Source organism: Gallinula chloropus (genome assembly GCF_964237585.1).
Source record: "Gallinula chloropus genome assembly, chromosome: 10".
NCBI classification, from domain to species: Eukaryota; Metazoa; Chordata; class Aves; order Gruiformes; family Rallidae; genus Gallinula; species Gallinula chloropus.
This window is the reverse complement of record NC_140095.1, coordinates 19,125,029-19,194,119: the sequence shown is the minus strand read 5'-3', so window position 1 is coordinate 19,194,119 and position 69,091 is coordinate 19,125,029. Positions and strand designations below refer to the sequence as shown.

The 69,091-nt window shown below is 49.8% G+C and overlaps 1 protein-coding gene across 4 annotated transcripts; it reads left to right on the top strand.

The window, feature by feature from the left end:
* Positions 1-12,243: 12,243 nt before the first annotated feature.
* CSNK1A1 (casein kinase 1 alpha 1) lies at positions 12,244-46,052 on the top strand (the record flags this gene model as incomplete). Of its 4 annotated transcripts, none has more annotated exons than XM_084268517.1 (11): positions 12,244-12,790; positions 13,654-13,760; positions 25,777-25,903; positions 27,568-27,666; positions 30,033-30,116; positions 33,383-33,522; positions 36,759-36,837; positions 37,790-37,864; positions 39,075-39,181; positions 40,018-40,130; positions 44,512-46,052. In XM_084268517.1, exons 1-11 carry the CDS (start codon positions 12,668-12,670, stop codon positions 44,517-44,519), a joined length of 1,062 nt encoding a protein of 353 aa, XP_084124643.1. In that variant the 5' UTR covers positions 12,244-12,667. The 4 variants fall into 4 exon arrangements, with proteins under 4 accessions (XP_084124643.1, XP_084124641.1, XP_084124644.1 ...); XM_084268515.1 differs by having other exon boundaries at positions 40,018-40,166; XM_084268518.1 differs by lacking the exon at positions 30,033-30,116 and having other exon boundaries at positions 40,018-40,166.
* Positions 46,053-69,091: the final 23,039 nt, after the last annotated feature.

Below are 69,091 nucleotides of genomic sequence, written 5' to 3'. Positions count from 1 at the left end.
CACCAGCCTACACCCCAGCTGCAGATCTCCTCCCCAGGCCATGATGGGGGAGAGCCACCAGCCTGGACACCTTCCCATTGGAGACCTTTCTGCCGAGCCTTGGGTCCTGCTCTCAGTCCAGGGGTATCACAAGGATGTTCAGCAGGGATGCAGGGAAAGGAACCTGGGTCTGGTGGTCTGCTGGGGTGTCCAGTAAGATGTCCAGCAAGGCCTCCCACCACAGGCCCTTAGGGACACAGTTGTGACACGCAGGAGAAGAAGGGCTGGACCAAAGGGTCTGTTTTCACAGCAGTGGGATGTTACCTCTGCAAAACCACTGAGTGCATCCAGAAGTGATCTGAAAAAGGACAGGGACAGCAAAGTGACTATGTTTGCCACCAGCACTGAGCTCTTTGGAGCACAGCAGATAAGGGCAGGCTGCGAGGAGCTGCCACATCCCTCTCACCAAGCAGGTGGCCAAGGAAACTCCACCCAGACAAAGGCAGAGCAAACAGAAACCAGTAAACCAGTCAATGTTGATAGCCCAGTGGCGCATCTCCTCCCAGGACAGAGATCTTGAGGGTAGTGCTAAATGTCTGGAGGAGAGGGAGCAGAACATTGGAAGTCAGTAGGAGAGAAACAAAGGATGAGAAAGGAAACACTGCTGCTGCCTAAGCCATGATATGCCAGCACTCGGGGGGCTGTGTGTGGGTCTGGCTCTCCCCTTTGCCTCTGTCTCAAGGGGGATTTGGAAGAGGCTCAGAGAAGGGAAGCAAGAATGACCAAAGCTCTGGAATACGAATGTGAAGAATGGCTCCATGGCCAGGAAAAGGGATTGCAGAGGCGTGTGATACAGATCTGCACGGTCTCAGGAGGCACATGAGCTTGTGGAGGGGGTGATTACTCACCATCTCTTCCAGTATACAAGTACAAGCTCCAAATGAAACTACCTGGAGGGAAGTTTAAAGCAAGGGAAAGGAAGTGGTTCTTGGTGCAACATGTAGTTAAACTGTGGTGTTCCTCACCACAGGATGTGACAGATGCAGAAGCATTTAAACAGGAACTGGATGAATTCATGGAAGAGAAATCCTTTGGGTTATTAAATACAAAGAACCACCATCTCTTCCTTAAGGCTGGTGGGAGCTCAGGGAATATTCTCGGGAAGCCATGCTGTGCCCTTACTCTGTGTCTCTGTAAACATCTGCTGTGGGCCACAGCTGGAGCCAGGATCTTGGCCAGATGAGCTGTTATGGCTCTTAGGTTTTGTCATCCTGAGATGAAGCTGTGGACTGGGCACTCCCTGGCACACCACATCCGTGCCCAAGGGGAGCCCGGGATGCTCCAGTCGCAGGTTCTGCAGGGAGGCTGCTCCACATGGGACACTCAACCCGAGCTGTGCAGCATGCCAGGCCAGCCCCGCCACCACAAGATGGTCCCGTTCCCCTTGGGTTTAGGAGAACAGTCGCTAATAATCAAGTGAAGCTCACTACTTTTCTTGAAGCACTTTTTGGAATGCCTCCCCACAGGGATCACCCCCTGCCCGGTCTCCTCTGGATTTTCAGACAGCATACAGCACTAACAGCCATCTGGTGATGTCCTTGAGACAGAGGAGGAGGAAAGACTGGGAGTTCATGGAAACCACAACACATGTTCTGGTCACAAAAAGTCATTTTTAAAAGTTCTTCTGCCAGGGCTGTTGTAGCTTTGTGTGGCTGGGTTCTGGTGGAGGAGGAGGGGTACTGCAGGGGTGGCTTCTGCAAGAAGCTCTCTGCAGACCCCAGAGATTAAACATCAGCCAACTCAAGGCCAGAGTCGTGTCCTACCAAGGCTGAGCCCATCAGCGATGGTCACAGCGCCTCTGGGAATCACACTGAAGAAGAAAATAACCACTGGCAGCTGCTTTTTGCAGGAGATGTTGCAGGAGCTGACTTCTCTTGCTCTTCTCAGGAATGATCTTTTCTGTAGCTTCTGCCCCAATCTACCATGAGAAATGGTCCCAGTAGAGCAGTGCAGAGATGCTGGGGATATCCAGTGCCGTGGCTGGACCCAGCCTGTTTCAACTTAATGTATTGCTGCTGCAGTTCATGCTGCAGCATCCAAGGGATGCTCCAGATGCAGTGCCTACCTTTTGGACAGCGGTGACACAGGACAGGGGGACACTCACCTGATGCACCTCATGGCTGCAGCATGTCTATCTACCCTTGGGTGACATCAAACGCTCATTTCCTGCCCTCTGGCCTCAGAGCTTTCCTTGTCTCCTCTCTGCAGAGGGGAGGTGGGACCCACACATCTGAATTTTCCTGAGAAGCCTCAGAGTGATGTAAATCACCTGTCTCAGGTGGTAGGTTGGGTGTCAATCCTAGGACCCTGGCTCCATCAGCCTGGGTAGCATGGGCTTGCTGTGGGGAACTGCATCTCAGCCACTGCATGCCTTCCCCTCCTCTGAGGACCCCAAGGGACTCAGTGTCCTGCTGAAGGCAGGATCACAAGAAACCTTGGTACAACAGGGAAACCACCTCAGGTAGGAGAGGTGACAAGTCTTGTGCCTGAGCCTCACTGAGATTTCAATCTGCTCCCCATGGGCTTTGGACCAGGCCAGCAGCACCTCTGATCAGGGCAAGTCATCCTTGCTGTGTGACATTCCTGTGCCAGGCATCAGTCACCACTGCATGGATGTGACCCCAGGGACCTAAAGGAGATGGCTGCAGAAGGGAACGTGGGTATGAGAACTCTGCACCCAGATCCTCACGCAGAGATAAATAAAAATGCCCAGTGACAACAAGAGCAGGCACAGAGCAGCGATTAACAGACCTGTGTTCCCACCACGAAGCTGCTCTCCAGCTGGATGATCCCAGGCTGCTGGGGTGCCCTCCTGCTCTGCAGCAGGGACCAGTCCCAGCCAGCAATCCACCTCTTGGTAGAGGAGGATGCAGCAGCAGCTTGTGCTGCTCGTGCCTGAGCTGCAGCCAGTGCAGAGGAGAAGGGAGGCTCACCCCTACCTGGTGCAACCCCCAGATTTGCATCATGGGCATCAGCAAAGTGCTTTGCTCTCTAAGCACCCAACTACTTCCCAGGGCACTGGGGTGATAGCAGGCAGCAACTCAGTGTCCTGCCAGGAAACACAGTGGCCAAAAACTGCTTTGCTGTGCCACAGAGCCTGAGCTAACCTGTCTCCACAGGATCTCGCTGCTGCCCAGCTCTGGGACTGAAGCTGGCATGTCCCTGGCTCATGTGGAATAGGGGCACAGAGAGCTCAGGGCTGCCCACAAGATCCCACAGAGCCATTTCCATGGCTGCCCACGTGTTGGCTGGAGCATCTAACAGACACCTGCTTTTGCAAACCATGGCCCCTGCTGCTCTGAGCTGTGCTGAGCTGCTGTTTGTTGGTGCTAAAATTAGCTGAAGGTCCATCAATAAAGGAGCCCTTGAGAGAGCTCGCTCTCAAGAGCATCAAAGCGGGACAGGCTGCACCCTTTTCATCTGCTCTCTCTGCTCCTCAGATGATGAAGTGGGACTGTGGCTGCTGCTCTGGAGGAGATGTGGAGCAGAGCCTTGTGCATCAAGGGGCTGATTGATTTGTTAGTGGTATTTCCAGTAGTGTGGTGACAATAACATGTGATGAGCCTTTCCCCTTATCTGGCACTTTCCACCCTGTGCTTTTCACAACCGCTAATGAACCAGGGCTTGTGATGATCTTTGGAGGAGGGGAGAGAAAAAATTCAGGCAGAATCAAACAGCATCTCCAGCCCGTGGGGTGGTTTTGTTATTTGGGTTTTTCTTTTTTTCCCCTCAACAAGAATCAGCTTTTGAAAGATGCTCCATGGAGTAGAGAAGATGTTCAGGCCTGGAGGTGACTGTTGGAAGAGAAGAGCCTCAAGTGCATCATACCCCTGGGAGGATGTGCTCACAAAGGAGCTGGAGACTGGATTTCCAGCCACAGTTTGGATCAGGTATTCCAGCCTGAGTCCAAATCCTGGGATGCCTTGCCCAGTAGTCTCCCAGTGCCATGTCCTCCTGCAGGGTGTCTGGGAGATGGTTCAGCACTTAGAGCTAGTCTCCTGTGAATGTCCCCCAGGATTTATAAATCAGGATGATGGCCTAGGAAATATTAATGTGTAGAAATCCAGAGGCATTTACAAACAAGTCCCTGGAGGGATGGGGCTGCTTTCTGCTGTGCCGTGCTCTCAGGCTCTCTGGGGTGCTCTCAAACATCGTTGTTGTTGTTTTTTTCCTAATTGTGGGAGGAAGCAACTTACTTTAAGAAAAACAGAAAGAACTGTAATGCCCTGACTCCACAGAAATAACTCCATGACCCCTCAGGAGGTGCCCGATAAAAGCCGCTGCACCATAAAATCACCAGACTCAGCAGCCCTTGATTGGGTTCCTCATCTGCAATCTGCTCTAGTGTTGATCCTCACCCAGAGGCAGCCACGAAGTCTTTTAAGATTCAGGAGGTGGGAGGCAGCATCCCTGTTGCTGAGGGGCCTGGGAGGACACAGCCTCTGCTCACTGCTCCACATCATTCCTGCTGTGTAAGGAGATCCAGAGCACCCAGAGGAGTGTGATGGGGGCCCACTGGCACGGACTGTTAGGTGGCTCCTGCCACTGGAGAGCAGCAGTATCCACCCAGCATAGCCAAAGCCAGCACTGGGCGGACAGGACAGAGCTGGCCACATCCTGCACTCCAGGCTCTCGCTGTGCTGCAGCAGCAGGAACTCTGCACCACCACATTCCTCTCCTCCCTGGCGTCCTAAACCGCAGCACGTGGCACGTATAAAAGCCACGTTCCCTGAAACAGCTTAAGAAGTAGTTACACTTAGGGGGAAGATTTACTCCCGGGTGTATCAGCTGTCATCTACAAGCGACATTATTTTGCATTACAGGAGACTCACCTCAGTGACTGGAACCTGACTGATGTATGCAGTCTCACAGGAAATGTGCCTTGGCTGCCAAATGCCAGTACTCTGTGCTAGCAGGGTAATTAATTCCAAAGCACCGGAGAAACTGCTGCTGAAGACTTACCTGGAACGCTTGTCAGGCAGTGAATCAGCTCTGCTGCCATTCGCATCGCTTTTGGCCCCATGACTTCTTCCACGTCCCTCGCCTCACCTCCCAGTGCATCCACTGAGGTACCTGAAGCAACATCTGCAGTCTGACATCACTGCAAAGTTTGAACCTCAGCATCAGCCCTGTTCTGCAAATTGTCCCCTGTGGTTGTGCCAAAGGAAAGGAGCTGCACCTCCTCCACCTACCTACAGACTCTTCTGGAGCTGTGCAGCCTCCTGCCACTGGCTTAGGGAAGGAACCTGCTCTTGGAAATCTCCTGGCCTTTCAGAGAGCTAAGGCAAGGGAAAACAAGGTATCCCAAGGCAAACCAGACGTGCTCCATCAAGAAAGTAACTTCTAGGGATCTCGTGTCTCTGAACCTTTTTGCCTGGGTGGATGGTCTGAGCTCCACAGCAGAGCCAGCACGACCCAAGCAGCCTGCAGACGCTGCTGCTGGGCACTGCTGTGTTCACCAGAGGAACTTCCCAGGAAAGAGTTTTCCAGGGATCGAGTTCATTCGTAGAGCTTCAGCTGTGCTCTAACGGCATTTCCTATGAATCATCCAAATGACTTGAAATCCCCTTTTTCCTGCAGAACTCAAAACCCTATCCAGCCAAGAACATCCCCAAGGGCAGCACTCCGCATGTAACTCCCTGCGAGGCTCGGGAACGGCACTGTTAGTTCAGGGACACCTTCTCCTCAGCACCTTGAACTTTGGTTCCATTTTGAAAACTGAACCTGAGAAAATGAGATCTGCCCCACCCACCTCCCCCAGCCCCTCCAGGCTCTGCCCAACAGCCTGAGCTGTGCCCCAGCACCATGGGCCCCTTGTGTCCTTTCCCTGCCGGAGGGGGTGCCATGGCTGCGGGTGGTGGGGTCTGTTTGGAGACACAATGTGGTCAACTGAAGGGTTCTGGAGAAGTGGGGGAAGCTCATCCCAGCCTTGCCTGTCTCTGCTGCTCTTCTCCTGACCCTCCTCTACCAGGCACTCCCAGAGATGAAATCCCAGGATCCAGGGCAGACACAGTGTGACTGCTCATGTCTTTCTGTGCTGGCTGTAGCCCCGGGCTAGGAGGGATGACAACTTTCTGAGGGTTATGTGTGAACACTCAAAGCAGCCACCCCTGCCAAAAATAATGGTGCCTCTTGCCTTGTGCCAGCACTGGCACTGAAGCTTTGTGCACAGAGCCAGCTTGGTGAATGCAGCCGGTGTCAGACTGCTCTGGAAAAACAGAGTTATTTTCAACCTGGGCCAGTTCCCCAGGCTGGCTCCCTGCAGCCCCCTGCCCGGCCAGTGCTGGGGAGCAGTGAGAGGGTAGGGACAAGTGTTCCAGGCAGGAGTGGCCAGCACCACCTCTTTGGTGCCTGTGGATGCCCTTGGTGTGGGTGGGTGCGGGGCAGGCCATTGCCCAAGGAATGTGGAGAGACAGGATGCCTTCCACCCCACTGCAATGCTCTGGTGAGCCCCACACCACCTTGCTCTGCCAGTAGCACCTGTGGGGGAGCAGGGTTTGGCCAGGTGGGTGGCAAAACATGTAGACAGGACCATCCCAAGGTGAGCTACCTCACATGGGGTCCCAGCACAAGCCTGGTTTGGTTCCTACTGGCACAAGCTGCTCCTCTCCAGCTGCTTTCCCAAACACCGTAAGCCCTGCTAAAAATAGCTGGATGGAGAGTCAGCTAAGGTCAGAGCAAAGCCAAAGCCCGGGGGCTCAGGAGGGAGGGCAAACACCCCTGCGTGAAGGGCATGCTGCTGGCGTAATGGCGTGGGCAGGGGGAGCGTGAGGAGTTGCTGGAGCAGAACGTGTGTCCCCTGACAAGCATCACGCTGTGTCTGCAAACCTGCAACCCAGATCTAATTTAAAACATAAATCCCTTAGCTGTGCCAGAAGCTCACTTGCCCCCACTGCCAGAGAGCAAAGAAATACTGAGATGACTTTGGCTGCCCAGGGCGCAGCAAAACCCATTGATGATGTCTCAGTTTGTTCATCTGTACCTGGGCTTTGCCCACTTTCAGGGGGGGAAAGGGACAAAGCTGCCTTAGGTTCTCTGTCTCTCTGAGACAAGACTTCAGAGAACAGACCAGACCTTGGCCTGAAGATAGGGACCTCGCTTTTTCCTGGCTACACAGTGCACACAGGGTGAATGTGCCCCTCTGGAGAGGGACTGATTCTGGGTGGCCAGAGGGATGAGTCAGGAGACAAAAGATACCATTTATTTCTGTAAATTTTGGGCTTCTGTTAATATTCCCCTCCTATTTTTCCTTCGCATCTGCTCCAGCTTTATTGGACCCTGCCATAAACCATCAGAAAACTACTTTAGCAAAACAAGGGAGTGGTCTCCTGCCAGGTTAGGAGGCACCATCAGCTTGGTGAGGGGCCAGAGTGGCTGGCCAGGAGGGAGCAGGACTCTAGGCAGAAGGATGGGATCTGTCAGCTCAGCTGCAGAAGGTAACTTGGCCCTTTGTGGTCCTTATTGCAGAAGCACTCAGGATGTACATCCCTGGTGCCCATGGGTCCTACCTGCAGCAGCAGGAGGAGAGCCCTGGAAGATGGCAGCTCCACTCCAGAGAGGCTCTGGAGCTGTGAGTCGATCTGAACGTGAGCTGCCTGCTCCGGAGCAGAGGCACTGAATGCCCTCTGACTTTTTCAATCATGACTTTGCTTAGCTTGTCATTTCACAGTTCCTCCCTCCCCCAGAGACTTTTGGCAGCAGTGCAGGGTACCTCTGCTGTCCATGAGGATGAGCAGTTCCCTCCTGCTCCAACTTCACAGCAGCACGTATTTGCTGATGCGGTTACAAGCATGAGAAGAGGATGCTGCTCCACCAGCGCTGCATCTAACAGCTGGCTTATTACCCTGAGAACACTCCTCTCCTTTGCTGGGATCAAATTAAGAGGTTTGGGGATGATTAGTTGCAGAGCAGGCACAAAAGAAGGATGAGTAATGCTGGGACCAAGGAGGGCTGGTCACACTGGTCGTGCAGCAGGACTTCTGGCCTATCTTCTGGAAACAGATGACAGGGGATTTATTCCTTTCACTTTATCAAGCAATGCAGCTATAAACATGTTTTCATTGTCTCGGTGTCCCCAAAAGATGTGAAAAATAATAAAAACCAAGAGCTGAAAAATAGCCTGTGGATGCTGCAGCAGCCTGGTTCATCCCATCCTTTTTGTTGGAGCTGCTGAGATTGGTGTTCTCCTTGTTAGCAGCAACTTCAACAATTCTTGTGTTTCCTCCTGGGTGTCTGTGGAGCATCTTTCCAGGCAGTGGGGATGTTTCTTCATTTTTCCCACCATCTCCTCAAGCCTTTCGAGTCCTCAGTCTGGCAGAACATTTGCTCAGAGAAAACACCAAGAGAAACTGTTCAGACAAATTTGTGCAGGCTGAGGGAGCCAAACCGACCTTCAGAGGGGCTGAGGAGCCACCAGAGCTGCTGCTGGAAACAGGGTGAGTAGGAGAGGAGATGGACACAGAAGCGAGACCACCATGTGTGAACAGCAGTAAGCCAGTAGATCAGACCAGCTGCCCTGAAAACCCCAGCCTAAAATTCCCCTTCTGACTTACAGTTGCAGTCGTTTTAATCGATAGAATTTTAAATCCCATCAGTATCTCTGTGACTTTTATGTTTGTGCAGAGCTTGGTACCCTTTGTGTTTATCTTCACCTACTTCTGTGCTTTCCTAAAGACCCAGGACACAAAGCCCAAGGCAGATGCCATGGACAGGACTGCTCACCAGTATCTCACCGCTCAGCACATCTCAAACAACACCCCTTAGGATGCAGTTTTCCGTAAGGACTGGGAGGGGAATGAAGGGTGTGAAGAAGGAACAGATCTGTTGGCCAAAATAAAAAACCATGACAGTTCTTCCATGGGTGGCCTTTGTCCTGACAGAGGAGCAGGCAACTCAACAAGTGAGACCCACCTCCACATCTGACTAACTTCTGGACATCCAGGATCCATCAGGCTGTGAGTCTCCTCCAGCCTCATGCTCTGCACAGTGCTGTTCATTCATGGGCTTAAATTCTGCCTGCCCAGAAACAGACATGCACCTTGCCTCTCCTCTGGAACTAACCCAACCTCCCCGTGTTACTGAGGAGACATTAGCAGCGCTCTGGAGTGGCTGAGGTGGAAATCGAAGTGGCAGGATCCAACACAGTGTCCCCAGCCCACACACATGTGGGCTGCAGCCACAGGAGAGAGGAAATGGGCAACAACTTGAGGTGATCTTGGCGTGGGACACTATGGGACACTGGTCTCTCCAGCTCTTCCTTCACCTGGCTGATAAATATCAGGGTGGCTGGAGCTGCTGGAGCTGGAGATGGGGAGCAGGTTTTTCTCCACGCTCCTGGTCCCAGCGCAGGAGGATGTTCATAGGTGTCCCCAAGCACCTGGCCAGAGGTGACAGGGCTGGTAGGACTTCCTTCTCTTCTGTGTCCTGGTTTTAGCCTGGTTTATGCTGGCTGAGCTCTGCCACATCTCTGCTATCCTCCAGCCCGTGCCGCAGCCCTTCCCACATTGCCTGGACTGATCCTCTCCTGAATTCCCCCGTTCCTATCCCTGCAGGACCCATTACCCAATGCATGTTAAAAATGACCAAGACAAAAAAAAAACCCCAAATGCTGATTGTGGGTCATCCTTTTTATTTGCACAACACCCAAACAGACCGCGGGTGTTTTGGGAAGATGTGTATCTGGGAGCTTTTGCACCAGGCTCAGATGGACCAGTCCCTGTCCTGTGTGATGTCCCCTGGCCCCCGGCACAGGCAGTGTCCCCTGGACACGACGATGTCCCTCGGACACAGAGATGCTCCCGACAGGCAGGAGGTGGCAGCATTGCATAGCCCAAGGAGCTCCTGCTCTCCTGCATACGGTCTCCTGCATTTGTCTCCTTCTCTGGAGACATTCAAACCCGCCTGGATGCGTTCCTGTGGGAAGTAATCTCGGTGATCCTGCTCTGCCAGAGGGGTTGGAGGAGATGATCTTTTGAGGTGCCTTCCAACTCCTGACGTTCTGTGATTCTGCGATACCCATGCACGGTCTAACCACTGGCCTGGAGCTGTAGGCCTGTTTTTCCAGCTCCTCCAAGGATACATCAACTGGAGCCAAACGCCTCCGAACTGCTCAAATCCCATCCTGAGCAACCATTAAAAACAACTAAACCCCAAAGGCCGCTAAGAGCGCATCAGCCCGAAGCTGCCTGCGAATCACCGTTAGCGGCACCGCGGGGGCAACTGAGGACACGGGGCCTCTGCATTTAGAAATGAGTGTGATGTTTAAGGTACCTCATTTGCCCTCAAAGCTCCAGCCCCCTTAACTAGTGTGTGATGTATCCGAGCTCCTCCGCACAAGACTCCCATTCCCTGTGAGTGACAGCAGTGCAGATATTCTTGCTTGTGCCAAGGCTCTTTGACAGAACCGAGGTGGGAATGAGTTGGAGGTTAGCTCGCTCCCCGAGCATCGTTTTCATGCTGGTGCATCTGGCACAGTCTAGGCTGATTCTGAATCCTTTGCATTTTATTTTTATTAAAGATGCAGAGAGACCCGTAGTAAAACCTTGGATCTAAGCTCGGGGAACTTGGAGCTGCTACGTGCAGTTCAGGGGATTGCTGGCTGCCAGTTTTTCCCTCACCATCCCTCCTGGTCTCTCGCTATGGAAGTCATCCTGTGGAAGAAACACAGGCAAATCACAGACTTCCCTCCATGCCTAACAGCCAGATGGACACGAGCCAGGACTGGTTTGCACTTGTGCAGACACAAAGTGTTTGTACCACAGTGCCTTTACCAAGCTAGAAGGCAACATGGCGAGTGCAATAAAAGCCTCTATCACCCTGTGGATGCTGTTCAGTTAAGAGGACCCCTCTACCTTTATATGAACAACTTCCTACCGATATAGCGGTGTCCTCATCACTTAATCTCACTTTTCTCCAAAACAGTAATTCAAAACAATCCTGTACATAAACCAGCCTTGAAATCAGACCTTTTATTGTTGTCTTTAGGTGCACCAGGCAAGCTGGAGAGCAGTATCTTCGAGTGCCCCCCTTAGAAGCAGACACCCCAAAGCAGGCTTTCCTTCTGTGTAGACCCACATCACACACGGCTGTAAGAGCTTGCTTTCTCCCGCAGACTGAATCATTTCCCAACTGTCGATCTGCACAGCAGAAGACGGGGCTCTGACAGGGAGTGACGATGAGTCACCGGGAATTCACAGCTTTGTGTTCCCGCAAAGGAAGAACTCGCACTGCCAGGGGGGGCAACGGAGGAGAGCTGGGTTTGACAGACAGCGGGAAACAGCTCCCGGAGCACCGGCTGCTGAGCCAAAGCCACCTGGGGACGGCGAGGAGCCGTCTGTAACAGCCCCGCCAAGGCAGGGGCCGCGGGGCCAGGCGATGTGCCCGTGACAGGGGTCCCTGGGAGGGGGGCCGCCGCCTCCTCAGGCCCCTAAACCCACCCCTGGCTTGGGAAGCTCTGGGCAGGGACGCGCCGCATTATCCCAGCAGCCCGAGGCCGAAGGTGGAGGCCCCGGTCAGGCGTGGCGGGGCAGGCAGCGAAGGGCAGCGCCGAGCGCGGGGCGGGCTCCGGCGGGGCAGGCGGCGGCCTCACACCGCTGACATGCACACACGCAGGCAGAGCCGGGCGGCGATAAGAGCCCAGGAGCGGCACCAGCGGCCCGGCCGCGGCCCCGCAAGCAGCAGGCGGGCGGCCCGCGTCACGGCGCGGCCTCCGACCCGGCCTTATCTCCCCCTCCCCGGCCGCCACCTCCCCGCCGCCCGGGCGAGGCCCCGGGCAGAGCAGGCAGCCGGGAACATTCAGCTCCGACCGCCCTGCTGCTCCCGGCCGCAACTAGGGCAGCACCCAAAACAAGCCGGTCGGGGCTGGGCGCCTGGCCCTTTAAGAAGCGGGTGAGGGCACGTATGCTTCCCGCCTTCCTCTTCCGCCCGGTCTGGCGGTCGAGTAGTGCGCATGCGCACGTGCACCGCGCTCAGCGGCGCCGAGGCGGGGAGGGCGGGTGGAAAGCGACGCGGGTGATTGGCTTTGAGGGCGGGCGGCGCGCGCGCGTGCGCGCGGAGGGCGGCAAGACCGCCGCCTCTCCGGCCCCTCGGGCCCGCGCGCAGGCGCCTGGAAAGCAGGGGCGGGCTTGTCCGTGGCGCATGCGCGCTGGGCGCCCCGCCTGCTCCCAGCGTGCCCCGCGCGGTGAAGAAGCGGCGGCTGCAGGCTGTGGGCATTTTGTGTCCGCGGTAGCAGCGGCTGCGAGACAAGATGGCGGCGGCGGCGGCCGAGTGAGGGACCGGCGGCGGCCGGCACCCGCCGCGGCCAGCGGGCTTGGCGGTTCCTTTCCCCCCTTTTCCCCAGCCCTCACAGCACTTCGGTGGCCGCCTCTCGCTTCGTCTTGAGGGCGCCGAGAGTCCAGCGCCGCTCGGCTGGGCGAGCGGGACAGAGCCGCGGAGGGGACTGTCCGCCGGAGGGGCCCGGCTGGAGCTGAGCAGAGGGGACCAGCCTGTCTCGTTCTGCTTCCCCCCCCCCCCCTTCCCCTCCCCTCTTCTCCCTCCCCTGCCCCTTCCCCTTTCTCTGGGGCGGCGGTAGAGCCCTATTTCTCCCCCCGAGCCTCTCAGCGCCGGGAGGGCCCCTCAGCCGCCCCTCGCCATGGCGAGTAGCAGCGGCTCCAAGGCCGAGTTCATTGTCGGAGGCAAATACAAGCTGGTGCGGAAGATCGGGTCGGGCTCCTTCGGGGACATCTATTTGGCGATCAACATCACCAACGGGGAGGTAAGGGCGGCTCTCACTCCCTCACCTTCCTGGGCCCGGTGAGGTCCCTTGCGCACCTCGGGGAGAACCAGAGAGCGGAGGTAACCTTCCCGAGGCCAGCTGGAACCCTGGCTTTGCCCCCTCCTTGCTCTCGGTTCAGCCGCCTGCAAGGATCGCGCGGCTCTGTCTCGCCAGGGAGGCTCAGCCGCCCTCCGCGGGGCTGGGGGGTGAAGGTGCGTACTCCGGGGCTGAGGGGCTTCCCCCCCACACCCCGGCGACGACCTTCATCGCCGGTGAGGGTGGCAAAGCCCCTTCGACAGCAGAGCCATGCAGCAGTGATCTCCCCACCCAGCAGTTGTGTAGCTCACTTGTGAGTGATGGGGAGAGGAGACCACCATTGTGGGAGAGCATACTTTGTCTTTTATGAGCGGCCGAAGTCTCCCCTCTCCCACTAGTCTTCTGTTTCCCCTCCTCTTGCTGGGGAGCACTGTGTCTCGTTTTTATCAATAGTTACAGAAACAAAGAAGAACCCTTGTTTCTCCAGCTTCTTTTCTTTTTTCTTCCTCCCCCTCACGGCTCTGAGCTGTAAAGAAGAAACACCCACGTATGTTCTTCCTCGCTTACATGGATCTGAAGACTTTCCATCTCCAGCTCAATTTCACGTCCTGGAATGGATAATTTATGTACAAATCACAATACGGATTTTATTTGAAGATGCAACATAATGCAGGATGTCGGGCACGGAGAGCTTATAAAATTAAACCTGAAAGCATTTGCAGCAGGGATGTGTGGGGGATGTTTAAACATTGTGCCCCTTAAGCCTCTGTGGCACCGCTGAGCTTGGTGGACGATCTGCTCTGACTGCTTGTTCCCTCTTACCGTAGGAAGTTGCTGTAAAGTTGGAGTCTCAGAAGGCTAGACATCCCCAGCTGCTGTATGAAAGCAAACTGTACAAGATTCTGCAGGGAGGAGTTGGCATCCCACATATACGGTAGGAATTGTTAATGTCTACTAGTACAGGGATTCTCCTTTAACGTTAGTGTGAGGCAGAGGTTGCCAACATAGAGATTTATCTGTGAGGGATTGCTTTGTTGGGGTGAAAAATGCTATATTCCAAGCTCTACAACTAGTTGGGTACCCTCCTTACCGACCCACTGTCTCCTCTCACCCGTACATGCAGTGCTTTGATAAAGGAGACCTGGAGCAGCTCCTGAGCTATGAGAAATTCTTGTCTTGCTTGGAATGAAGCGTGTGAGTGTCTGGGTGGGAGCGGGTGTTCTGGGGGAGGCTCAGAGTTTGGAGCTGGGACTGGAAATGGCTGCTTTCTTTTGTTGCCTCTCTCTCTTTCTCTTTTTTTTTTTTTTTTGTTCCAACATGTCTTCCTCCTCCGCTCAGAAAATGGCGGATGGACGTGATTAACCCTCCCCCTTCTCGTGTTGGGACAAGGGACGGGCTCAGGCATGTATCTTTTCCTTTCATAGTTATGTGCTGCAAGGCTTGAGACTGCGGAGAACCTCAACCAGGAATGAAATGGCAGCCCCTTTCTGTTACCCGCAACAGATGCGTCACTAGGATTTCCTACAGTTAAAGTGCCAAGATAATCCCTCCCAGTTGCTCATTATGCAGCTTCCTTGTTTCAGATTTTGCCTGGAACTTTCAATAGTGGTTAATAATTCCCTCATCTGGAAGAAAATCACAGCTGCAGCAGACTCTAGGAGGAGTTCTTTCTCTTGAGATTATGGAGGTGTTATGCTGGGTTAGTTCCCAGCCACTGAATCCTGCATCAGAATAGATTAAACAGAACTTCAGTTTTCTCCAGAAAGACTGTGCAATAAATTGTTCTTATCTTAAAAAGCCAAAACTTTTTATTAATTGTTTTAGAAGTTAATTGCTTCAGAGGTAGTATTTGTTAGGTTTGCACTAGGGCATAAAGGAGTTATGTTCCTTGAGTTACAGAAATTATTTCAGTTTATATACTGGGTCAAACTATGGGTGCAGTTTAATCTGTTAACCCTTCCCGGCTCTGTATGTGCACCTGGATCAGTAGTGGCCTGTAGGGTCTATTGTAAGGTCATAATGCTGACACATTCAGATCATGTATTAATTTTAGCAAAACCTAAGACAAGTCTGCAGTTCTGAGGTTAATAGAACCTTCCCCCTACTGAACACAACTGGCATAGTCTTGAACATAAGCTGGATCTATATACCAGATGAGATGGTGTTGTCCTGGCCATCTGTCCTCATTCACTGCAGCCTTTTGCAGGAGTAGAATAAGCATATCTGAATTAAAGGGAATACTTGCAGCTTATGTGAAAACAGATTTAGTCTTTTTCGGACTGCGGTTTCCTTCTTCAACTGAAGGTATATGAAATGTGGTTTGGAAAGCTGTTGTGGTATAGTTAGGTGCGAAAACAGGGGTAACTGGGGAAACAGCCAAAGCAAGTGCCTATCAGGTGTTTGATTGCAAAACTGGAAAAGCAGCCATTCTGAAACTTTTTAAAAATGTAAATAAAGGTTTGGTGCTATAATGAGGCCTGAATTTTAAATTTGCCAGCTTCTCCATGTAACAGAAGTGAACTGCTCAGGTTTTGGAATTTGGTTAAAATTCCACCTGAGAGCATTTTAATTAAAGCTGAAATGCTGCAGGTAATCTTGGATGTTGAGAAACCTAGTTCCAGCTTCAGTAGAGCAGTCATCTTTAAGTTGTCATTCCTGTTTGATGTTTGTGTGTCTGAGTTTTGGTATAACCCAAAGCTGTGGTTTAGCAGTCTGACCACCACATGGGAACTGCAACCTCCCTTGAACGCACACTTCCTTTCTGGTCTCTCCTCCCCCCAGAATACAAGATCTTAGGAGTGGACAATGGAGGCAATACTCAAAACAACTCAAATTGATTTATAGACTCATTGTGCTAAAGCTCCGTGATTTATTTGATGTCATTGAGTCTTAAAGTTGCTGACTTTCAGGTTCTCAGGGTGTTGATCTTTGTAGTATTTGTGTAGAAGAGTCTTCCAGAAAAGTTTTGGAAGTAGACTTGTTTTTTTGTCTTCAGAAGCAGCATTAATTTAAAATCTATTTGTATGTACCAGATGCTGCTTGACAGGTTCTTTGACTAGGCTTCTGTTACTAGTTGTCATACAACAAGACGACATCTGGTGATGCTTAAAGAAATCCAAAATAGTGTTTTTATGTTCATCCTCTTTAGGAGGAAGCTGAGCAGGGTATCCAGCATGGGCTTTGTGACAAGCATTAGAACGTGATCAGTTCTGTCGAAGCAGAATCCACAGTAATCTGAATCTTAAGGGGGAGGACTTGACCTAATGAGATGTATCGCTGAGATGTTTAGAAAGGATTTAGTTTTTTACAAAGAGTTAAAATTGAGATTACTGTGCATATCGTTTCAGAGGGTTCAGGCTTTTCTGACGTGTCTGTGGCAGCAGCTAAGCTGGGAGAATGTATGACTTTGTCCTTAGGTCACTTGGTGTGTGTAATTGATAATGCACGTCCCGCCGTTGTTTTGTAATGGTATGCTGTCAGGTTGGAATAAGCTGTTCTTGGCTCAGTATATTTAGAAAGATGAATCAAGTTGAATGAAAACCTTTCAAAACATTTGTTAAAATTTCTGTAATGTGACACCTTTAAGCAGCAGCACAAACAGCATTTGATAGAAATTTAAGGAATAATGCAAAGCTTTTCTCGTTCCATAAGCTGGACCCAGCAGCATTTTTATCCCAGTGCTACACATGTGGGAAACAGAGGCACATCATCTTGCATTCCTCATTTAAGAATGAGGGACTTTTTTCTATTTGTCATCTACTGAGGTAAATGCAGCGGCTGAGATCAACTCATTAGCAGTTACATTATGTGGCTTTGCCCTAGTAAAGTGGTCTGCTGTGGTTCTTTGACTCACAACACTGAGATAATAGGTGAGGTATGGATAGTTCATTTGTTTTGGGCATCTGTTCCTTAAACTGAGTTTTGCCCTTAAGATGTGTGATTGCAAACTGCTTATCTGGAATGTTGCTTATGTTACCTAGAACCAAGCAATTTTAACTTTTTTTTTTAATAGCTTTTAAGGCTGATTTGATGGCCTTTCTTGCTGATTGCAAGAAAGCTCATGAGCAAAATCTCAGTTCTAGAGGTTTTTTAAAATCTTGCTTCTGTGGGATTAACTGTGAGCCTTCACTTGTCATGGGAGTTGAACAAGGTGCCTTGGTACTCCGCTGTAACAGAACATCTGTTTTTTTTTCCCTAAAATAGTGAAAATTGAGATTGGAATGTCTTCTCTGAATGTTCCAAACCCATTTTAGACTTGCAAATCTTTGACTTTCCTGCTTATTGTTGCTTTCTGAAGGAGTAGTGCAGTTTCTGAACTTGCCCCCAGGGTTTTCACAAAATACAAATGCAGTTTTCTATTTTTTTAAGCTGTAGTTTGTTCTCGATGTGCAAATTTTGGTTGATTATTACCTTTATTTTTCACAACAGGCTCTTGAACTAAGCTTAACATTCTAACAATCTGATCTGCCTTTCGGACACAATGCAAAGTCTGCAGTATTCTGCTGGGCTTATTGTTCTCAGCCATCAGCTGTTGTGGGGGTTTCTTTCGTTTCCAGTGGCAAAGCATTTTTAGTTGTAATCTTGTTAACTAGGCACTGATCCTGTTAGTTTGGGCTATATACCTTTATTCCCAAATTCTTGGTTCTGGCTTGGAGTAATGCAGCAGAGTATGTTTAGGGATTTTTAAAAATGTTTTATTCATGGTATAACTCTGTTAAAGCACTCCTGACAGACACAATTGTTTGAATTATCTGTGACAGCTGCTCTTGACTTTTGCTATTTATGGTGTTTATCAACTATTGCTGATACCCTTTATGAAGACTACCTTTAGGTACACTTCCAGATATATACTTTTGAAGGAAAAGTAGGCTGCAGATTTTTCTGCTGATGGAAAACAGCAGTGCTGGAACCAGGCATAGCTATGGGTGATGTATGGCACGTGTTGCACTTAAGAGCAGGAACGCAGCACAGTGAATGCAAAACATTCACTATGTATTCTTGTGTGGACAAAGCTGTACAGTGTCTGAGGCTAAGCAAGGTGATGTTGAAATTGAGTTGTTTGTAAGGTTAAAAAACAAATGCAACTTTTTTTGCAACATTCTCTTGCAAACTGAACAAGTGAATCCATTTCTGAACTCTTCAGTACAGTAAGTTCTTGCAAAATATTTTGTTGAGAAATCCAGTGTTGCCATCCCTGTTATCACTGTGCATCTTCAGAGGAGTGAAGCATATTGTAAAGTTTCTTGCAAAAGAACCAATCTATAAAAGCATCCTCAGTTACTGTGCTTCTGGTTGCTTACTGCTGTGTGGTTGGATAATCTATTAGTAACAGACTTTGCCTGTGTTTGTCTTCTAAGTTGTAACGTAATGGAAAAATGGTTGAGTTTGGTAATCTTTGGGTTGTTCTCACAGTGCATTTTTCCTTGAGCACTTTAAATTTTGATCTCTCTTGCAGATTTTTAAGCATTGCTTAAATCCTCTAAATCACCTTCATTTTAAACTGTTGCAAATTTCCTGAAGGATTAAAAAAAAATACCCACCAGACCCCCAAAGAAACACCACCCTCCCCACCCCCCCAAAAAAAATTATAATAAAGAAAAACCCCACAACCCGAAACTGGTAGTCAGTTAGTGTGAAATGTGTTCTGCCTTTCCATTGGTAAGACTGATACTTTCATCTAGGTCTGCAGGTAATGAGGAGGAAGTTACTAGCAACAGAGCCTCCTTTAATTAACCTTCTGTTATTACTTAAGGCTGCATGCTGAAGGGCAGAGCCACTCTAGTAGATAAGAGGAAGCCTCTTGTTCTGGTAGCTCAAAGTAAAATTGAAAGCTAGTCTTTTAAATTAATAGCTAATTTTTTTTCTAATGAGGGAATGAATGTCTTTACCGAAAATATTATTTCATGTTTTATAGCAATCTAAACTTCTGATTTAATTGGTCTTTGTGGACTCCTTAGAAGCATCCAAGAGAGACCACAGTTTGAATACAAATTAAGCTGTCCTTTTTTGATTATTTTTCCCCTCTTTTTCTCCTTACCTTTGGTCTCAGCAGAAACAGCCACAAAAGGATGTGGCTTCAGTTCAGTGTTTGGAACAGGTGATCAGCAGAGGTACTACTGAAACGTTCTCTTCCTCAGCAGTGTTTCCTGTAGCTCCTGCAGGTTAATGGCAGCTGAACCTGTTGATGTCTATGGAAGTAACTCATGTTCTCGTGAGTTCCTACGGGGTGTTAGTGTACCTCATTAAACAGGTAGGAAAAAGCAAGTCAGCTATGTGGAAGTATGTGTGAAACAACATCAGGCAGATGAAGTGACCTTATTGCTTAGGAGATGAGCTGCCCTGACATACTTCATGTATTCGTATTTCTCTCATAACTGTACAAAAAATTATACAGAATTTTATTTATAGAGTCTGTCTAACTTCATAGTGTAGGGTGTTCATTGCTGTTTCTTTATTTAGTACTCGGGTGGCCTAATTCATACTCACCATGGCAACTAATGTTAGATGACATCTGCTAAATATTCCACTTCAGTATTTCAGTCATGCCATATTTATATTACTCCTAGCTGACTAACAGTTAAGTGCTTTTCCAGCTTCAGGGGAGATAAACTAGAAACATAAAATATGTGTCAGTTTGGACATTAATCTTATGATTATAGATTACCTTTCTTTGTGTTGCTTCAGTATCTACTAAGACTGTAATTAGTATATTTTTACAGACAGAATATGCTTCCCAATTTGTCTAAAACATCAGTTGTCAGGAGTTGTCTATCCTGAGAAGTCTAGAATATAGGATGGGAAAAGATCACTTTGGTCCAAATCCAGTACCTGCTTTGGGCAACACGCTATTCTTTCTGTGAATCAGGTGCAGTGTTACAACTTTCTAGGCTAGCTTGGCAGTGCTCACGATTCTGTTGTCGGGCAGAGAGCTTCTGTGCTTAAAGAGAAATGGTTGTAACCATATGCAGTTAGCTCCTATTTATTCTGTGATCTTCTTAGTTAATAGCTTTCTCCCTATTAGTCCTGTATATATAAAGAATAGATACATAAATCTGTAGCTGCCTTGCTGAGCGGTTTGATTATGTGATTAGAGGTCGCCACCTTCCCATCTTTCTTGAAGTCTCTTTTCTGTCCCTGTCTGATCTGGATTTTCTTTCCTTAGTGTTGGTGACGGGGATTGCACGTCAATGCCTTAAGCGCTGGTACGGATCTCTGCACAGAAACTGTGATGCATGCCTGAACTCCTACTGGTTAGGAGTGCTTACTATTTTCCAGTGATCCCTGATATTAGAACTGTATGGTTGTAGGAAGACCCTTGTTTCCTCTTTAGTTACATTATTCACTAATGCTAATTCAGAGACTTTTGTATAAATGACATAGTACTGCAGAAATTGAATACAGTTCTAGGGTGTTCATCACTTCACTGTCATTTGGTTTTCTGAAGAGTGTCTCAATCCTTAGTGTTCCTGAGGCCTTACAGACTTGTATATTCACCCTCCTGCCTGCTGGTTTGTCAGACCCACTTACAAGGTGATACCTGGTAATTCTAGTCCTAAATTCTTACCAGATTGCCTGTTTGCTGTATGCTTTCAGTTTTAATAGCTTTTTAAATCTGCCTTAATGCTTTTGGCAATCTCCATTTTTGTCACATGAACTCTTTTAATGGCCTTTTCTTAAAAATAACCGAACAACAAACCTATGACTACAAAGGTTTCTGAAACTTAAAGATTCAACTATTCCAGTCTTGTCACAGAAGCTTTGTATTTCCTTGCAGTGAGGCACCACTTTTTTTGTCTCAAAAGCACGAGCCTCTCTCCTTCTGTGTGTAATAACAGGTTGTACAGCCTCCACTGGAAGAGTCAGTGATCAGGTTGACAGAAGCCCTTAGTGTAGGACAGGTTACCTGGTAAAGCAGGTGTTGATTGAGAAGAGGTTTTATTAAGCTGGAACAAAATAGTCTTAGAGTTACTGTGGCAGGAGGAACACCTTCTTGTTACCCTGAGCTGATACTCTGTTTTTTGATATAATAAGCTATAGGCAAAATGATGTGACGTTTTAATAACAGTGACAATGTTTTAACAGCCTTCCTGGCCTCAGAATGGGTGGTACCAGTGATTAACAGCTGTAACTAGTTCATCTTGATCTCAATCAGAGATTTTTTTAATGTGAATTTTCTGAATACTTTTATTCAGCATGTGACCATCTCACAGAGCTTTGGTAATTGTGCTGGTTTTGTTATCCTGTTGTAATTACAAGTGCTGCTGTAATGGATGAAACAGCTGGTTATCTACTGTAAATGTATAATTGGCACAGTAGTCTGAAACTGTAATTTCACAGACTGTGTCTGAATTCTGTTGGCCCTTCAGTAACTGTTTGCTAACTGGCCTACCTCAGTTCTGACCCTTTCAAAGGGAAGAGAATATTCTAATAACCAAAACCAAGCTATCAACAAACATTCTCTCAAACATTTGTTATTATTACTTATAAAATTTGCAGTTGCTGAAATAGATGTAATACTGGTTTTGAAATGTACAGCTCTGAAAATAGAAGGATTTTAAATTTGGGTAAACCTGACTACAGTATTTGCTCCTAAGTGCTAGATGTGCATCAGCACTTCACTTGCTTGTTTGAAGGTTAATCAAGGTAATTTAAAAACACCTCACAGGAGTTCAAGTAAACATGCTCTTGTGATCAGGCATCATACCACTTTACAGTATGGGATTTGGGAACGAAGTACTTTCATACCACTGTGTCATGTGACTTAGTTGTTCAGCACAGAGCTACAGATACTGAAATCCAAGATGTTACAAAAAGTTTAAGCTCTGTGTATGTGCTGGTGCACTGTGTCAGGGTACTGAACCACATGATTTGGAAACTTGCTGACGTGGTGAGTCTTGGACTTTCAAATTAGACGAGTCACTGAAGTCAAATTAAGGTCACTGTGTGTTCAGTCTTTAACCACACTTTGACAGAAAGCTCTATAAAGGGCATTTACTGTATTGTATCTGATTGGTGATAACTTGACCAGTAGTTTTGAACAGATGAGGCAAAGGAGAGTGACAAAGCATTTTCATGTGTGTGTTAGCCTGGGCATGCTTTACAGATTGAATATGGACTAGGGTACTTAAGAGCTGTATCAAATACTGCAGTGTTATGCTGCCTGTTTAAGGGTAACTCTTGGCTCTTTAATAATAATATTGTCCTTCTAATGTTTTGTGAAGTCTGCAGTAGGATCATCTGCTGTTCTTCAAGCAAGCTGATGATAATCCATGATTTGCGTGGGGTTTTGGGTATTAATAGGTATAAATGGGCCTGTACTGAAGAATCAGTCAAATGGAAAATAGCCCTAACGGGGTGTATGGCACTGTGGGAATGAAATGGTGAAATAAGGGGTTTTTTCCTAATCTAGTAATTCATCTTTTCTTTTTGAAATATGTTTTCTGTAATTATATGTAGGTTCCTTACCTACCCAACGTGGACTGTCAAGTAGTTAAATAGCTTGGTACCACTTTCTACTCACCTTGAACAAACTCTCTGCATAGAATGTATTGCTGCTGTTACTTCCTCAACTTTAGTACAAGTGTATTTCCAGATGTGCTTAAAGGTCCATGGAAAAATGACAGGAGCGAGGAACACTTGTGTTCCAAGATGCTGGTGTCATCTAATAGTTGCCCAGGGCTTTGAATGGATTATTCCTTCGTAGTAGTAGTTCAAGTTTCATTGCTGATGTAGCATTAGAACTTCTGAAGATTTCTCAGACAAGCTTTTTTTTTAGATTTATGATCAGCTTGTTGCCACATTGTTTTGCTTTTTAGCCCAGTAGTGTTAAAACTTGCATGCCAAATTGCTTTGAATTTGTGCTCATCCAAAATGTGTGTTTATATGCCATCTCTCAGTGATTGTGTGAATATGGGAGTAAGGAGAACTTGCCAAGCTCTTGGGTATCGTTATATCCAAGGTTTCTTAAGAAGAGCCAAGACTTCTAACATTTTTCCTCGGAGCTGCCAGTAGTAGCAGCTACTAGATTTTGAATGGACATGATGTAGCTTTACCTCTTAATCCCATTTTCCCTGGCAGTGTTCCAAGGGAAATGAAAACTTACTTGCAGTGTTAGCAAAGTAAATAAAGTACAAGTTACTCCATTACCCTTGCAGAAGTTTCAGTTGCCAGTAGTGAAATGAATAAATGGGGCAGTCTTCTGTGCAGAATTACAGGCAGGTACACATGAAAATGAAATATTGTCCTGTCTTATTTGTCTTGCAGAACTGATTGTGCTTTTAAAGTGCAAAATGGTCAGGGGATTACAGTTTTCTTGTGCGTATGTAGAAGTAGGACAAAGGGAGGTTGTGCAATCAACCTGAATTGCTGCACTTTCTAAGCTGAGAACTTCCCATAGAAGGACCCAGTGCTTTTGAAAATGCAGTTCCCAAGGGAGGCCTCCTTTGCTGTGATGCTGTAACTAAATTTTCTTAGCTTAGTTGAAGACTGATCTTTGATCCTTTTCCCTTATACTAAAGTTTCTTGGGCACTGAACCATTACTGCATTGGACAGTTCAGCTCAGCATCTCAATTGGACCTCCATTTCTTGGAAAAAAACCCCCATATTTTATCTAGCTTTTATTATCTACGTCTTAGAATGATTCAGTACATCTCACTATTCTTTTAGATTCTTTCCCAATAAACAAATTTCATGTGACAGAATAACTAGGCCAGTGACTTGGTCTGGTTAGATGGTGATGTGATAAAGTTTTGTTTTCAATTGTGACCTATGGAGCTGTTTATAGAGCTTTGTCAGAACTACTCAGCCATTTGCATAGATGACCTTGATAGGAACCAAGAAGTTAGATTCACAGACATAATAATTCTTGAACTGAAGGTGGTTTGTTGTTGACTAAGAACTTATCTCAACAGCTTCTTATTTTGACTTTCCACCTTTGCATTGCATTTTTTGAATACTCTTCTCGGTTGCTTTTGCAGTTGAAACTAGCTTCTAATCACTCCTTAAAAGGGCCTAGCTAGGCAGGTCTTCTCAAAATGCAGTCATTTCATGGCTTGATGTCAGGTTGCAGTGTGAATATTAAATTTTCCTAAATTATAGACTTTATCAAATAATACCATCAGCATCCTTTCAGAGTTGAGTCACTTGTAAGTTGGAGGGTTTTGCACATCATAGTACATTAAATGAAATTTTAGAAGACAAAAATGCTGAATAGTACTTATGGTATTGGTATGATCATTAGCATGTTGGAGGACAACTGATTTGTTGACAGTTCATTTGAATGACTACTTTCAGAATATGTATTTACTGCAACTGCTCTTGATGTAGGGAATGAATAAAGGTCCTAGTCTGACCTGTAAAACAGTGAGTATGATTCACAGCCCATATATAATTTTGTAATGCATTGTTGGCACTTCTATCTAAGTGCACGGTTTCTACTAGAGTCCTGACAGTGGGAAGGTACTGGACAGTAGTTCCTGAAACAAATCCAAATATAGAATCTTCTCTCTGTGGTTTTATAAATATTTTACATTACTATCCTGGCTAAGCTTGGAATCCTGTGAATGCCAAGGAATTTGACAGCTTTATCAGTGGTAACTTTTCCAGACAACTACACGTTGGCCTCTTAAGAGTCATTGCCTAAAGTGGAAATAAAATGTTTCTGCAGGTCTTTAAGCCCCAGCAGCTACTGTTTGAGCTGAATCATGATTTTTTTTTTAAATTTTCTGTTTTACCTGCATGCTTTTATTATGGGTTTTGTTCTTAGTGTATCTTGTCTGCACCAGGGTTGTTGGAAACTGCTCCAGGAAAGAGCTGTTCAGTGCCTTATTCATTAGCTGCTGGTACTAGGCCTTTGTTGTAAGGGCGTAGGTACCTCGCAAAGGCAACATGCAGCCTTTTGATGAACAAGGTGTTGAATCTTTACCATGATGTACTAGTGCTCAGCACAGCTTCACAAACAGTTTTTCACACACCGTGCTCTTGCTTAACTTGAGGTATCAGGAGTGTGCAGAAGGACTGTGGAGAAAAATATTCTGGTTCTGTCTTTCAGTGCCTATTTAAAGTCTGGAAACTCACAGCTGAGACTTGCAGAAGTGAAGGGTGTGACTCCAGGTTTCTCAGGCAGCTTAGGTGGTAAAATACTCTCCCCCAGTTGCAGATCACAAAGCAATGCTATGATAGAAATGCTAGACATGGATTGGAAGGGAAAAGGTGCACAGGAGGCTGACTGCTTGTCCTCACAGCATTGCTAATACTTAAATTTTTTCTCAAAATTGATGTATCAGACACTTAAGGGTGGCTATCACGGTCTGTTTGGCTGCAGTTGATATTGCTATTGTATCTTTGTTTTTGTGACATTCAAGTGTTTTTCCCTTTATGATGCTGAAAACCTGATGAAGAGCCTTTATCTCCTACTTAATCGGATAGTGGAGTGTGATTGCCATTGGTTAAAATTGGATGAATTAATGAAGAGGTGGTACGAGTTAACTGCAGGAGCTTGCTTTGGTCTGTTGCAGAGAAGTCATAGCTGAGAACAAAGCCTGTAGCACTTAAAGATGTTTCTGTGAAGTAAACAATGCAGGAAACAATGATAGGAGTATAAGGTGTCCTGCAGATGAGTTTCAGTTCAGGCTTTGTATGTACACCTCAGTATATTGACAAGTAATGGCTTCTGCTTTGATAGATAGTATTTTGATTTGGGTGGTCAGTATTTTGTTTGCTGCTGAACTGTAACTGTTCTCTCTTCAGGGGAAACTCAGATGTGTGCCAGTGTGCTTGCCAACTCAATCTATTCTGTTTTGTCCTCAGACTGTTTCCAGGAGAAATAAGACACTAGTAGCCCTAGTGTTTAGTTAGCTTTCCAGATTGAACATTAGCCAGCAGTCTGCCCTTGCAGCAAAGAGGGCTGCATTAGGATTCCTGCTAACAGTGAGTAATTTTTTTTTTCCAGGTGGTATGGTCAAGAAAAGGACTACAATGTTCTAGTTATGGATCTTCTTGGTCCCAGCCTCGAAGACCTATTCAACTTCTGTTCTCGCAGGTTTACGATGAAAACAGTACTTATGTTAGCAGACCAGGTACGTGCAAATCTTTCTGTGAGGAAGTTAAAACTTCTGAAGTATTTTATGCAATGTATATCATTTAAGTCGGCTAAGTAGTGTTTTATGCAGTATTGTATACAGCTAAGTGAAGACTTGACCTATATAGGAATGAAGGAATAGCAGCTTCTGGGTCCTGTGGCATACAAAGTGAATGTAGGCCTGGAGTGGGAGGGCAGCACAGATACCACCTCCTTCATGTTCCAGATCTAGCAAGCACGTTTTTAAAGTATCAAGACTAATATGGGTGGATTAACCCCCAATATCAGCCACGTGGTAGCATTAGGAGATCTGAAGCAGTCACCAGCTACAGCAAATCAGATTCAGTGGAAACCTGTTATGTATTGACTGGTGAACAACATACAAGTCTGTAGGTCTGTTTTTATGCTATGTCACTATGCACTCACAACTGGTTTGGTTGCTGTGGTCCTTAAAGAGAGTTTTAAAAGCTGTTAGTAGAGATGCCACTCAAACTTATTCAGGGCCTCTAAAAATGACATCTGTTAAGTTTTTTCAAGCAATTGATATTTTTTCAATGTGGTCATGAAAGTACAGCATTTGAAATGGCCAGCCATATTTATTTCTTGCTATTTGATAAATACCTTGATTGTGCTGTCTTCAGCTACTTGAAAAGCAGTGAAGGTTTCTCAAGTTGAATTTTCAGTGGTAGTTTAAATTTCATCTAATATTACATAACTGATGTTAGCACCAAGTTGTCACTTAGCCAGATGCTCGTAGAATCCCAGGCGCTTGGCCAAGGAAGCTCAGGGCATTTGTATGGAGACAAGGTCAGCTGTCCCAGTTCTCTGCTGCGGTGAGTGAGTGGTATGCTTGCTTTAGAGAGCCTTTTGCCTGCTCAGTTGACTAGAGCCTGGGTGTTACAGCATCTGCAGGGAATCTGTATGGTTTTTATGGAAAATTCTTTTGCATGATAAACACTAATTAGTTGTTTCCCAGATGACATAGATGGGGCGTATGATATCAGTGCACGGAACTGGCTCATAGTCCAGTAGAACAGCTATCGTGGGTATGATGTTGTAACAGTTCAACTCACTAAAGACTGTATGCAGAGTGTTTTTGCAGCTGGCAAGCAGGACCGCGTAAAGGCATGTGCTGTGATCTCACGCACAGGAAATTGCGTGACTGTATGGGATGATCCAGATGTGCCAGAGTTTCTCTGCGTCCTCATTGCTGACTGGTTTTCCTGGATTATGGTAGCCGAGTTAGGGCAGTATGAGCCATGATCAAGTTGATACTTGCTCCGTGAAAACTGGAAAAGTGACGCTTGATGGATGAATAACTGGGATAGGGGGAGGGAATGAGCTTTAAAATTGTCTTTGTGGTAGGTATAGAAAACTCTTGTTTGAAGTAAGGAAAAGAATTTAATCTTTAATGAGCTATTATAGTTAGAGCATGAATTTGAATGTCTGGAAAATTGTGTTTAATCTGCCATTTCCTGGCAAAGATTGCAGAATTTCAACATAAATTTATTTGAACAGCATACAAACCCCCCTGGTTTTCATTAAGCAAATAGAGCAACTTAAGTTGCAGAGGAAGGTAACACTAATTCATGCTTTCTTTGAAGGTTTAAGTGAATTGTATTGCTGTCATTGAAATGTTACCTGTTTGTGTTTTTTTTACAGATGATCAGTAGAATTGAGTATGTGCACACAAAGAATTTTATACACAGAGACATTAAACCAGATAACTTCCTAATGGGTATTGGGCGTCACTGTAATAAGGTTAGTCTGATGCTCTTTGTTTAAAGGATCCAAAGGGAATGGCTGTGTTATTCTACTCAAGCTGCTCAACCTTTTCAAAACTTACTGCTAAAACTGATGTTTTGGATGCTAAACCATGATACTTTAATGTCAGAACTTGGGTTTCTCAGTGTCCACTTCTAAATGCAGTGACAAACATGTGGGTCTCTGACCCATCCGGTGAGATGCACTTGACTGCAAGGTGATTTCTAGGCTTGCAACAAGCTTATAAAGTAATCCTAGACCAATACTGTGCATTTTTTAATCAGTGATGGAGTTTCATTGAGATAACTGTTGTAATAGCATTTTTTCCTCAATGATAAAGTAAAATCTTATCTTTTGGCTTTTGGGCTGACTTCTGGGATTAAAAGAATTCATACCAACGTGGGAGCACCTGACCTACCAGTCATAAGGGCATTAAATCTTGCAGTGACAGACTGGTAAAGTGAACTCTTCAGCCACCAGAATTGTGGATGCAACTAATAGCCAACATGTACACCAATTGCCTTTACAAATAAATGAATTGATGTAAATATGTTCATAGAAAGCTGTTGTGTTTTAGAATATCTAAGTATCTTGTACAACAAAACTGCTCTCAATTTTCTTGGCAGAAAACAATGGGGGGGCTGAGGTTATTGCACTTGTTTGGATGGGTAAATGTAGTCAGAAGTGCATGTTTCCCGTTGAAATCCTTATATAGTAGAAAACTGTCTTTTTATTTTATTTTTAGTTCTCTTGAGTGAAATATGCTTAATCCTGCAATTTGTATGTCGAGCTCGGGCAGACAGGCAGCATTGGCAATGCATTAAGCATGCTACTTAATAGAAATTAACTTCAGGACAAATGTATGTGATCGAGCTGTTTATTGGAAGCAAGATTCCCACTTCTCTACATGCCATCAGAGAATGTCTCATGTCCTTAGGCACTACCAGTGTTTCAAATGTTTACCTTTGTTTGCCTGTATGAATGCCAACTTCGGGGCCATGAACATTAGAAGGGGAAAGCGTGATTAACATGAGATAACAGCTCTTGTCTGAAGAGGTGCAGTGCACTGAATGTTTAGATACAACCATTGTTGGAAAAGCTTGTAAGTCCAGCTGAAAGGCAGTCTTTATGTAATCCTGTTGCTGTTACAACTTTGTTTGTTCCCAAGTTTCATACTTTCACTCTGTAGAGCTCTATTTTTCTCTGCTGTGTCGAGCAGTTAGGCTCCTTAATTTTCTGGCATGACTTAGAGTATAACTTTAAATTTTTTCCTAGTTTGTTTCTGATTTCCAGTTCTTTTGGGCCATTTCCCTGTACTTTTGCACAGTCATGCTAGGTTGGCATTGCTGCACTGTTTCATCTTGATGTGGATTAATGGCCTAGAAAATGCTGCTGTGCTTACTTTAGTGGAGGAACACATTAGATTTGCATCAGCTGAAATGAAAGCTAAAATTGCCTGTAAACCATTAGATTTTTGTTTCCCCATTAGTAAACTAGTTAGGGAGCCACACAAATATGGTGGTAAACACTGTGAGCATGGGCTTCCTTACTGTTGCAGGGTTTTAGAGATGAGGTGGTACTTGACAGAAGTACAAATCACTAAGCTTACATGAGCAAAATGAGGAAGGGGTTGCTTCAGTTTGGAACCAAGTACTTTGTCTGGGGAACATGCCTCCAGACAGTATTGATGTTGTTTCTTTTTGTTACTAAGTGTAGTTTGGGGTTTTTAGAGATGACTATACACAGTTTGAAGAACATCACAAAGACTAGAATAGCATGGTAATCTTGTTCCAGTAGCTTCCTGTCAGTTACATTTAAAAAAAAAAAAATCGATTTTTTTCAAATTTTAAATTGGTGATTGGGAGAAATTTTGCTCCCATCTTAAAAGATGAATTTCCAGCTCTGCTAGAAATAAGCCCTGCATGCTTATGAAAGTAAACTTTAAGGTGACTAAATGCCTTCTACCTCTTCCTTACTGAAGATTTACTTTTTCTGAATGTCTTATGGGGGAAGGGCAGTTTGTGGAACCAAAGGATGCTTTTGTAAGCAAAACTTCAATTTCCTTTTTTAATAGAGCCAAATGTCACCATTGCTATCCCTGGTCAAGGCAGTGCCATTTTGGAGCGGCTCACAGATGAAATTTACCTTGTCACACCTTTCAAATTTTCACCTTTGAAAAAAAAAAAAAATAAAAAAATTGAACATACATAGTTTTTTGAAAAATACAGTGCTTGGTGGAAGAAGGATGGCATTTGGCTACCCTGTTCTTTCTCGAACGCCTCGGTGTTGCCTGTCTGCGCCAGCCGTTGTTGCAATGTAAGCAATACTGTTTGATGCACTGCCACCCTCTATTGTTTGTTCAGTGTTTAGAATCTCCAGTGGGGAAGAGGAAAAGAAGCATGACTGTTAGTACTTCTCAGGACCCATCTTTCTCAGGATTAAACCAGGTCTGAACCGTCTCCTATTCCAACCTCAACCCCAGATTCATGTGCTTTATTTTGGTTTTGTTTTTTTTGGTTTTGTTTTTCTTTTTTTTTCTCTGGAGAATGTAGACCTTGCAAAAGCACCTCTTATGTTGGCATTATTCAGACATACTTGGCAAACATGTAACATTACTAAGATGTTTCCCTGTGGCGCTTGTTTAAATTGTAGAGTTATTTCTAAACTTGATATTAAAAAGGGCGAAATGTACATGCTTGATTCCAGATGCAGGTTTTATTTCTGTCCTTTAAAACTCAATCAGTTGAATCTAGTGAAGGATAGACATGCCACCCTAGTGAAATAGCTGGGCTTCTGCGTAGGGCTGTCAGCTTGCCTTCCTGTAGGGCTTCTGCAGTGTCTTTGAATGCATGTGAAGTAGTTCTGTTATCGCTTCAGCCAGACTCCTTCCCTTGCAGTTTTTGTTCAAATTCTTTCCAGATGTTTAATGAGGACTCTCATGTTTTCATCTATTGTGCTTATAAAATTAAATTACTCCAACAAACTGTACCTTGGAGAAGCAAGAGCTTATCTTGTAGTGCTACATGTAGTACTTCTGACTCTCTTCCAGAGAAGATGAATTGAAGAGATGAAGACATATGCCAGTTCATAGCAGGACAGCTGGAAATTGCTGAATATGAGTCATAGTTTGGCCATAGAATCGGTCCGTAGCTTTCCACAATGATAGTCTTCATGTATTCAGTCCCATACAGCTAGCTGCTGTACGCAAGCTGACAGGCTTCTGTTGTTTCCTTCTGAAACTTTCTTATCAGTTGAGGCAGGGACTTTGATCTACTTCTCTAGTTGCTCTTGGCAGAAATCTTGCCCTACTTCTCCAGTTTCCTGCTGATCCTGCAACAAACAGAATTAAGGTGGTATGAGGTTATCTGTGGGAATGTGTCTGTGTCCCTGCTGGCAGGCGTTGGTATGTTCTGTGCTCCTCCAAATCAGGCTGTATCTTCCAACTTAACTCTTTGCAAGATGGATTTACTCCTTTGACCTATCTAGAATGGGAAATACAGAATGAGCTTAACCTAGGGAACAGAGTAAGCTTCCCCAGAGAAATCAGTGCTGTATAATAATCTCCAGTTACTTGACTGGTGTTAAACAGGTCCATGTTGCTGAACTGATTCCATTTTTTCTTGTTTGGTTGGTTTTTTTAGAGGTTCTACCCATACCTCTCAAATGCAAAAGTATCTTGTTCAGGTCTAACAGAGTTTGGAGTAGCTGTGGAAAAGGTAGAGGATCATTTACATTTAACACTTCTGAAGAAAGTGCCACCAAGTCAGTGCTAAACAGAACTAGACACCAGCTGTTTATGTATGAGGTGTGCATCCAGTGATAACTGCTTTGATTCATCAACTGTGACATCGCCCTGTTGTACCATTAATTAATAGCAAGATCCCAAGGATTACAGAAAGCACATGAAGACTGAATTGTTGAAGTGTTTGTAACTCAATGTGCAGTGAAAATATTGATTGATGTGTAGTGTTTGCTTTTCCCTCCTTCTCAAGACACAGTATTTTGCTTAAACTAATGGGCAAAGGCCCTGCAGAAGTTATCGCAGAACACACATCGGAGGCTGTCATCAGATCAGAGCTTTAATCAGAAAATAAGGGATTGCATTTGAGCTCAGGCTTTGCTTCTAGGAATGTTGCATTTGCAGTATAATAATAACAACATAAAGCTTTTTACTATCTGCTTTAGGACTTCAGTATCAAAATCTGCTTATTTCCTTGTAGCTGGAGGACATGTTTGTGCTCACTAAGTGAGTAACTACCTCTAGTGGTAGTTGTGGTGGGTGCAACAAAGGCAAGACCCTCCCACACTTCCCTAAACTCTGACCAGTGCAGTTGATGTGCAAACTTGAGTTTACCTCCCCTTGCTCAGAGCATTCTGGACTTTCAGGGTGACTTCCACTAGGACAGCAAATGTAAAACTGCTGTGCCTTGTGTTTGTGTGTAAATCATGTCAAGAGTTCAGGTTTTCTGCTCCAGCATCAGTGGCTTAAGAGGTTTTTAGGTTTGTTTTTCCATTCTACCCTACCTTAGCTAGAAAATCTTCAACTGGAATTCTAAAACATACCTACTGAGCAAGTGAGAAACTTTCAGTCTTTCAGTATCTCTGATACTTCCATGTTGAGTGTCACTTTGTAATTCACAGCAATTCTGCATACCAGATGACCCTTAGGTTCGGTTTGGGATGCAGGTATACCTGCATATCACATCTCCAAAACTTGTTTGTATTTAGAGCTGTATCTTCTGTTCTGGAATCACCTTTAAGGTGAACAGGTTTTTACTGAGAATTTCTTGAACCTTATGTCATCTTTCCATTGTATCCCTACCCAAGCTACTCTTGTAGTATTCATTAATGTGTAGGGGTTGCAATACCTGATCCTGTAACAGTATTCTAGTGATGGAATCAGGAGCTCAGCCTGATGATTTGTAGCTTGAAGACTGATTGCTAGAATTGGAAATGTTCCTTATGTACTTCTGCCTCAGCTTTTTTTTTTTCCTAGTCCTGAAATCTTGTCACAAGAAGGTACAAGTCTGTATTAACCTTTGTAGATAGGCTGGATATTAGCACACTAATTAGCACACACTCAGTTGTTGCTAAATACCAAATCGTTGGGCAAGCTTGGTTACTAGAAACCTAAATTACATTCCATGTACTAGGCTTTAGCTTCCTGGCTATATTAATATTATCAACAAGTGTGTCATGCTATACAGTTGAAAGCAAGTTGTCTTGTTTGCTGTTGAGGGTTTTGGCCTCATGCTCTGAAGAATGGCCAGTGCTCTTTGAGATGTAGAGAAGGATACAAGCTGTGCACCACTTGCCTTAAGCTGCTGAGCTGCCATTAACTTACCTGTACATGTAAACTGCTCTAGTGTGAGTTTGTGAAGTGTGCTTTTGCACATACAAGTTTCCTTCCTAAATTGTGCACTGTAGTTACTGAGTTTATGTGATACAAACTGCAGTAGTAACATTAAATAGTTGTAGAACTAAGATCACATGCACAACCTAATCTATTCCACTGGATTGAGAAAAGGCTTGAACTAATTCACGTCTTCAAGTTTTTGAACTGGCTAGATAAAGCTAGTTGTGACTTTGCACTGTTACTTTGCTTCCTCTTAACTGTAGGCTGTTACATTGTGTGGGTGTCTTAAAATGTAGCTAATGCCTAGTGATTCCTTGTACTGCATAGGAATATAATCTATTTCCATTTTTCTTTAAGTTATTCCTTATTGACTTTGGTTTGGCCAAAAAGTACCGGGACAACAGGACAAGGCAACACATACCATACAGAGAAGACAAAAATCTCACTGGCACAGCTCGATATGCCAGTATCAATGCACATCTTGGCATTGAGCAGAGGTGAGTTCAAGGAAAGTACTGCTGTGATTTTTGAAGACTGCAAGATGATTTTATTTCTAAGACTCTGAAGTCTGAACTAATTTTATATGAATATATCCCTTTGCAAGTGCTTTTCTTTGTGGTTCTCTATGCAAGGGTAAGGGAAACTTGAGGTACTGGAAAATGGTGAGACACTGGAGCAGGTTGCCCAGGGAAGTGGTGGCTGCCTCCTCCCTGACAGTGATTAAGGCCAGGTTGGATGGGGCCTTGAGCAGCCTGGTCTAGTGAGAGGTGTCCCTGCCCATGGCAGGGGGGTTGGAACTTGATGATCGTTAAGGTCCCTTCCAGCCCTAATCATTCTATGAATCTAAATAAATCCAAACATCAAATTTGCAGACATGAGGTGGATGTTCTGCATACTGTTCTAGGGGTTTTTAAAGGATACTTTGATGTGGGTCTGTCAAAGGACATTCACAAATAAAGTGGTGCACTTTCCTGGTTTTATTGGTTCACTGATGCCACTGCTGTCTGGCTTGAGATGCAGTTCTGTACCCAGAAAGCTGGTGTCTGAAGCTGGTGTCTACGCCCTGTTTTCTCACTTCCTTTCTAAACTGTCACTTCTCCTTTTGACCACAAGAAAGACTTAAAGATCTTGTACTTCAGTGCCACTGTGTTTTGGTTTCTGGTATATACAGCCATAGTTGTGGCTTTGTATGTAATATGTACCTGTGTATGTGTGTTACACTTGAGCTTTGCTTTATCAACAAACATCATTCTATATCTTGGTTCAGAAGCATGTTGCTGTTACAGTATCCTAGCAGTGGAGATCATTTGGAGTTGTTAGGTACTCATGAGACATGAAGCAATGCATCTTCTCCTTACCTATGCCTAGATACTGTCATTTATGAGTGTGATAGTATGCCTCACCACATTGCTTGGACATAGCGAAAACTTCCCTGAATGTCTCTGTCTCTGACTTTCAGTTTGATTAAGATGACAAAATTTCTGGAGGTCAAGTCCAGCAGAACATGTAACTTACAAATACTTGGTGCTTTAAAATGCTCAGTGTTTCCTATTTGCTTTAACTTCCTTAAGGTTTCTTGGGTGTATTTTATTGTCTGTCAGTGTCGTTATTTAAGCTTACTTGACATGGGGGTTAAATAAGGTAAATGACAGGTGTCATTTCTGAAGTAAGTACACTTCAGAGAACCTAAGCTGTTCTCATAAGGGAATAGCTGTGCTAGCACCCTACAGCCAAGGAACTGCAGAGGACTGTTGGTTTTGAGTTAGTGGTCTTGTGCCATCTCAGCAGGCACTGGGAATTCTGACCTAACAAGAAACGTAGCTTGGTGCATACTGAAAGTTATTAAATTGTCTAGATAAGCCAACAGTGAGGCAAACCAGTAATGTATTCCTGTAATCAAGAGAAACCAGTCCTGAAGCTTATGGTGGAGTATTTGAATTGTTAGTGCTGCCTTTACATAGAGGAAAACATGTTCTCTGACAGTTAATGGCAGCACTTCTCAGGGAGCAGTTTGCAGTTTTGCCCATTTCTTGTTTCAGTAATAGAGAATTTTGCCCAGTATTGTTTTCAAAATTTTGAAAATCACTCTTTATTACGGTTGAGCACATACTGATACCTGTTGCAGAACTAAATGACTCCTGCTACAAAATCATGAAATTAAATATTGAAACAATGAATTTGATGGGGGATGGAAACTACTAATCCCTTTATTGCTTCTGAATTTACCACTGCCTTCTCAGAAAATGGAATTTTATGTCATGGCCTCATGTCTGTTCACTGAATCCTGTTGATGTTCTATTGTTCTAGTTCTATTCAGATTATAGATTTTAATAGAGCTAGCAAGTTTTACAAGATAGAGTTTGTGGTCTTAGTATAATTTTTCATCCCTCTGTCTTTGGCTGTGGCTTCACATTACTGCTGAGATGATCTTAGAGTTGGCTGCTCTCAAGGGGGGTGAACCAGTCTTCCCTGACCTGACCTCTGGGCACAGCTAGTGACTTTTTTGTCCTTACAGTCCATAAAGCACCAGCTAGCCTCTTTCCTCTGCTGCCAGGATCTGGAGGTAGATCTGTCTGGGTTCTTACAGATTACTCTCACTTGAAGGGCACTGCTTTACTCTCACACATACGTACAACCCTGTCTGCAATGCTGCTCTCAGGCTTTTACTCCCTTGTGGGGCTGGTAGGTACAGAATCCTTCCTGCCACCATTTGCATAGTTTCCTGCAGATCTGCCTGGGTGGCAAAGCAGCAGCAATACCTGTCAGCTTCTCTTGATAAGGGAGCTGGGAGGAGTTCCTTTTCTGTCCCATGTTAAATAGATGCAGCTGCAGAGGGGCAGTCAGAGGAAAAGTCTGATTGTACCACAGTTGGGAAAAGGCAACTTTGCCAAGAGAAAAAAGTCACAGAGTGTTTTTTCCACTTCAGTGAAGTGTACTAGCCTTAGTAATCATGAAGACAATGCAGCAAAGTATGATGGTGTTTGTGTGGTTAAAATGTGGATCTGGAGCAGATGCAGTACAAAAAATGCTTCAAGTCTTTTAGATGAGAGTTTAGGTGCAAATTCTCAGTGATGTCTATGGATAGGTAATTTTGGAGTACTCTAGCTGCCTTGAAAAGAGACTTCTTGTGGGGAGAAAGCAGGGGAACCTCTCATGCAGCTTTTTAAGTACTGCATGCCTTTGAGGAATCATGAGGCAATTCTGGGTTTTTAACAGAAGTGAGGGAAGAAAAGAGTTGGGTCCTTTTGGGGCTACATGTGTGTATGGACCCCAGCCTGAGGCAAGGTTCACAGGGTGGAATGTTACTGAGGTTAAGGCTGATGCGTGTATCTCATACAGTGGTTCTTGCAGGTAATAGTTCTAGAAACTGAAGTTAGTCAATTCCCCCGTAATTAAATTGGAAAAACATAGTTTCTTTTTTGTTTTCCATAGTTTTTGTTTGCTAAATTGCTCTAATGTAACTGCAGATGGAAACTTACCACACACAATACCTACTGACTGTTCCTTACTTGAAAAATGAGTAGGATCTCCTTGCTTGTGAAGGCTTGTTACATGTCTGCCAGTGGAATCCTGAACATCTGGAAGTCTTTGCTGTAGGAGACCTTCCTTTGCACCAAAGCTTAGGTTTTATCCCTTTTATTTTTTTTTTTAAATCTTGGGATGCTTGCAGTATTTGGAATAAAGTATGAAATGTCAAAACTTGTAATTCATTGTGTTCTTCCTCTTTTTCTAGTCGTCGGGATGACATGGAGTCCCTAGGCTATGTATTGATGTACTTTAACAGAACCAGTCTGCCTTGGCAAGGATTAAAGGTAGGTTTTGTTGCCTTTTTCCCTGCCCTTTTTCTTTACATTGGACTGGGTAGGTGGTTGTATATAATGTTTAGTTATACAAAGCAGCTTTTGCCAAGCTATGATAGCTCTACAGTGTAGAAGAAAGATTGTTTCTCCTTGTACAGCAAGCAAAATGTGTTTGTATGACTGTTAAAATTTATGCTAAACAATAGTTTACATCATCTTTGCAAGTTATTACTGTCCACACATAGGCTGAGGCTCTCTTTGGGAGGTAGAAAATAGCATTGTTAGTGGCTGTTTGAACCACTGTAGAGAGCAAGGTCATCAATCATCTCACCTGGCAAGTTCTGCTCTAGGGATGCGTTCAGGTTATGGTATGAGTGAAGAGTGATTAGCCTGGTCCAACTATTACCATGTATGGTAGCCAAGTGCAAACATGGCAAATACTACTTATTTCTGTTATACAGACTTTGGTGATTTGTTTCCATGTTTTAATTGTTTTTCTTCCTCTGTGTGAGAGTTGTGTAACTCAAATGGTGTTGCAGCTGCAAGTTCTCTAAAAAGGCAAGCGGGTTGTGAAACACTAGAACTCTTCAGCTGCAGATGAATGTAATGGCTGCTTACTGAAGCACCCAGGCAGCCCTTGAATGGGGTACTGAGTGGGAATTAATAGAACTTTGGCAAATGCAAATGCAAGTCTGGTCTGTTTAATGAACAAAAGCAGCAGCTAGAACTACACGAGCTATGCCATGTGATGGAAGCATTAGACTGCGACAAATGGTATTAAACTGTGTCCAGATCTTAATACCAGATTGACCTTCATTCTCTGCAATAAGTGTGTGGGACTTGGAGATTTCACATAAAATACTTATGGTTGACCAAAGAATTTTTGTCATTTTTTTTTTGCTACTGTCCTTGTTAATCCAGTGTTGCACAATATCTCTTATATTGTGACCTACATGTTCCACAGGCTGCAACAAAGAAGCAAAAGTATGAAAAGATTAGTGAAAAGAAAATGTCCACTCCTGTTGAGGTTTTGTGTAAGGTAAGAGTTTCCAAGTGATGTCATACTGTGAAATGGAAGTTCTTTTCTTGTTTTTTAAAGTTGGAGCCAATATATTAGTCTCACATGGCATTTGCAGCTGAATAATACTTATCTGGCAGTCGTGGGTGCCTTGTGTTTGACCACCCAACAAGACAGTTGGTGTATGTAACAGGGCAGGCATTCACTGCTATTTCTTGGCATAGTTCCTGCCACCATCATTCCAGAACTTGGTGACAATGTTGGCTGTGCAAGCTCTCCAGCTCTTAAGTGAGGCTTGTTTATTTCTTCAGCTTCTTTAGTGGAAGTTCTACATGTGCCCTCTTGGACAAATAAAACCAAGGTAGAACTGTATGGCTTTATTGTATATACTTGTTTCTACCTTTTCAAGGTTGTTCAGATTGTCTTCTCTATCTCAATAGAGGCTGTAGTGGAATTACCCATCGAGTGATCTTTAAAGCTACGGTGCAGGAGGATGTTTTTCCAATCTTCTCCTTTGGGTCCTAAAACATATCTTGAACTGTGGCAGCCACGTGCTTGGTAAAAGGCCCTTGAGAACACGTGGTGATTTCTGCAGCACCGATGATGGCTCTTCCTAGGCATGCATGTTTGTGTAACAGCATCTTCCAAAGTGCTGAACTGATACACACCATGTTTTCTTGCAATACAGCACGATGCTGTATATCCTCCACACTTAAAGCCTATGTGTAAATAGACAATAAATAAGTAAAGCAGGGGATCTTTGAAAGAAGTCTTGATCATTTACATCTTCACACTTAATGGTAACTGACCTTGCCTCTAGTAAGCTCAAGTAGATTATCAAGGAAACATCAGTGGAATCTTTTAAGAGAAGATTACTACTTATTTCACAGTCCTAGTTAATAAGAACTAGGCTTAATTAGGATGAGTGAAGTGCTTAAAGTTCTCAGTATGTATGCTCTGGTAGCAGAGGACTCATGATTGCAAAACATGCATCAGGTAACAGTTCTGGGAAGAAAGGAATGTGTACCTGGTACCTTGATGATCAAATCCACTTTCTAAAATACAAAATAAATGAATAACTAGAGGCAAAGTGGAGTTTACACATATGAGAATTCAGCCATTTTTTCTCTGCCATTATAGTAAAAAAATACAGCTTGTTTTTGTCATCTTATAGGGTTGTTAGAAGCTTTTTGCTGCAAGCCATGGCTTGATTAACACTGTTGATTTACAGGGATTCCCTGCAGAATTTGCCATGTATCTGAACTACTGTCGTGGCCTGCGCTTTGAAGAGGCACCAGATTACATGTATCTGAGGCAATTATTCCGTATTCTTTTCAGGTCAGTCTCAAAGTGGAAAAGTACAGAAATGTGCCAGTGCTTTACCAGTAGGTGACTGCTCTGTGGGACTTGCACTGCAGAAGGCTGCTCTCTGTGTGCTGTAGGCAGTTTTTCCCTGACTCTCCATTTCAGAGTTTGAAAAGCTGTTTAAAGGATCTGAAAAACATTGTTCAACGTCAAGAGAATCTCTTCCTTCATGCTTAGTTTGTTGTTGCATGATCTCACCACTAATGCTAGAGGGTTGAGTCCATGCTTCCAGTTTTGTTGCAAGTAGCTTAAGTAGAAGTGTTGGAAGCTTTTTATGTTTGGAGGTTGGAGATAGGACAGCAGTACTGCCCCGGGAGATGGATTTCAATGGAGAGGAATAGTACTGTTTATTTGAGCTTGTTAGAGAAACCAGGACCACAACTCAGCCTTGTGGAGTAAACAGCATCTGTTGGAAGAAGAGCTGGTACTGATCTCAAGAGTTGCCCTCTAGGTTTTTGGAATCCAAAGCAATTTTTATTCAGTGGTCTATGATACTCTTTAAAACTACATATAGTAAGGAAAAAGAAGCTGATAACCTCAGTAGATACAAATGGATAAGCTGGGTTATGGGAAGTGCTGCTTCTACAAATGCAGACCTCTGTGTGAACAGTGAAGAAAGTGCTGCTTAATGGTATTTGGGCTTGCTTCAAGAATCTCTGACTTAGTAATACTTAGTTTTTATATACCATCTGTAATCTCCAGAGCAGCTACAAGAAGTTAACCTGTAGTTCTGGGTTTTCAGCAAAGGCTTGGTATGAGCAGTAAGGATGCTATAATGTGTTACAGTAAAGTGTTTCACTCTTTTCTAGGACCTTGAATCACCAATATGACTACACATTCGACTGGACAATGTTAAAGCAGAAAGCAGCACAGCAGGCAGCCTCTTCCAGTGGGCAGGGGCAGCAGGCCCAAACCCCCACAGGCAAGCAAACTGACAAATCCAAGAGTAACATGAAAGGTTAGTAGCCAAGAGCCAAGTGACGTTACAGGAAAAAAAAATTACACTAATTTGGACAATGTTGGCAATTCTAAGTGTTAGATCAAGGAGGTGGTTTAAAAAAGTTATTTGGCTGTTAATTAAAAAAAACCAAACCAAACCAAAAGACGTCCTTGGAGAATTTGACTACTAACTTTATACCAAAATGTCCTTGTTCTTCATATCATTTCTTCTGGGGATGTTGGGTCATTTTAACCACTGCATCTTTTGCTCCCGCATTAACCACTTTCCAAAAACAAGAAACTGACTTGGTGTTGGGAATGTGACATTTTTATTTTTATTTATATATATACATATATGGTATATATGTATATACATAAAATCTATATGATGTAATCCAAAATCCTAGACCTAACACTTCTTAAGCGATAATTCTCATTAACGAGGCAAGGATCTAGAGACTTTGGGTTCTACCTTGTTCCAGCTGGTATAGTGCTGTGGGTTTGCTTCTCTTCTGTTATGCCTCAAACATTGGAAACAGAAAATTGTGAGTGGTCTGGGTTTCTCCAGTGGGTTTACATTGAGACACTTGATCCAGAGTGAAGGGGCTGGACAGTGAGCTCCAAATGTCTTGCCTAAATCATGGAGTAACCCCAAACTGCTGGGGACTGCCAAGTCACAATTTTCTGAAGTACCTGGATGTTTTGGTGTGGGAATTTAGATTTCTTGACTATTGAAACTGTTTCTAGGTTATGGTTTCAAAGGGAAATGTTGTGAAATGTTCAAAAGGTAATTGTGTAAATACCAAAAACTCTGTTCTGAAAAGGCACATACACATTTTTTACATGTTGTAGCAGTTTTTAATTTCTTGGTGATGTAAAATCTGCCAGTGTTAGTCTAGTAAGTCACTAACGAACTGCTACAGCTAGTGACTATTACAACCAGTCTTTTAATGAAACTGATTCCTCAATATGAGCTATGGGTGAAATTGAAGCTAATGAGGTTGTTTAAGAACAGACCATTTAGTTTCCTGATGGACTTTCCTCATTACACTGTCCTTCAGAGTAACGAGGTCTGTCGCTATAGCCATGGAGAAACTTGTTTTTCTAGCAGAATTTCATTGGCTCTTGCATAGAGTAACAGACTTCTGGGGCAATGACTTCTTCCTTTCCACCCCCATCATGAAGAAAAAGCTCGTGACCTTTGGATTGATCAAGCTGTAATGTCAGCAAAGCATTAAAAGACTGCTTGTCAAACATTAGAAGACTTTCCCAGCTTCCTAAAACAGTTAGCTTAGTCTCTTCATCAAAACAGACATTTCAGATTTCTCAAATCCTTCATGTTTTTTTAGTGGGAAATACTGGCTGTCAGTGAAGATTTTCTGAAACCAACTATGCTCAAGCAGGAGTTTTGTATGCTCTGTGTTGCTGTCACATTGAAGATTAATGAAATACCTGGTTTCTTTTTTCCAGAATTCACTTAAATTCTCACATAGTTGCTGTAGCAAAGCGTGTGCTGAAGTGGCTTAAAAGGCTTCATGGTATCAAATTATACTCCTTGGTAACCATACCCAGGTTAATGATAGTACTGGAAATAGCCAATAAATGCACCCGTGAATTGCTGAAAATCTTAATGTATACCGTACAAAGTGCAAGTACTGTTGAAGTTGTGCCTCTGGGGAGTGAAGCAGGGGGTGTGAGAAATACTAATTCTTTTAAATAATGTCCAGAGACTTAACATGACTCCATTTATTTGGATAGTGGCCTCACTTACAGGCAGTCCTGGCTGCATTAACTCGGGTCCGTATTAAATCATCTCATTGAGTCCTACAGGTTATTCAGGCTGAATATTCTGTCTGGTTCCAGGGTAACCTGTTCTGTCAATGGCCTTTTTTCTCTCTTTTTTTTTTTTTTTTTTCCCCTCTTTCCTGCCCCTCTCTGGAACCCTGTGCAGGGCCTTTTGTAACAGCAAGATCAGCTGTTTCTGAACTTGGGAGAGGCGAACTGTTTCAACAGACAGAGCTGCTCTGCTGACTCTGGGAAGTTTTAGCTCCTGATCTCTTGACAGTGCAGCAGTTGTTCAGGTGTGACTTGTAACAATGCTTACAGTCAGCTTCCCTCAGTCATAAAACTGACTCAAGCAGTCAATCTCCAGGATAAAGTTGATCAGTTCTATTTGCAAGAGGTGTTTTTCATTCACTTCAGTGGAGAGCTCTGGAAGCCTGTCAGCAGTCCCACTAGGATTCACTGGATGCCTATGGCTGTGGCAGTACTTCTCAGAACAGACTGTTAGTTCACTACCTGAGATTTAGCCAGCTGACGACTAAATACTTGTCACTGCTAGTCTCTCTGGCTGCTTAATAGAGAAGTTTGAACGCTCCTCAAGCAGAGGAGCTGGTTAAGAGTATGACAGAACTGTGGCCCTTGCCCACTGGTGGGATCTGTGGCTGTAATCATCATAGAGCATCCCTCACGAAGCACAGATGGTCAGAGCTGTGGGTAACACCCCAGAGGGACAGAGTGATGAGTGTACAGACTGGAGCAGGCCCTCCATACAGTGAAGATTTGTTAGATGGCAGCATAAACTCTTCAGTATGTTCTTCATACTGGTAAACTTGTGTGTGCTACATCAATGTCTCAACATCTCATGTGGCAGCTGTCGTTGGGAATATTTCTTTGTAGTCTTACTTGAACTTGCAAGGGATGTTGCAGGTTGAATCCAGCTCCCTATTGCTCTCTGTAGAGCTGGACATTCTCTTTCCTACAATACCTTGGATTTGATGTGTTCTAATAGCACCATGTCCTTTCTTAGAATGTTGTTTGTCCTTGTGTTCAGATCCCACTTTCATTTGAAACATCCAATCTCCTAAGCAGTGAGTTGATCTGTTTCTTTCCGTGCTGTGAGCACGCTCCTCCTTTGTTGACTTAGTTTTGGCTGCTTTGATGGAGAAAGTGGTTCAAATGATGAATCAGTGTTCGCTGCTGAACATGCCAAGTGGAAAAACAGTGTAACTTCTGGTTGTATGCAACAACTAAAGGTTATGGACAACTTCAGGTCAGTGGAACTAAGGAATCACTAGGATTTCTGTGAGAATTTGCACTTGACTGGAAATGACGGTCTTAATACTGGGGGGGTGTAATAATTTCTAGTGCAGGATATTGAGATGTCCTTCAGTGCATTATGAATGGGTTCAAACAGAGCTACTGAATCTCTTGTAGATTACCTGTTGCCTATTCTGGAGGAGTTAAAGCTGTCATCTTGGGTGCTGTCCAGATAAATTATTTTGATTGAATGTCAGGCTGTGTTTAAGACTTGTTTGCACTTGCTTTTCTCTGGCTGATAGCGCAAGCTATAGCTGAGGTCAGCTTTGTCTGTATTTCACTCTGAAGAGAGATGTTGAAAAACTCTGAGCTGTTGCTCAGATGAATTTGTACATCAACAGAATACCATGCTGTTTGGAGGGCATCCAGAACGGAAACTTGTTTGGCAAAGTAGTCTTTGGTTGAGATTCCTGTTCCCTCTTTAAAGCACAGTGCTGCTACCTGAGTCACCAGAAATGAGTATATAAGCACTCACACGAAGGCTGGCTTAGCTTGCAGGAACTGTCTCTTTGAGGTCTGTGCATGTATTGCTTTTCCACAGTGTCTTGAACTGGTCATTTGGAGTTCTGAGCTCTGAAAGAGTTGTTCTTGATGCCCCACCTCCCCTGTCATATGAGTTTCACTTGTCCTTCCAAGGACAGAAGGTTCCTTGTTACTCTCAAAGGTTCTCACTTCTGTTCTGGTTGCCCCAGAGCGTTGTACGTATGCGCGTGTGGCTACCGTGCTTTGGCAGGGGGCTTGGACTAGATGATCTCCAGAGATCCCTTCCAGTCCCTCTCATTCTGTGAACACCAGTTACTGTACGGTGAGTTACTCCTGCTCCTTATCCTTCCATGCAACTGCTGTACTGTGTCTCTGAAGAGCACCCCTGCAATCAGATGACAGTTTGACATTCAAGGATATAAACACGGGACACTGCAGACAACTAGAAAACAATCCTATGAAATTACATCCTGCTTCCCAGTGGCAATAACACAACTTGTTTTCAAACTGTTGGTCGGAATTCCTGTTTGAGGAATGTGGCATCCAGCTGGTTTATAGGCCTGTTTTCCAGTCAGCAGTAGGTGTGAGGTGTGTGTTTGAGCTGAAGGGTGGTGGCAAATGCTGGGTAGCTTTGGAAATGGACACCGGGAACTCTGCGGTTGTGGGACAGTGCAGCATTTTCCCCTTTGAATGACCATAACTGATGTTTAATTCTCCAACTGTGAAGGCTGTTTCTCATTTTCATCCCGTATCAGTAAATTGCCCTTGTGTTTATCTTGCAGGTTTCTGAGCATGGCGAGGATGGGACAAAGCAGAGCAGATCGGAGCAGGACTTGTCACTCCCCAAATCCTAGAAATTTTAGTTCATACGTACACTTGCCAGCAGCTGTGGGCAACCATTTACTTGGTGTAAAGAACTTAATATCAGTATAAACTGGCTCTGGGCAGTGTCAGTGATGCTGCACTCTGAGTTGTAGCAGCTGTAATTGTGAATATTCCTGAGATAGTGAAACATGGTGTCCAGTTTTCTATTGCATTTTTTTCAAGTGGAAAAGTTAACTAATGGTTGACACACAAGTGGAGAAAATTGTGCATATGCCAATTTTTGTTACCTTTTTACTTTGAACTACACTGCTTATGAGATCTCATTGTTTTGGAAGAATGGCATGAACAGTCTTCAGCAACAGTTGTGATAATTGTAAATGCTCACAATTGTGCACTCTTCTCTGGTTATTCCTCCCTGGGTTTTGAAAGTTGTACACTTAAAACATTCTTAAAGTTGTTGGCTTCTATGTGCAACATACCAAGCCAGCTGACATGGTAGTAACCAAAGATTCCAGTTTTTAAGCGTATGAAAGACTCTGCCTGCTTACCTGTGCTAGAAATAACAGCATCTAAAGTGAAGACTTAAGAGAAACTTAGCGACTACTAGATAATCTTTAGGACTCTGCATTAACTCTATAATGTTCTTGGTATAAAAGGAAAAACAGCATATTTGTCACGAAATTTAGTTAACATCTTACAACTGAACCTGTATGTAAGTTGCTTAGATAAATGTAATCACTGTAAACATCTATATGATCTGGGATTTTGTTTTTATTTTGAAGCGGGAGCTTTTTTGTTTACAAGTTCATTAAAAACAAAAAATTGTTTCTGTAAGGAAATGAGATTTTTTTTAATTTGCCTTGTTAATTCAGTTTTAAGAAATCTACATTACCCTGTTTTTAAACCAAGTGTCAAGGCCATTTGTTAAGCAAAAGAAGTCATATTTCTTTCAAAATCATTTTAGACATAGTGTTGTAACTCTTCCTCATTTTGTTTTTAAATAAATTTTGTATTTTTTCCTCAAGGGGGAAGGGGCAGTCTTGCATTTTTATAACTTGTTGTTTGAGACCAGCCCTCTATATTAAGATTGGATTTCTTTTAAAAAAAAAAAAAAAGAGAAGAAGAAATGGCATCTTTTGCAGACCCAGGATTGGCAGCCTTCAAGTGTTGCAGTGTCATGCATCGCCTGGACTGACTTGTTGATTGCTAATGTTGAGAAAAATTTGAATGGAGAATTGGGATGGTTTGAAACCAAGGCATTTTCTTTCAAGTTCTTGTGAAGTGGATATGACCAGATTTACTCTTGTTCTTGGGGACAGCCTCGCGCCATGCAGAGTTCACATTGGTTACTGCCCCAGGCTGTCTTCCTTCTCACTCCTATTCTAGCCCAGCTGAAAGAAAGAAATACTTTTATTGCTGGTAATTCTTTAACAGTGTAATTTATTCCTTTATAGCATGTCAGAATAAATTAAAAAAATTGTCTGAAAATGCTGCCAGATTCCTATTGTGTAAATGTTGTTTGTACATTAGCTTTGTAGACAGCTTCCATGCGTGCAGCAGAGTTCCTGCTCACAGTTGATGTTTTTACTGTTTAAAAAAGGTCTTTTGTTATGAAAACTGTTTCATCATGATCAGAAAACTCGTGCTGTGCACGCTCTGCCATCGTGGAGAGGTAATACGGATCGAGGTTGTGCTCTTGGGCAGTCACTATGCCTGCTCCCTTCATGAGGAGGACCTGCCCCAAGAAGATGTTAAACTTTAGCTGGAGACCACTGCGTGCTAATAAACCCTTGTATAGATAATCTGGGGCTACAGGGAGGCAAAAAAACCTGCTGGGCTTCAGGGATATTGATGCACATTTGGAAACTTACGAGTCAGAGCTGTGTCTCTTACCTGGAAGGTGGAAGAAGAAATGTAGCTTGTTCTTGCAGCTAGGATGTTTTCCTGGGCTCTGAGTATTGCCCTGTCCCAGTAAGGATGCTTTACAAGCAGTGCCTCATCTGGAACTGCTGTCTAAAATATTATGTTATGTCCTTGTATATGACTTACTCCTCTCTCAGCAGTGCATTTGGCAGAAGAGGAAGCATCAATGAAAGGCCGTGGCAGCTGTTTTCAGAGTGGCTGCTTGGAATTGTTTTGGCACCACTTTTTTTGTTCGTTTTGACATGAGGTGTCCGGAACTCAGAGGAAATAATTTGGTTTCCAGAGAATAAACTAGTTCCTCTGTCCATTAAATTTACTCATGGCTCTGGGGAGGGCCAAACTTCAGAAACAGAACTGCCCTTGCTAAGCACTGTGAGCAAGAGCAGCTCCCGTGCTTGCAGCATCAGAAAGCATTGGGTTGTAGCCTGTCCAGCTGCAGCCCTTGTCCTGCTGAGGGGTGTGGAGTCCATGTAGTCTATGGGACATGGTGTGTTAATAGAGTTCACTTCTGGAGACTTAGAGACTTGAATCATTAAAACCTATGTGGATCTTGACTTGTGGCAGCTCCCTAGAGGTTTTGTGTTGAGGTTATCTGCTGTCTTGAGGAAAAGTCAAACTTGTGCAAGCAGCCCCAGCCCCTTCACTAGTAGTCATCATGGTAGGGGCTGTGAAGTGCAAGAACTACCTCATGTTCCCTGGAAAGTGCTAGAATTGAGGTGATGACATTACCCTGTGACAACAGGTTCTTAGTCATCTTACTAAGTTGCGTGCAGAGTTTCAAAGCAATTTATTAGCCTCCTTAGAGCAACTTGGAGAGGCGTCCTAAGGCCACCTTTTAAAGGCTTGCTTAATTGGAGTGTGGAGCCCTCCTATGTGCAGCATGCTGGCTCATTATTTTTAACCTATTTAAGCTATTCCTTGTTAGAAATGACAGAGAGCCTTGTTCTCCCATAAAAGGCTCTGAAAGGACAGGCTGCTCTAGCTTGGTTAGATCTCTCACTGCCTTGCCTGCTGTTCTTTGTGGCGTCGGGTATTTGTAATGAGGGGTAAATTCAAGCCCTGGCTGGGTTGAAAACAAACATACCAACCTTTTCAGCTGGTAGGTGTGCCCAGTGTGTGCCACCCTCATGCTTTCTGCTGATCTCTGTTCTCTGTGTACAGGGGTTACTTCCCGAGGCCGTGTGGTGACTTGTGCTGCTGTTGCCGTGTTCTGCCCTGTTGTCTCAGTTGTTTTTTCAGGTGTGTGCTCACAACTTGCAGGAACTTGTACATGCTGTGTGTGCTGTGCTTCTCCTGAAGTGGACCACAGCAGAGGGGAAGGGCTGCACCGAGGTCAGAGCGCTGCTTTGGGCAGGAGGTTGGGGTAGATGCCTCCCTGCAGCCCGCTCTGGCTGGAATTTTTCTGTGGTCCTGAGTTTGCCCTTTGCGTGAGGCTTTCATTGCTCTCAACAGCATCCTCCAGTTCAGATGATTTGTTGCTTAGCCAGCTCCCTCAGCCTTGCGCCCGCTCCTTCCTTAATTGCAGTGAAATCATCATGGTTTCATATCAGTTTGATGTCACAACACAAGTTTACGAGCGTGCAGGCTCCAGACAAAAGGGAAAAGTGGGCTGGGAGGAAGAGCTGTCTCCTCCGAGCACTAATGCCTCTGGACACACGAGGTGAGGCAGGACGCAGAGGAAGTGCCCACCCTCCTAATTGAGCCTGAGTGGAAGGACTGCATCCCTGGCGTGTTCCCATGTGGAAACGGCTCGTTGATGCAATCCTCGGAGCAGGGCTGGGCAGGAAGGGGGAGGGTGGCGCCAGGTCTGTGTGCAGTGCTACGCTGGGGACACAAGGACACCAGCTGCGTGAAGAAAGCTGTTCCACACAGCCCCAGGCTGGCAGTGTCCTTATCCGTGTGGGAAAGTGGCTGTTCAGGGAAGGCTGCAGCCGAAGCACAGGGCCTGGTCCTTCTGAAGGGACCCCGGTGTTTGGAGCTGCTTTGCCACGCAGGGTACTGAAGGTGTGAAATGTTCCGAACTGAGGTGCTAACTTGACTCTCCACGTTGTGTGAGATGCTCTCAGCCTGTGAGATCCTCTCAGCCTGTGAAATGCTCTCAGCCATGGCTGTTGCTTAGTGCTGATTGCCAGTAGCTGGGAATGGGGAGGAGCTGGGGAGTGTTCCCACACCAGCCTGGTGGGGGGAAGAGGTTTATGAGCGTTCAGTCTATAAAGCAACTGCAAAGATGATGTGGCTCCTTTTTCAGATAACAGCCTGGCGACTCGGTATCCGGGGCTGCGTCTGGGAGTACCTGAGATCACTCCACCCAGTTGTTCTGTTTGCCCTCCCCGGGAGCCTTTTGTTCCCGTTGATCTGTAAACACAGCTGGTCTTAACTGCTTTGTTTCCCCCTCGGAGTTTGAAGGACGGCGTCAATAGGCTTAGTTGGCAGAGAGAGCTGTTGTGTCCTGGCTGCTGGCTCCCGTGGCTGCTGCCTGTCCTCTGCCACCCTTGAAATACGAGGGAGCCTTCAGCTATTTTGCAGGTGATGGACTTGGAACTTTTTTTCAGTGAAAGCGATTTGAGATCATCAGAAGACCTTGAGGGAGCGAGCTTGCTGCCTTACAGGGTGGATGGCTTTAGAGCTTCCCTGGTTGCAGTCAAGCCCCTGCATGCGATGATAGATCCCTGGCAGCCCTGGCAGCCAGGTTCTCCCCTGGCGCAGTTCAGATAACCCGCAGAGGTGGGGCACCGGCAGTTAGGTGACTCAGCCACGCTTTGAGGGACCTCATGGTCCACCAGACCAGGGCACAAGGAACAAATCTTCCCTTTCCCTTCCTCATACCTTGGATGAGTCCCTTGTTGCTGCAGCACGAACCGATACCAAAGCAGCGCAGTGGGACTCTTCCAAAGTGAGACATGGGATGTTTACCTGAGCACCCTGCGGTTTAAGGCTGGTGGTCTCACTACAGCTTACTCTGGTACCTGGCTCTCCCTTGCTGCTGAACACGCTTCTCTTGTGGCTTTTGTACAAGCTTGGTGCTTGCAGCTGGCTCCACTGCTCCAAAGCAGTTGGCTCAGGCTGGCTGGCCTCTGCTGGGGGCATCCCCCAGATCCTCATTTGGTGGCAGCTGCTAGTAAGGCTTTTTGCCCAGGCAGAGGGGAACAAGGAAGCGTTTGCTGGCCTGCACAGGTAGAGTCAGAGGGGTAAAGCTAGAAACTGGAGCAAGTCCTCTGAGCTGAGGAAAAACCACTTAGGCAGCAAATAGATTTGTTCCTGTGTGCGGAAGGCTTCTCCCCCAGCACCGCTCTGATTTGTGCTGAGTTCATGTTCCTGCTCCTCCGTGGCTCATGGCGTGGCAGCAGCTGGTGCTGGGCCAGGGCTGTTTGCATCAGGCGTGTCTGCGCCCAGGTTACCTGCTGGCGTGAGCCGCCTGCGAACAGCAGCACGCGTGTTTGGGCAGTGGGGCGCGTGTTCGCGTTCCCTTGGGGCTGGCGCTCACATGACGAGCACCAGACCTCAGGTAACCCTCTGTGTGGCACTGTTTGGACAGCAGGTACAGCCAGAAACGCCGACTGACTCACATCCTGGAAGGGTTTGCCTTCCTTCCAGAGACCCCTTTCTTCCAGAGAAGGAAAAGCGAGGAACCCAGCTGCAGCCATTCTCCCCTCGAGCTGCCCAGGCAGCATTAATTGATGGCTTTTATTAGATGAGCTCGTGCTACAATGGCCCCGCTGTGCTGCTTGTGCCTGGTAACTGAGGAGCGCCAATAAGCCCTGTTTGCATTGCACCCCTGGTGTGGGAAGGTGCTGCTGTGCTAAAGCTGAGTTGACATGATTGTAGCAAGCTCCAGGCTCACCAGCCTGAAGCTCTCAACAAATCCCATGAACTGATTATGGGCCTAAGTCCCTGCTCACCGACCTTTCTCCCTCCTTATGTGTCAGTTCCTCACCTGCCCTGTCCCTGCTGGTGGGGCAGTGCAGGTGGGATGCAGGCTGGGGATGGGGCTGTGCTGCTGGCTGGGGTGGGCTCGCGTGCCAGCAGGCAGCAGGGCCTGGCAGCCAGTTCCCAGGAGGCAAAGCACAGGCTGGGGAACTTGATGCTGATTTGAAGTGGCTTGTTTTTGCTTCCCAACATGCAAACGGCTCACGGGGTCCAATCTGTGCTGCGCTGGCTTTCCTAGCAAAAGGCCATCAGGGTTTGTGAGCTCGCTGCTCCCACCCCTGCATCTCCCAAAGCCCTGGCTGCTCCCACCCCTGCATCTCCCAAAGCCCTGGCTGCAGGCAGGGAGCTGCGTGGGCAGGGTCCCATTGGTGGCCACAGAGAGGTGGAATGGTGGCACCGGACAGGCTGGCTCTGTTGTGGCTGGGCAGCTCTTGCTGGGATGTCTTTTCCAAGGAAGGAGTTGAACAGGGCTGACAAGGGACACCTGTGGGATGTGCAGGGTGTGTTTAAGTGTATTTATGGCCCTTCACAGGACAGGAAGCTGGGGGAGGAGACCGGTGCTCTAACAAACTGGTCCCAGTGCCAAGGCAGTGCAGGCAGCCGCCTGCTCCTCTTTCCTAGAGGGCTTGGCCTGTCCCCCACCTTGGGAAGGCCGGGGCGGGTGCCTGCTCCCCATTCGGGTGCTGTCTGGCCCCTGTCTCCATGAGGTGGTGAGGGAAGTCCAGTAATGCCTGCTTGCTGGCCTGCCACCTTCTCCCCTGCCTTGCCTTTCCTGGGGCTCAGCAGCAGCTGCACAGGCCATGAAAGCGGAGCCGGTGCCGCTCTCCTCCCCAGGGTTGCTGGGTGACTGGTAAACACAGCGAAAGCAGCAGCGGGGGGCTGGCTGCCCTTTGCCCCCCCCCCTCTTCCTGGAACCAGGGCACCCAGGCAGCAGACAGCCCGGTGCTTGGGGCACACTAAGCCCCAGCTCCCGGGCAGGCACAGCCCACCTTGCCCTAGCCATGCGTGCGGGACATGCTGGGGACCCTCAGCAGCACTCCTTGCCTAAGCCCAAGAGGCTGTTGGCTGCAGGAGGGCAGCTTGTTTCTTACCCCAGCGCTTGGTTTGGCTGACCAAAGGAGCTCCACTGCCAGAGCAGCTGCCTGAGTCTCCCTGGGGCTGGGCAGCCCAGCAAGGAGGGTCCTAGAGCTGCAGCATCCCCTTGGGCCACTGCATCTGCCCAACACCCAGCTCGCAGCAGCTCCCCTGTAAGCTCCAGGAAGTTAGTTAGAAGGTACTGGAGCAAGCTGGGCACAGATGAGCCTGCTGCATGCCTGGCTCTTCCTTGGTGTGCCATGGTGGCAGGTCTACGAGGTCCCAGCATGCACGGGGCTGCAGTGGGGCTGCTGCCTCCTGTGCTGGCAGGTCATGCTGCCGGCAGGTAATGGGAGAGGGAAGCGGTGCTGGGAACAATCCTGCGGCTCTAAATAGCTCGCCAGCTGCTGACGTTTGTTAACGTGGCTGAGCCGTGGTCCTGTGGGAATGTGGGGTACTCAGGAGCAGTGTTGCAAGGGCAACTTTGTGGGAGGGGAAGGAATCCCAAACCCCAGGGAACGCTTTCCAAGGGAAGAAGTGCTTGTGCCCAAATCCTCTGTCACTGCTTTTATTTTCTCTGTAGTAATCAAGAGCTGGGGCTGCAGTCCTGATCTCAGCCTCTCTCTCCCAACATCCAGGGAGCTAAAGGCTCCACATCAGCTCTCTTGACAGCTCTCCAGCTGCCCTGGAGCTGACTGCTGGTGTCTCAGGGTGTTGCCCTGCTCTGGAGACTTGCCTGTCTGCTGTGGAGCGGGTTTGTTGGCCCAGCCCAGAGCTTGGTCCCATCTGCACCCTGCTCCCCTCTGCCCAGCTGCATCCTCACCTTGCTGCTGGGGAGCAGCTGTGAGCATCCCAGCTGTGTGGGGCACCTGCTGCGGAGGTGGCACTGAAACTGCTGTGCCAGCTCCGTCTGCTCCCAGCCCCCATGTCAGCATGCCTGGGGTGGGGGGAGTGGGAAAGCTGGGCATGTCCTTGGCAGGGCCAGTTCCACGGGGCTTGGACCTGCTGCTGTGTGCTGGCAGCTCCTCTGGGAAAAGCCCTGATTCTGCTACACCCCCCTGTGATGATCTTGGGTGAACACAAAGCAGATGAAGTGTTAATACCATCCTTGTACCTGGCTGCCAGGGCTGTGATAGTCCATGGAGCTGTTCCCCAAGTGGGATGGTTCCTGGGAGGCCTGTCATATCCCCTTCCCTCACCCCAAAAAATAACCTCAAAAATGTTTTCTGCAGCACTTTGAGTGTGCAGGGGGTTGGAGATGCCCTGTGCCAGGCTAGCAAGGATGCTGGAGGCTGGCTGAAGTGTTGTAACAGCTCTGCTGCCAGAGCCTGTGGAGGTGGTGGTCAGGGGTGAGGTGGCTCTGCAGAGCCAGCAGACCCAGAGAGGAGGCAGCAAGCCCTGCACAGGTGCTCTTGCAGGTGGTCTAGAGGCATCACAGCGCCTGTGCAGGGCTTGCTGCCTCCTCTCTGGGTCTGCTGGCTCTGCTGTCTGCCTGCCTGCTTGGCTGACCTGCTGCTGCCATGTGGGGCAAAGGCAAATGTCTGGTGCTTTCACGTGGGTTCAAAATGAGGTATTGAAAGAGACTGTTTTATATCTGCCAGATAACACAGCTCAGGCTGGCTGCCCTCTCAAACCCACCCACCCAGGCCTTGGGATCCCACAGTCCAGCTCAAGAAGTAACACGGTTTTTCATTCAGATGGGTGAGAATAAGCTGCTGGTTGCTTCAGCTCGCATCAGGAGGAGCATGATGAATCCCCAGCGTCTAGCCTGGCTTTGCCTGATAGCTGGAGTATGGAGGTGTTGCTGATGGAAAGCTGAGCGCAGCGTGGGAAGTGCTTTGGCTCGTAACGTGTGAGCTTCCACCCCGTCTCCTTCCCGCAGAGAGGCCCCCAGGAGCCGAGTCTGCCTCTGCCGCGTTGCTCTGGGGCTGGTGGCTTTCCCGGCCCCGGAACAGGAGGGGAGGTGACCAGCTCGGGGCAGTGCTGTCTCCAAGAGATACACACCTCTGACTCGCATGTCTTGTCAGATAAGCACTTCTCCTTTTAGCACACTCGCTGGGTAGGACCAACACCTACTTTTCAAAGCTGCCACCGAGCTGAAACGCTGCTCCTGCTGTCGGCAGGATTTCATCAGCCAAACATGTACTCTGGTTCTTCCACCCACCAGGGAATGTCCGCTCCTGCACTGCGACAAGGCTCCAGCCCCCGCTCCCACCTCCCAGCTTGAGAGCATCACCATGGCCCCTGGCAGGAAAGGACCTGCAAGCATCCCTACCCTGCATCCAGCCTGTGCCTCCCTCTTGGTCCCTCTGCCTGCCCTGAGGCACCAGGGCTGAGCCCTGGCTGGTGGGCTCAGGAAGGAGGGTGCAGCATGAAGTTGTTTCCAGACTGGGTTCTTCTTCCTCAGCTATAAAAACTTTTAGGGCATTTCTTAAAATACTCTGAACTGGCTTCTTTCTCCCTCACAAATCTGGAGCTCCCAGGCTCAGCCTGTTTTGTGCCATGCCACCCCTAAGCAGCCAGCTCCAGCTCCTTCATCCCACTTAGCCCAGATTCTCTTCTAAATAGGTCACTCGTTAATTGAGGGCAAGTACAAAGTTGTTCTGTTTCTCCTAGTCCTCCTAGGCTGGACAGACCCACTTCAGGAGCTGCAAGACCTGGGGTGAGGCTGGGTGATGAAATCCTCCTTGCCTACTGCAGCTCCAGCTGGATTCTCCAGGCCTTTGGCTGCCGGTGTGTGAAGCTGAAGAGGGCAGGTGGGGGCTGACTCTCAGCCCTGTGAATGCCTCACCCTTACTCATTTGCAGGAAAAAGTAAGAGCAGGAGTCTGGGTTGTGGCTGTTAGGAGAGAGAAAGATGCCCTGGTCTGGTGGGAGGAGGTTGTGCCCCGTGGTGGAGGAGGTTCCTGCCCTTCACAGCTGCTCAGCACAGGGACAGTGGGTCCAGGACAGCTGCTGGGGGAGTGAGCTGGGGCTGCAGACCCCAGTAAGGGCTTAGACCCCAGTAAGGGCTCAGTGCTAGGGCAGGGGACAGCGTGAGCTTTGCTCCTCACCTCCCTCATGGCACATTGTTGCAGTGCAGTGCAGACCCCACAGATGCCCCAGTTGTAGGGGGATCTGGGGACAGCTGGGCACCACAAGCCAGGCAGAGACTGCGGGGCTCATCCTGGCAGCTGCTGCCCCTGCCCAGGCTCCAGCTCCCAACCTGGGTGTTCATATAGCCTTGCTTGTTTCCAGGCAAATGAAGGTGGATGGTGGGAACAAGCTGCAGGGTCTCGTTCCAGGCTCCATGGACCATAGTCTGTCTGGGACCATAGCCTGTCTGGGACCATAGCCACCCCTGGCTTCTGGCTGCAGGACCTTTTGCTGCCTAGGGAGGCATGGCATCCTGGTGGAGCAGGATGAACCATGGCTTAGGTTCCTGGCACCCTGCTGCTGGTCTGCCTGGAGTGGCCAAAGTGGCCCCGAGGTGGTTTATCCTGCGGAGGAGCCGATTCCAGCCCCGGGGTGGGGGTTAAAGCTGCCCTGGGAGGAGGTGAGATAAAGCCGGAGCCCAGCCTGGGGGGCCAAGGTGCACCCTGAATCAGTATTGGTTCGTACCAGCTCGTGGGCGACCGCAGCGAGGGGAGCGAGGCAGCGGCTGCCAGTCCTCTGGGGCTGAGCCTGTGCAGCGAGTTGTGCGCGGTCTCTGCTCGCAGGGCAGGGCCAGCCAGAGGAGGATCAAAGCCAGTCCCTGTCCCAAGCCCCAAGGGGACTTGTGGAAGAGGCAAAGGCGGTGGGAAACTGCCCTGTTGCGATGCTCTCGCCCTGCATCCTCCCTCCCCGGCTGCGTTTTGCTTTCCCAGGCTGCTGGGTGGGAGCGGGGCAGGGCGGGCCGGCCCCGCCTGGGTGCTGCGCCGCGCCGAGCAGGTTCGGAGCTGCCGGGCCTGCTTGCCGGGGCGGGCCGGGAGCGGAGCTGCTGACGGAGGGGCTTTCGGGCGGCGGGGGAGCGTGCAGGGCCGTGCCTCCCCCCCGGGGGCGGGCTGGGCGCCGGCGGGTCTGCTCCCCAGGCTGGCAAGACCGGGCGGGGGGTTCAGATAGAAATGGGGGGATCCCGAGCCCTCGCCCACCCCCCCCACCCCCCCCACCCCCCCCCCGTGCTGCCCCCGCGGCGGGGGCTGGTGGTGTGGGTTCCCCCTGCGCTCTGCTCGGGCAGCACGGGGATGCTGAGCTGTTTCGCCGCCGGCTTTGGCACCGCGGGGTTCAGGCGGGGCGGGCAGGCCCGGCCAGCGCCGCTGCCAGCGCGACCTTGCTGGGTGCTGACTCAGCGGGGTGGCTGGGAGCGGGCGCCGGGCGGGGTGAGCCCTTCCGCGGGCACCCGCGCCCCCCCTTCCTCCCCCGGCGCACGGGCTGGCAGCCGCCCCCACGCTTGCGGCGTCCTCCGTGACTCCTGCACGCTCGGACGCCCCGGGGGGGCCGTGCCAGCCCCCTCCCTCTCCAGCTTCCCACGCCTGGGGTAATCCCATCCCATCCCATCCCATCCCGCTGCAGCCGCGGGAACGACTCAGCCTGGCAGGGCTGGGTTTGCGGGGGCAGCTCCTCGCCTGGGGGCCCTGGGATGCTGTGAGCCCCCCAGGATCTGAAGGATTACACGCTCCTGCCTGGCTGGAGCTGCCCAAACCCGCATCCAGTGTTTCCGGCATAGCTCCGGCTGGCCCTGGGGGGCCGCTCACCGGACCGGCTGAGGTGGCAGGGGGGATGCGCTGCGGGGAACCCCTGGAAGGGCTGTGAGGCACCCCTGGAAGGGCTGTGAGGCACCCCTGGAAGGGCTGTGAGGCGCAGGCAGGACCAGGGTGCATGGGAGGGTCCCAGGAGATGCAGATGGGCTCAGCTGCTCATCTGCCTCCCGCTGCCTGCGTGTGTGTCCGCACGCACCCTGCCCCTCATCCCAGCCCTGCGTCTCCTCCCAGCCCTGCTGAGCTCTATGGAAATCTGCATATGCAAAGCGCCCTAATCCCAGGAGCCTTCTCCCTGCTCGGGGTGTCCTGCCTTTGGCAGGAGATAAGCGGGGTGCTCCAAACCACCTTGGGGCCAAGTCCTGAAGCACAGAGGTCCGGTGCTGCGAGGGCGGCGGTGCTGAGTGTGCCGGGCACTTGGGGCCGGCCCCTGGGCACGATCACACCACACCAGCCTGCTGGAGCTGGGAGAAGGGCAGTGGGCTGCCCGGCTGTGGGTGCCGATGGGGTGCAGGCACAGGGATGCCAGTCTGAGAGCTGCTGCACCAACACCCGTCTTCTCCTTAGTTAAAACCATCCCGTTTCCCTGCCGGCCCTGGCAGCGGGGGCATCGCCCAGCCCCCGCGGGGCCCTGCACAGGAGGATAGTGCAGGACACGGGGATTAGTTCTAATCCGATTGCTGCTGCCCGATAGGAAAGCGCCGGGATACTGGGCTGAGGTTCGCCGGCAGCTGGCTGGTCGCGGGGGGAGCGCGGCTGCCGTGGGGCTGGCGTTGTGCCCTGATGGGGCAGGAGGAGGTTTTGTCCCTTCCCCAATACATCTGGTTTTGCCACTGAGGCTTGTAGGGGCTTGTCACCCCAATGGTCCCGAGGAGCGAGGTGACCAGCCCCTGTCCTGCCTCAGCTCAGGGGCCTGGTGGGACACTCATAGGACCTTCCTGTCCTGGACACTCCTTGAGACAAGTGTCCTTGTGCTGGGGCAGGGATAGCTGTGGGCACGGTGGTTTGGCTTCCAGCACAACGCCTCTTCTCTCTCTAGCTTTGCAGTAAGAGACCCCCCAGCATTTCTTTGGAGGGATGTGGCACACCAGGTGTGGCTCTGGGAGGAGATGGAGAGGAGGTGGGGGTGGCAAGTGGGCAGCCACTGTGGGCTGAGGAGGGTTTGTGGCCACGGAGTTTCTGCAAAGACACTAATGATGCAGGACTCTCGGAGAGGATAGAGGGGAAGAAGCTGCCCAAAAAAGGCAGCGTGGCAGCTCGGCCTCCCCTCCTGGGTGCTTGCTGAGCAAGGACTGTGGGGGACACATCCTGCCAGAATAAGGGGAGCAATGAGCGTGTCTGCCAGCAGTCCCAGTGCAAGCAGCCCTGCTCTGCCCTTGCTGCCACATCCTGGCTGCCTGCATGCTCAGGCGTGGTGCTGTGCCAGCGGGTGCTGCTCCTGGGGGTGCTGGCTGTGCCAGCTGACTCAGGGCAACACCCTCGCATGACAGGTCTCACCACGGCACCCAAACTTACTGGGCAGGCTGGTGCTGAGCTGGTGGAGGCTGAGCTGTGCTGTGCTGTCTGGGCAGTGATTCTGGGCCAACACTGTTTCATCAGTGGGGAAACTGAGGCAGGGAGTGTGCAGTGCTTGTGATTGATGCCAGAGTGGCATCTTGCCTGGGTTAGCATGTCTCCCCTTGCTGTCCCTGGCATAGAGCAGCATGGCTGCTCCCCCCTCCCCAGCCCTGGGTTCCAGCACTGCCCTACGCCCACTCTGCAAAGCCCTGGCTGAGCCTCACAGAGGGATGGGGCTTTGCTCCCCTGTCCCATGCAGCCTGGCTTTCCTCATCCCAGACACCCTGGGGAAGGAAGTGAAGCCCTGGCTGTGGTGTTCTCGAGGCAGGGGACAGGCAGGAGGCATGTGCCTCAGTTTCCCTATCAGGTAGATGAGTCAGCACTTCAGGCTTCATTCCCAGAGCCGTTGGTAACCTGTGTGCATGGAGCTGGGCGAGGCACCTGGTGAGTCCCAAGGGGGATGTTTGCTGGGTGTGGAGTCTCCATTTCACCCTGTTCCAGGCTGTAGATACCAGTGCTCCTGCCCAGGTGGTCTCTGTACCACCCAGCAGGAAGCTGGTGGTGACAGGCAGGGAGCTGAACCCCAGCCCTGGTCCCACTTCAGTGACTGGTGTGTCCCCCCTCCCCAATGGCTGGGCAGCTGGTTCAGAGGCTGGCTTGGGGCAAACCAGGAAAAGAAAAGCAAAATAAAAAAGGGGGGCGATTCCCCCCCAAAATTGCCAATACTCTCCAAATCTAAATCTCTGAAGACCAGGCTCAGCCTTGATAAATTATCTGGTAGGGAAAAAAGAGGAAGGAAGCCACCAAAGCCCTCTGTGTTGGTGTTTCCTGGACTTGGATCTGTGGTTTTTATTTGGGGGTGTGACAGAACCATGGTTTTCCATCCTGCACAGCATGTTGTGTAACCCCCAACAACCAAAGTCAAACCAAACTGCTTGGAAAGGGTTGAAACGGGGCGGTTGAAGCCACGGCTGACCCAACAGCTGTCGCAAGGGGGAGGCTGGGTTTGGGTTGGGGTTCTTGTTTCCAGGAAGAAATGGCTCAGGCTTTCTGTGTCCCCTCCTTGTGCCCTGCATTTTGGAGTGGCCTCTCTAGGTGGGATATCCTCGTCCTCCCAGCCCCATCCCATCCACCTCCCCATCGCAGGCACCCCAAGCCCCCCTGGGAGCCTCAGGAAAGCAAATGGCAACAGGCTGGTGCCCCTTCCAGCCCCCCCAAAGAGGCTGCCAGCCTCCCAGCCCCACGGAGCAGGCAGTGAGGGCTGTGGGCAGCACCAGCTACACGCAGGCAGGGTTTGCCCTGCTCTTCCCTGCCAGCCACGGGGAGGGGAGGTGGGCAGGAGTGGGAGGGTGCCCGCAGGGAGTTGCTGGGCATGCGGAGTGCGGCTGATGATGCACGGGCCCTGCGTCAGCCGTGAGCCCCACTGGGGTGGGCTGGGTGCTGCCGGCTGCGCCCCGCTGAGTCAGCAGGACGAGTGTGGAGGCGTTTGGCCTTGTGCTGTGTGGGAACAGTCTGGGGAGCTGGGAACAGGCTGGGTGGGATCAGGGATGGGTGATGCAGGGGGGTCTGCCACGCCAGCCGCATGGCATGGCGGCTCTGTCAGCGTCATGAGGGTGTCCCCGGGGACTCATCCCCCCTGTGTGGGTGTTTGTACACCTTGTGGGTGGGTGGGGAAGGGGTGGTTGGAGGATTAGGGCCTCTCACCTGTGCTGGCTGGGAGATGGACCAGTCTGCCCGACCCACAGTGTGCCTGGGTACCCAGCACTGCCCCTCACCCTGTGCTGTTCGTGCATCTGGGGGGGGTCATGACTCACCGGGCTGCGGACAGCACCCGCAGCAGGGCTGAGTGGGCTCCCTGTCCCCACGGCACCCACCCAGGACAGGCTTCGGATCTCCTGCCATGGGGCAGGCAGGGTGCGAGCTGGAGGGGTGGCATTGGGACCGCGGTCCACAGCGGCGGCTCCTCCGGCCGTGCGGGGACGGTTCCGCTGCTGCGTGGAGTGCGGGTGCCCGGAGGGGGCCGCCAGCCCCAGCCCCAGCCCCATCCCGAGCCCCAGCCCCAGCCCCAGCCCCAGCCCCATCCCGCCGGCAGCTCGGGCAGGGGCAGCGCCCGGCCCGCCCGCTCCGGCCGGGGCAGCACCGCCACCTGCCGGCCGCCCGCCGCACTGCCCCGCCCGGCGCCGCCCCGCCCGCCGCGATGCACGGCCCGCGGCTGCTGCTGCTGCTGCTGCTGCTGCTGCGCCTCCTGCCTCCTGCCTGCTGCTGCCAGGCTGCCTCCTGCCTGCTGCCTCCTGCCTCCTGCCTGCTGCACCTGTCTCCTTCCTCCGCCTCCACCCTGCCCCTGCCCCAGGGCAGGCAGGCATCCCGCACAGGCAGCGGGCTGCAGGGCAGGAGTGCAGGGTGGCTTCTCCCTCTCCCCATCCTCCTGTGTCACCAGCAGCTGTCTCACTGCTCTCGCTGCACCTGAGCCAGGGTCCTGTCAGGTCACAGTGAGCCGGAGGCTCCTGTGCTGGGGGTGGTGAGGGGGTCGTGATTAATGTGGGGCTGATGCCCAGTGAGAGGTCCCAGCTCCAGCTGAGACAGCTCTGTCTGGGATGCTCTCAGCACAGGGGCAGTGCATTGGGTCCCTGTGCAGGAGCACAGCTGGGCCAGGAGCTGGAGGGGGTCACGGGGGAGAACAGGGGAGCGAGGAAAGAGCATCACCTGGGGCTGTGCTCCACGGGCAACTCTTATCCCTCCTCCTTGCCCCAAACCATGCTGGCACCAAAACGTAGGCTACCTCCCACCCCACTCCCAGCCCCAAAGGACCAGCCAGGACAGCTGTGCTGAGTCAAGACCTTTATTGACCCCAGGGTGCCTAGGTAGCATGCATAAGGCAGGAGTGGTGACCCACAAGGACCCACAGCATGGGGCAGCTGGGGCCACTTAGGCTAGGTTGCCCTCCTCCCCACCTTCAGGATAGCCAGCACATACCCCCCACCCCCCTGCCCCCCAAGCAGCCTCTCACTTGCAATCCCCCAGAGCGATCCCATACCTTGGTCACTGGCTCATCCGCAGGCTGTGGTTCCCACAGGATGGGCCATCTCCAGCCGCCGAGCCGTGGCCCCAAGAACAGTATTTCCAGGAATCCCCAACATAGTGCCTAAGGGATTCCTGGGAAAACTGGACCCTGAGGGCACGGCGACCCAGGCTCTTGGCCAGCCCTGTGCGTCCTCGCTGCTGGTCAGGATCTGTGTGTGGCTGCTGCATCCTTCCTGCCCCCCACCCCAACACATAAGGCTCCCACATTTCTATGCAACCCCTCCTGCTGGTGCCCAGACCCAACTCACGGATCCTGAGCAGACATGAGGGTCCTTCTGCTGCAAGGAGGAACCTTCCAAGGCTGCTCCCCTGCTGCTCTCTGCAGGGATCTGGAACTTTGGGGTGAGCCCTTACCCATAGGTGGGGGTCACCTCTCCTTGCGTCAGTTGTCTCACTGGGCAGGGGGTGCCAGAGGTCCCCAGGGTGCGCAGTTCCTCCCTTCCCGAGCTACAGTGCTTCATCTCAGACTCCCAATTGACCAGAGATGCAGCACTGCACCTTGGGCTGGGAGACATGGAGGAGCCTGTGGCCAGTGTGCATCCGTGGGTTGTGCTATGGCAGGGCCGTGTGTCTGCCTGCCCAGCCGGAGTGCAGGCAAAGAGGTTCCCCTCCCCCTTCAGAGCTGTGTGCCCGTACCCCCTGTGCCCTGCCCCCAGATGATGGCAGGGCAGACCTGGGCTTGGCAGCTCACCCTGGCCCCATCTCTACAGGACAGAAAGAGGCAGGGACAAACAGGGACAGTTCTGCCTCCAAATCCACATACCCCACTCCAAGAGCTGGTGCAGAGCTGGGTGAGAGCGTGAGGGGTACAGGACCATCCCTGCCAGCATCCAGGGCTGCAGCTCAGCAGGATCAGGACACCCCCAGGATGATATGGGGGCCAAGGTTATCGCACAGCACATCCCTTACTGCCTTCTGCCTCTTCCCCATGCTGGGGGATGTGAAAGTCTCCACCATCCCTCCCCACCCCGTCCCTGTCCCCACAGAGCCTGCAGCTGGCCAGCACCTGTGGGAAGGCTTCAGCCCTTGCTCAAACACGGGCCAGACCCATTCCCAGGGTGGCAGAGTTGAGCACAGCCCTTCCCATGGGCAAGGACCAGGGGCTGAGAGACGGCTGCAGCCCGTCCAGACCTGCGAGCGAGGATCCGAGGGGAAGAAGGAGGCGAGGGAGGACAGAATGAGCAGCCGAGCCCAAATAACGTCTTTCGCAGAATGCTAACATCCTGAGCAGAGCTGAAACATGATAAACAGACCATCTATCACAACTGTGTCCTGCTGCTGGGCCCCGGCAGCCACGGCACTCCCAGCAGCCTGACGAGAAGCAGATGGCGCATCTCCGGTGTGAGCCCCTGTATCCGGCACCAGCCCCCCCCCCCCGGCTGGGTGCACCCAGCTGGGAACAGGGGCAGAAACCACCCTGTCCAATGTGCCTGGCTCCCCTGTCTGTTGCCCTGGGCTCTTGGTAGGAAAGAGTGGGGAAAGAGCCTTATGGTGCTCTGAGCTTGTGGCATCCATCGTCCGGGATGAGGTTTGGGAGCAGCCTTGGCTGGTGTGGGGTTCTCTCCGTACCAGCCATGGCTGAGCCAGCCCTGAGCCCTGGCCAAGTGTGGGAACAGCCACCGGACCCAGAGCCGGCAGAGGTGCTGTGGGGACCCTCCTGCCACCCGGTGCCTTTGCAGAACCTCAGGCCTGCTGCTGGGCAGCGCCCCATCCCCGGGAAGGGGCCGCCGTGCTTTCAGCGAGGAGCGGTGTGCGGCTCTGCCGTCTCTCACTGCTGGCCGTGTGTCTGTGGCTCTACAGTTACCATGTGCCTCCAGCAGCCTCCTTGACCCCAGGCACTCCCATGGCTGAGCCTGTAAGACACAGAGGACGGCTGTAAGCGTGACAGTGCAGAGATGAGCATGGACTGGTGTGGAGCCACAAGCTCTTGGGTCCCCTCCTGGGCAGCTGCTGTGGGTCCCCATGGGACTGAGGACAGCAGTGCCACCAGTTCTGCGCTCACAAGAAGCTGTGTTGTAACACTCAAAGGCCTCCCTTTGACTGCTTGAAGCCAGGTGTGCCCAAGTCCCACCTGATGCTGTGGGGTATGTTCCTCTCTCTGGTGGCTGACAGGTTCCCAGGCAGGCAGGGACCCCTGCCATGGGGCCTGGGGGCGGCCCCTGTCCTCTCCCGGCCATCGTCCCAGCCTTGGTGGGAAGAGATGTGATGGAGCCTTCTCTGTCCCTACAGTGCAGGGCCAGGAGACTTCAGCTGCTGTCCCCGGGGAGGCAGCAGCAGGGGGAGAGAGGAAGAAACACCGAGAAAGGCTGAAGGAATGTGCCGGGCTGCGCATCCCACCCGGCTGGAGGCAAAGCATCTGCCAGGGCTCAGCAACCCCTGCCCGAGGGAGGTCTTGAGGGGAAGGGAGGCATCCCCATCCTTCCTCCAATGTCCCATCTCATGTACCCAAGATGGGGCAAAAAAGCCAGCACAGCAGAGCCTGCCCTTTCCCCTTGTGTCCGTTCTGGGTTTTGTCCCAGTTTCCTGGGGAAAGGAGGCTGCCACCAGCGTGCAGTGCAGCTGCCACCCTCTGCTCCCCAGCACGCACGTTGCTGCTGGGAGAGCTCAGTCCCGGGGGACACCAGTGTCCCACAAGCTCTGCCTGCCCAGAGGAGAGCTCCAGCCCCAGGTTGCTCATCCCCTCACTCCTGTGGGTGCGAACACACCACGTGGGTTCAGAAGAAGAAACCAGAATAACAAATGGCTGGACTCGTGGTCCTGCCGATGCCGGGTGGACCACCAGCCACCACCGCATCCCTGGGACCAGGCTCTCCAGAGGGTGCCGGGGCAGGGTGTGCGTACCCAGGACGGTCCCCTGGCTCCTCCCTTGGCCACACCAGCACTGCCCAGCGCTTCCCTCGCTCCTACCTGCTGCTCACCTCCAGCCTTTGCCTCTGCCGAGCCGCTTCCCCCGCTCGCCCGCCCTGGCGCTGCCGGTGGGTGCCGGGAGGATGGAGCAGGCAGGAGAGCGCTCGGTGGCCGCAGGCTGCCTCCCCGGCAGCGCTGGGCTGAGTCAGAGCTCGGCCCTCCCCGCAGTTACAACACAGCGCCCTTTCCCCTCTCCAGGCAGGCCGCTGCAGCAGGAAATGTCCTTTTTTAATAGCAGTTGGGATTTGTTTCCTCCTTGAAATTCCCCGGCCCTGTGAGACCAGCCGTGAGGCCAGACTCGGGCTTTTGTGGGAGGCCTGAACACCACACCACCACCCCCCCCCCCCGGGCTGGGAGGGTTCTGCTCCAGGCTGTCCCACTCTCTGGGGGAGGGCGGAAGGCACTGGGTGATGTTCAGCATCATGTGGGCACCCTTTCTCCCTTCCTGGTCCCCCAAAAGCCGTCAGAGCTCCATCTGTGCCCCAGACAAGCTCTGACCCAGTTCTGGCCATCAGCTACCCTAGGAGTCCCTGATGCCACCTTGCTCTGGCTGGGGGGCTCATTGCTGGGTAGCTCCTGCCCAAGGGCCACCCCAGGTGGTGCCACCTCCCGGGTGGCAAGGGCTGGGATGATGGAAGGGAACATGTTCTTGCTGGAAGGACTCACTCAACTCTATAGAAGTTTAGGGAACTGACCCCAGGGCAGCTTCTGCTGCCTGTTGGGTGTCCCTCGCAGACAGCGATTGCTGTCACTTTCCAGCATAAGCTGGTGGCAGGACCACTCCAGTGCTCCTTCCCACCAGAGCCTAGCAGCTCTCCCAGCACCTCCATCCCGTCCCCCAGCATCTCCATCCTGTCCCCCAGCATCTCCATCCCATCCCCCACGGACTACCGTGGCCTCCGCAGGGGAGAGGTGCCTCCTCTCTCCTTCTCTCTCTCCCTCCCTCCCTCACCAGGACTGGTATTAAATCAAAGGTTTATGAGAAAATGGAGGGGCCAAGGGAGATCCTAATCTGGTCGCAGGCTGATTAACCCCGAGTTCAGGCTGAGGTCCTGATGCTCAGCTATAAATAGCTCTGCCTTCCCTTTCCCATCCTCCTGCCGGGGCTGCGGCATGCCTGCCCTTTTATGGTCAAAAAGGCAGATTTGGAGACCGAGCGGCCCCCATCTCCCATGCTGGGGGTGAGCCAAGGGGGCCCAGGGGGATGCTGCTCTTTCTCGCTGGGTTTTGCTGGGATAAATAATAATGCCAAGAACAAAGGAGCAGGTTTTAGGGGGGCTGAGAGCAGGGGATGGGTGCAGAGGGGAGAGGCATCTGGTTTGTGCTCCATCCCTGCCGGGCAGGCGGCCCCTCTCCTGGTGCCAGAGTGAGGGAGAAATCACCTAATTTGGTGTCTGTGTGGAGAGCTGGGCTGCCCCGCACCCCGCTCCAGCTGCAGGGTGCTGGCATGGCGAGCATGGCATCAGGGTGCCCACGCACAGCGGAGGCCCTGCCGCCTCTGGGCTGCAAACACAACCATCTCCCCATTTGTTTCTCTCTGGGGTGGGGGACAGACCCCACCATCCCAGCCGGGACAGCACCGTGCCCAGTCCTGTGACACCCCGCGGGGCCCAGCAGCTCCTGCAAAGCTGCCGGCAGTGGCTGCTGTGGTGAGAGACCGTGCGGCAGCATCGAGGCCTGGCTGGGGGTGAGAAAGAGCCTGTGGCAGGGCGAAGCAGTGGAAGGGGTTCCATGGCTGGCAGCAGCATGGATAAGGAAGAGCCAAGCCACACGGCAGCCCGGTCATTGCCTTTCCCACAGCCTTGACTCTTCCCCGCTGCCTGCTGACCACTGTGTCCCCATCCTTAGCTGGATTCCTCCTCCCAGAGCTGCCTCCCCCTCCACAGAGCAGCGCAGCCCCATGCCCCCTCCCAGCCTACCATTGGAAGGCATTTTAGGGGTGTGGGGCACCCGTCAGTGAGGACCGGCGCCTGCTGGCCCCAGTGCCGGCCCTGGGGCGTGCGGAGCGTGGGAGCGGGCACCAGCACCAGCCCTCCCACTCTGTTTACACGTCACATTCCCGGTCCGGAGGAAGTGGTGCAGGGGTGAACTCCCAGCGGGGACCGGCCGTCACGTCGCCAGCCTCCAGCCCTGGCTGGTGGGAACTCGGAGCACAGTGGGGAGAGCTCCCTGCAGACCCCGTTCCCAGGCGGCGTGGGGTGGATGCTCCAGCATCCTCCTTCTTCCCCGGGCTCTGCTGCTTACCCCACTCTCGCATGGCTCCCAGCTGGAGCAGGACAGAGGAGCTGGCAGAGGGGATGCTCCTCAGCATGGTGGGCATGCAGGAGCTCACAGGAGGCCAGCGAAGAGCCCAGGGCTGAGCAGGCAGAGAGCACCGAGGTTCCCTCACCTCTTGCAGAGGCACAGCCATGGTGTGGCTGGAGCTCATTAAGCTGCCAGCACTCTTGGCTGCTTATCTGGGCTTCATCATCTTATCTCTGCTCCAGCAAGGGAGAGGGGGAGCGAGGCTGTGTGTGCAGCATCGCCTGGACACGAGAGGAGCCCAGTTAGTAAATCACTGCCCCACACAGGCCCCAGCTTTCCCAGCCCCGCTCCCTGAGCAGTAAAAGAGCCTGAAGAAAATGCCCTAATTGGGTTGAAGCCCCAGCAAGCAGGGTATGAGATGTGGAGAAAGGTCTAGCACAGCAGTTACATCACGGGTGGTACTTGGTGCCATTCCCCTGCAGCACCCACAGAGCCGGGCCCCTCGTGCTGGCAGACCCTCTGGCAGAGATCTGGGGAGCACCCAGCGGGTGGGTGAGCGGCACAGCTCCTCTGCTCAGCTGCCCTGGGGCTGGTGGGGGGTGGAGATGGGGAATAATAAAAGTGAAATTTAAAAAACAAGGTTGAAAAGGGGTGGGGGGAAAGGAAGGGCAAATCTGAGATGTGGGAATGCAGGTGCAGAGGCCGGACTGGGAGAAAGAGCTGTTGCACTGTGTCCCAGCCACCATTGAGTCAGTCCCGCAGTGAGTACCAGGGTTGACCTGTTGGCCACCAAGGAGCATCTGTCCCATGAGCAGCACAGCACGTCCCCCAAACCCTGTCCACCACCATCCCTTGTCCAAGGGAAGTTGCTTGCCCACCTTCCAGCAGAGCTCAGCTCGGAGGGAGAAGCAGCACTGTCACTAACCTCCCGTCCCTGTGCTGCCCGCTATGACGGATGTCCCTGCGATCTCTGGGCAAGGACTTGGCTGCTTGCACGCTGCCAGCTGGCATGCAAGACCCTGCCATCCTGGTGTGAGGAGCCTCCAGCATTACCTGCATGACCCACCTCCCCACAGCTGCTGGGGAAGGGGCTTAATAGCACTGCTACGTCCCCATCCTAACACAGCCTCAGACACGGACCCACCCCAAAACTTCACAGGGGCAGATTGCTGAGGTGAACAGCACTGCCTGCCAGGACAGGAGGGTGCTCTGCAGAGCTGGTTGTGCTGGGACAGCCCCACCAGCACCCTGCCTCCCGGCACGACGACCATCTCCTGCAGCTCCAGCACTGCACAGCACCAGGTTTCCCTGTTTCAGGAACAGCAGAGCAGGGGAGGTAGATATTGGTGCTCGGCTTCGATGTCTCACATCACACAGAACCTGGCCAGGCTGAATGCCTCTTGCTCGCCCCGACCACACACATCTGTTCAGCTGCCTACCTGTCGGCTGTACGCAGCTTACACCTAATGTGGGCACAGGGCTGGCCCCAGGGGCTCGCCAGCCCTCCAGAAGACCCCCATCCCCGTGGGCAGTGTGACCACCCCCAGCTTGTCCGCCAGCGCAAAGCAGCTTTGTCCCTCACCCCACTGGGCAGCGGGATGACACTCGCTCACAGCAAACACAGACTGGGCACTGGAGCCTGGTCCCACTGCACCGACACGGCGGTGGCTCACGCTGTGCAGCTCTGCAGAGCCTGGCTCTGCCCCAGTGCCACTGCTTCTCCCTGCCCCAGGACAGCGCTGGCACGGCCACGTCACCTCTATGCTTACCTCTGCTGCCTGCACAGGCTGAATGTGCTGTGGGGATTTGTCTGATACAGCCAGGAAGGGTCCCTGTGCACCCCTGGGGCAGCCTAGGGCACCCACTGGTCCCTTTCCTGACCCAGGCTGGCATCGCTGCGGTGTGGGACAGAAAAGCCCTATTCCCCCAGGTGACAGGGTCCCTTGCTCTGCATGAGGTCTGGTTCCATCCTCTGCCCTTTGTCTCCATGATGGTGCCCCGCAATCCCAGCCCCACATTTGCTGTCCCTGCTCTGATCCAAAGGGGCAGGGTGCCTGGAGGACGTGCGGGACTACCTGTATCTCCTGGCCAGTGACCCCTTTAGCACTTGGTAGGGAAGGAGGAGGAGGACCTACCCCCCAGCCCTTGCCCTCCCTGAGCCCAGCTGGTGGGTGCTGCAAGTGGGCACACTCTGCCCCAGGACATCCCCAGCGCAGGGCAGACAGCATGTCCCCACTGCCCAGGGGAGGCTGGAGCCAGGAATGGAGCCAGGGCTGAGATGAGTCCTGTGAATGTGCCTGATCCCAGGCAAGCAAAGGGTTTCAGGGTTCAGGCAAGGCGAGTGGTGTTCCACCCCCAACACAGCCTGCAGCCACAGGACGTGTGTTGGGCGTCATAACCCTGGCTGCAGCCTCTGCCCGCACAGATCTGCTTTGCTTGCCTCCTCTGTGTGAGCTCCTGGCCAAAGTCAAAGGATGGTGAAATGCCTCCAGAGCTCAGATTTCCAGCCTCTTGCCTCACTGTTTGCTGCTCCATGCTGGCTTGCTCACTAAGACAAGCTCTTGCTACTCCCTCCCCACACAGCTTAAGGTGCTGGGGGTGTCCCACGGAGCACAAAGGGGTCCCCAGCCCAGCACTCAGCCCCCCACTCTGCCTACACTGCTGCCCACAGGACACCTGTGCCACACCACTGCCCATCACCTTTACCAATCAAGGCAGTGGCCGGCTGTGTGCAGCCCTCGCTGCCAGGGGGTGAAGCTTGCTGCGGGCTGACAGCACGGGTCAGCACAGCCTTGCTGACAGGGGCTGGGGCAGGCTGGGCTGTCAGGCCTCCCCCTGGTACCGGCCCCAGGCAGGGAGAAGTAATGGGATGCTGGCAGTGAGCAAAGGTGGTTTTCACTGGGGGTGTGAAGGAACAAGCCTTGGAAAAGCCTGATCAGGAACAAGGCTGGTTCTTGGTTAGAAAAGAAAAGGAGACCAAGAGAAGAGGGGGAAAAAGAAGGGAAGAAAGGAAAGAAAGAAAAAAAGCCCTTAATCATCTCCAGACTGCCTTTTGACAAGCGTGGAGGGAAATGCCACTCTATCCAACAGCCACCCAGAGCTGCAGCATG